The following is a 72,089-nucleotide window of genomic DNA, read 5'->3' as shown; positions in this document are numbered from 1 at the left end:
GCGTTCGCTAAGCGAAAACGGGGCGGCTAATGCGGCCGTTACCGAGGCTGTAGCCATTGCGTTGACGACTCGAACACACATAGGCGCGCATTGCGCATTGCGCGATGACGAACCGAACGGACAAGCTAGAGAAGGTGGTGGTGATGGCGTGAGAGCCACAACGCCGTAAACGTCACCGTCCCGTGCGTCGCGCAGTCGGCGGGGCCACGGCGTCGGTCTCACGCCAGGCGTGTGTGCTCATCGCGTACGAAGGCTATGCCACGGCGTGTATAGGGCAGTCTTCGTGCAGAACGCTTCATCCACGCCTCGTGGACTCCGAGGGAAGGGGCCCATTATTGTAGCAGGCAAAGAGACAAGCGTCTGAGGCTTGGTGACAGCCTCGGTCTCGGGCCACCCTTCTCGGCGCCCAGCCGGGGACGTCGGGGTGAGAGCTGAGAACGCTCGCCGCGATGATTGCGAGATAGAGGAGTAGCTCGGCGCCGTCCATCGAGGAAGCGCGGTTGGCCAACGTGGATCCAGACTTTTACAAGAGGCTCGTTCGTCTACTGCCCGCGATAAGCCTCGCGAGGTGCCTGTCTCGGCCTCCTCGCGCTTGTGCGAAGGAGAGGAGCGGAAGGGGGCAAGAAGGCGTAGCGATATTAATGGAGACAGAAGGGTTTACGGTGCCCAGCCGAAGTGTGCTCGCGACTGCGACGCGAAAAAAACAAAACAAAAACGGCCAACAGCTTACAGGGCCCAAAACTCGATTAGCGATATTGACGCCATCCACGCGCAGCGGAGGATCGCTTGAGAAGGTGGAGAGATTGGGCGATAGGATAGATCCGCTGTGCTGTCGATTAACGCGGGACCGCGAATGGGCGAGCACCGAGAGTCTCCCGAAATCTGTCCTCGACAAGATACCGCGGACGCGCTGACAAGGCCGCGAACGCGCAGCGAACCCGACCAGGAACACTGCAGAGCGAGGTGGTGACGCCGAGTTACGCAGGAAGAAAAGGGCAGCCACGCGTGTAAAGTTGAGAGGTGCAAGGCTTATGAAAGAAGAAGAGCGTATGAGCCAGCACGACGCATTCCTGTGCTCCTGCCCAGTCTTTCCAGGTGTTTATGTACGAGCTTTGCCATTATGCGGGAGAATGGCAGGGAAACTTGCGACCATTCTGCGGTCTATGCGGATAGGTAAAGGGACGGGACTCGTTCGTGCCTGCCACTACGGCAGAGGAATAAGGCCCGCAGTCCGTTTTGTGTCACTCAAAAATCTGATTTTTTTTCCTTGCATCTATTTCGTAATTTCAGCGAAATGGCACGACGGACCATTTTAGTGAAGAAACGCCGTGTTGGGAAGGCGGCGTTGTCGGCAGTGCACCTTTGGGTATTTATTCGACTCGTGTATTTTTCGGTTGGATTTGGATGTTCTGTAATGACTGGGAGAAAAAAGTGAGGGGGGCATACATCCCTGTCGCTTAGAGGACTTTGCTTCTCTCAATGATATCAGAGGTTGCGTACAGCGCCGGCTTCATTTCTTTTTCAGTAAAACGCGTGGTTCACAGCTACATATGCCAGAGTCACCATGATTTAAAAAGAACAGCTAAATGTGCTTAGCGCGTCACGAAGTTAGATTTAAGAAAGTGTTAAACGTTACCTTTCATCCATCGCAGAATTCCAGAAAAAGAAGGTTTCGCATTTGGGTTGGCAATGTTGGGCGCGAAACATGATTCTGACCTAGAAGCGGTCGTTCCTCCCTGCACTCTGTGCACGCATTAAATCAATTTATAATGCTTTCTTTTTTTTTTCCTTTTTCAATCAATTTATCGGTGGCGTTAGTCGGGTATATATACTTTCGCAGCAGTTTCTCGCGGTTTGCATCAAGATGATTACGGCTGAATCCACGTTACACGGCCAACAGTACACAAGCCAAATAAGAAATCTTATCTTTTGCTTTGAGGAGAGGGGGGTGGGGTTGAGCGGAAAAGGAAGAGAGACAGAAGGAATGTGGGAAACTCTCAGACGAGCGCTGACCTGCAACCACATTTTTGATTTAAAAAAAAAAAAAAAACATTTATATTTATAGTTAACCATCACCACACATTATGTGTGCTCCCGCGCACGCATAATCAAATTAAGAACTTGGAAAATTAAATCGGAGGGCAATGGCTACAAACCTTGACCTTTAGTTTTCTGGGGTTGTGCCCTGAGCACACATGTGACGGTTAGCTATAAATGTGTGTTTTTGTTTTCGTATATGTATATATATATATATATATATATATATATATTCAAACAGGGTGTCACACAACTTTCCCGATTATCTATTTTATTCCAACAGTTTCAGACGGTGGACCGTCCTTCTTCAAGGTAGAATTGAGTATGGAGAATAAGTCTGCACATTACGCCACTGTTAGGAGAGGGAGAAGGAATTCTCGCTCTCCGTCTTTGGAGAAGCAAACATTACTGAATAGATAGAAAGGGCGAAAAGCTCCAGTATATATATATATATATATACTGGAGCTATATATATATATATATATATATATATATATATATGTAGCTGTGAATCAGCACTGTGTTCCACCTGGGTTCCCCTGTTTCTTGTGTCCGTTGTACTTTAGCTGTTTGCCACCCAAAAATGAATGGCTACGAACCAGCCCAACTAGCCAGCTATATCTTCCCGGCTCCCCTCTCTCTTTTTGGGGGATGCGATATTAATGTAGCATAAAAATAATATTAAATCTGAATGTGCCGGGAACTAACTGCTGGCCATGAAGGAAAAATGTTTGCATCAGTTTTTCACCCCAATAAATGCAAGCTTAAAATCGAAGCGCCGCACTCGGGCGAGGAGAGCGGCGCAGATGCAAAATATTGTCGTGCCTATTCGACACCCCTGCAGTTTTCTTTGATGCACTCCAACCTGTTACCCTACTGTTATCTGTTGTTTCCTTCCTCGATGTTAATGCTAGCGGTGTTTCGTCTGAAATGGGCAAATGGACATTTACAAGGACGCTTGCGTTCCGAACACTTCTATGTACTGTCGAGAGTTACACTTGTTCTTTTTTTCAGACTTTTCTCTTTTACTGCCATTTGGCTGTTTTTGTATTTTTATCCGGCACACTGCTTTGCCATACCTCTGTGGTGGGCGATCGTGGCCTCAGAACGGTTGGTTTGGTTTGTGGGGTTTAACGTCCCAAAGCGACTCAGGCTATGAGAGACGCCGTAGTGGAGGACTCCGGAAATTTCGACCACCTGGGGTTCCTTAACGTGCACTGGCATCGCACAGCACACGGGCGCCTTTCTTTTCTCCTCCATCGAAGAGTGGCCGGGATTCGATCTCGCGTCACAGAATTTACTGATAGACCCCTCTAACCGCCGAACCACCGCGGCGGGGCGCCCTCAGCATGTAGCCAGTAATCTTAGGAAGATTACACATTATGCAGGACTGCCGACAAAATATAGCTAGACACGCGGCCGCCGACCAAATTGCGTGGTTGCTCCTTCTGGCGGCGCGCCGCTGATGTCGAGATATTTGGGCACGCATGTGGGTCCTTTGGAATATCTTTGCTTTTGAAGAATCCGTTTACGACAGTGCGGGCTTGGTGCAAGACATTTTTTTTCCCCCGAACCCGCTTCATGTAAGCTTTTGTTCTTGACTGTGCAAGTTGGAGTCCCTAATATGAAACGTCCTTGAAGCACACACCGCCAACTCACGGCGCTGCAAAACAGTGAGAGGCAAGGAATTGAGCTGCATAGAGACTATAGAAAAAGCCATTAGGACTTTTCGGAAGATGCGTGTACGATTTTGGCTCTGTTCATCCGATGGGGTCATCACTTTGCTTTCTGGTCCGCTATCTCAATTAAGGCGAGGTGGGAAAACGAAATAGCGGCGCTGAATTCAGTCCGTTTTTGCAAGCTTACGTGCGAAGATGTTCCGGGCATAGAACTACTTATTTGCACTGCAATTTCTTCCACCCACATCGTCTTCTGGCCTTGTGGGCTTGTTAGTGTGTGCATGCATTGGTTCTGCCTTATAGACACATGCAGACTTCTAATGTTCTGGCTTTAAAAAGTTCACTTAGCGTGCGTGTCGCAGCGATGACAACATTTATTTCAAAGAAAAATAAATATAAGTAATTCAGGCGACCCTTTACATGTCCGGGAGTCCATGGGTCTGAGTTTCCAGGAGAGTTCTGTCTACTAGCCGTGTTTGGCCAGTTGGCTTAGCAACGCTCAGAGCGGCCACCCACTGAGGGAGAGATTTGTTGGACATGGACGGCATTGCCACGGGCTGGCGGCCATTCTCCCAAATGGGAGGCCTTGGCCGCCCCACATGTGGATCAGAGATGTAGGGTCGATGTATGCTGTGGTAATAGTCAAGAAGGTAGAGCGATATGAAGCAGTTGTCTCCAAACCGCATGCACTTTATTTCGACTCTATAGCGAGCTAAAGTGGCTGGGTTTATAACTAGTGGTGAGGAAACCTCGCAGAGCCTGCCAGGTTTCTTGAGAGGGGTTGTGTGTCCGATCCATCGGGTTATTGGGCCTGTGAATGAACTCGCTAACAACTGGAGATCGAGGAATGCCCAGAAACCAGCGTCAGTATTATCTCCAGTGAAAGTCCCGATGTAAGTCCCAATAGAAACTATGAAAAGGGGGAAATCAGCTGGAGAGGATCAGATAACTACAGATTTACTGAAAGACGGGGGGGATATCGTGCTAGAAAAACTGGTCACCCGGTATACGCAGTGCCTGGTGTCATCGACGATACCGGAACCATGGAAGAATGCAAACATTATCCTCATTCACAAGAAAGGGGACTCTAAGGACCTTAAAAATTACAGACCAATCAGCTTACTGTCTATTACGTATAAGGTATTTACTAAGGTAATCGCTAATAGAGTCAGGACAACCTTAGACTGCAATCAAGCAAAGGATCAAGCAGGGTTTTGGAAAGGGTACTCTACTATCGATCATATCCATACCATCAATCAGGTGATAGAAAAATGCTCGGAATATAGCCAGCCCTTATACATAGCATTCATTGATTACGAAAAAGCATTTGACTCAGTTGAAACCTCGGCGGTGATGCAGGCATTACGAAATCAGGGGGTAGACGAGCCGTACGTGAAAGTGCTGGAAGATATATATAGTGGCTGCACAGCAACCATAGTTCTGCATAAAGAAAGTAACAAAATTCCCATAAAGAAAGGTGTTAGGCAAGGAGACACAATCTCCTCAGTACTATTAACAGCTTGTTTAGAGGAAGTATTCAGAGACTTGGAATGGGAGCAGTTAGGGATAAGGGTAGATGGAGAATACCTCAGTAATCTGCGATTTGCTGATGACATTGCCTTACTAAGCAACTCGGCGGATGAACTGCAAATAATGATCGACGACCTAGACAGGAAAAGTAGAAAGGTAGGCTTGAAAATCAATATGCAGAAGACTAAGGTAATGTTCAACAGCCTCGGGAAGGAACAGCAGTTTACATTAGGTAGCGAAATACTGGAAGTAGTAGGCGAATATGTCTACTTAGGACAGGTAGTAACCGCAGATCCGGACCACGAAAAGGAAATAACAAGAAGAATAAGATTTTGATGGAGCGCATTTGGCAAGCACTCGTAGATTATGACTAGCAGCTTACCGGTATCGCTCAAGAGGAAAGTATACAACAGTTGCATCTTGCCTGTACTCACCTATGGGGCTTAAACGTGGAGTCTAACCAAGAGAGTTCTACTTAAGTTGAGGACAACCCAGAGGGCTATGGAACGAAAAATGGTAGGGGTAACATTAAGAGATAGAAAGCGTGCAGAGCGGGTCAGAGAAATAACTCAAGTTACCGACATTCTAGTAGAAATTAAGAAGAAGAAATGGACATGGGCAGGACATGTAGTGCGAAGAGAGGATAACCGATGGTCGCTGAGGGTAACAAACTGGATTCCAAGGGAAGGAAAGCGTAGCAGGGGGCGGCAGAAAGTTAGGTGGGCGGATGAGATTAAGAAGTTCGCAGGGGTCAAGCGGATGCAGCTAGCACAGAACCGGGTTAAGTGGAGAAATATGGGAGAGGCCTTCGCCCTGCAGTGGGTATAATCAGGCTGATGATGATGATGAAGTCCCGATGCCACAAAGCGCCGTTGGGGTGATGATTCCTCGTTGATGCTGGTGGCAAGCAGCATGGGAGTCGGTGTAGATTTCCGTGATGTTTAAATGGTGGGTAGTGCATACGAGCGGCCAGGGCGATGGCCACGCCCCAACTTCTGCAAGATTGTGATTGTGGAGGGTTGCTGCGGCCCGTATACGGTACCACCTTGGTATGCAGCGGCTGTGGTATAATCGCCAGCTGGATATATTGGGGCTGCACACATGTATGCAAGATGTCGGTTCTGCTCCTACAGAATCGTATGCAGAAGACGCATGCTCCCGCCTCTGTAGAAGAAAGCTTATGCCCGCATCATAAAATGTCCTCCATCAAGGACGGGCTCAAAAACTTCATCATAAGATCAGTGTTGCGCTCCCGGTGGTCGTATGTTGGGATCATTCATGGCAAAATTACTTTTGAAAAGGAATTAAATTACATTACTAATTACTAATTACTTTGCTGAAAATCGCAGAAAAGTAATTAAATTGCATTACTCATTACTTCTCCTAAAAAGTAATGACATTAAATTACAATTGCTTCTACTCAGTAATTTAATTAATTTTAAATTACTTTCTAGTTTCCATTCATGCAAAAACTAAGTAAAGCTAGTAAACAAAACAACTTGTTCTCCAGACGCGAAGCACACATTATTTCGTCTTCCCGCCGAATTCCGTCCCAGAGAGCTATTCCTTCCCTGTTTTCTACAGCACTTGCCATTACAAAAACAAGACAACAGCAAAAAAATAAAAACAACAACAACAACAACAAAAGCACAAGCATGGTCGAACGATCGTGAAATGACCGGCACATCCAGCGTCTTGATGGCCCGGAGCTGTCTTCGTCATATGAAGGCACCAAAGAAGCTAGGTTATTTATTGCTTCCGCAGTCCCAAGAATCGACGTTGCCAACTTGTGCTCACTGCTCAGTAATTCTCAAGCCACGGTTGCTCACGCCATGGACCCTTCCTCCTATCTCCTCCAATCCCAATCCTCCTTCGCAACATGTTGACGAGTGTAACCAGGCACTACTGTGCCCTAGCCGGCGCAACAGGGAGTGCCACTGCGCCGCGCTCCCAACTAGTTTTCAACCAGCCTTCTTACGCCATCTCTCCCTTTGGCATTGCCTTGATACCTTGTATCCTGCTGCTTGGAGAATGGTTGTCATGGGATAGCCGCACTAAGTGATCCTGCTACACACGAGGTCTGAGACGCACTGTTCTGCTCAATTCTGTCTCCTTTTGCCGATCCGTTACGCTGGCTTCGGCTTACCGCACGTCGTTGCTGCTTTCGCGGCAGTATACTTTGTTGTCTATTGAAGGAGCAGTGGCGCACTTTAGTAAAAGTGATTGAGAAAAGAATTAATTACTTTTGCTGTGAAATTACTACCAAAAAGTAATTTATTACATTACTGAATTACCAAGCCAAAAAGTAATTCATTACATTACAATATACAAAAAGTAATTAAAATAGTAATATCATTACTCTTATTGAATTACAGTAATTTCATTACTGTAATCCAATTACTGCCATGTCTGGTCGGGATCTTGCACTATACGCCCTTCATTAATATAACGGATAGTGCCTATACTACCATTTCAAAAGTCAATTGAAGAAACAGGCTTCCTTCTTCAGAAGATAATATTGCTAAGGCATTTACATGTAATGTCGTCTATGGTAAAGAAATTATAATAAAAAGATTTCTTTCTCAATATGCAGCTTTTTAATAATTGTGCTCACTTTTTTTTTTCTACGTCACACAACGTGTCCGAATTTCCCGAGTCTGCTTTGCAAAATATGCAAGCATCGTGCGTTTCCTAAGGCGCGACACTTTTCCTTGTTTTTCTTTCAACACAGCAGGCTTTTTTTTTTTTTTTCTGATCCTCCCTTTTGAAGAAGAAAAAAAAATGAAGATGGGGATGTTCCGAAAATTCCACAGAATTCACACTCCTTGCTCCCTCTGTGAGTTGAATGGCAAAATAATAATAAATGCAAGCAATAGTCCATTAAGCTCTCTCGAGCTCTCTGTGAAATATCACGCGACCAAGTATATATGCGCGTCTCGACTCTCGACCGTCCATTCCACGGCATTTATTAACGCCCCAAAATTCGCCCTTCGAGAGGCTTATATCTACATTCCACCACTCTGTCGAGATCGATTCTTGCTGAACAGGAGGGCCAAGCCCCACGAAACGAGGCCTGAGCGACATCCTCCTAGACTCAGCGCTGTGAGAGGCTACCGTGAGGCTCAGATGACTGACGGAGTGTGCGATGAGTTTTTGCCTATTTGTAGAGCGGTCGCTATCCTTTTAAGTCTCCTTTTCACTTAATCGGCGCTAGGTTCTGGCTGTTCTCGTTTTTTTTTTCTTCCTTTAGGTTCACTTTTATTGGATGCTTTTGTGATATCACTAGAGAAATTAGTCCACCCTTTCATCCCCTACAAAATGCAAGAACCTCGGTTCATTCCGCGCAAAATGCTCGTACCGTGCCCCCCCCCCCCCCCCCCCCCCTCACCCCCTTTCACTTTGTCAAGGAGAAATATAAAGAATTTTCGAAATCGATATATTAAACCGACTGAAATAGATTGAAGAAACAAAGAACTAGGGTTTTCGTCTATCGAGTCATACTCACTTTGATCACATCCAAAGAGCCGCCGCGAGGGATTTTTATGACGACAAAAAAAGGGACAAAAAGGAAGAAAACGAGAACGGCGAACGAGTATTCGTGGCCGCGTTGAAAGAGAACAGAGTGATGATAAATGCTACTCCTTTGTCGTTTCGACGCGCGGTAGTCTATCAGGAGCGGGAGAAAATTAAGAAAAATGCAGCGTTGAACCAGCTAAGGAATCAGCGGAATGTCCAAATTTAGTGAATAAATAAAAAAAAAAAAACGAGCGATGAGAGCTTCCTAGACCTACTCCTTCCTCCGCTTCCCTGGCCCTCGCTTCTACTCTAGTTTTCCTTTTACCTTTTTTTTTTAAATTTTTGCTGAGTAATCGAGAGCACCATCAGCAGCCAAAAGATGGGGAGACCAACCGGCTTTCAGTGATCACCATCCATAAGCGAGAATGGCGCTCTCCCGTGTTCACTCTGGTGTTCCATTTGCGTATGTCGTCAGTTCTCATTTATTTCCGCCTTTAGTTTTGGTACTTGCTCTCAGCGTCGAGCGAGATTGAGAGGTTCTTCATTGTTCGCCCTCAGTTACGCACGCCTGGCTTGCTTCTATTAGTGCATAACGTCTCCGCGATCGTGGAATCTGCGCCGCCAGCATTTGCCCTTGCTCAGTGGGACCACCCTGCCAACATTTATGCTGCTTTCAGTGCTTTTTTTTCTTTGGCTCTTCGTATCCTTCATTTTTTTTTTTTTACATTTTTCCCCCACCTCATGAACTCCTCTCGCGTTCTGACGAGCGTGATAACCCCATCCCACAGTTCTTGTAGGCATGGCGCGCACCCTCGTGTTATCTAAAGCCCTCCTATCGATTTTCATCTTTCGGTTGGCGGGAAAAAAAGATGTCCCAAGAGCGGGTTTCACGGAGAAGCCGCTTTGGCTGCGGGAACACCTTGCTCCGAAAAGCGGCGGGCTGCGATCGGAGGCCTTTTGTTTTTATTTTTTAACAATTCTTTTATTTCTACCTCGAACACTGCGGGTGCGGTGGACTCTTACGTAACAACGGTGAGGACGGGGCCGAAAGAATAGGTAAACAACTGTGGACGGCGGAGGAAGCATACTGCAATGTAGCCAGAAGTGGCCATGTCTTTTTTTCCATTCACACTAAGCTGAGGGGGCATTTCTAGCCTAGAACAGGTACACACACACAAAAAAAGTAACGTTCTTCTAGCCTCTATTTTAAGGAAGCGTTTGGAGCAGAAAGCTACTTTTGTTCTTAAAAAAAAAAAAGAGCCCAGGAGGCATCAGATGGCCTACGAGGCCTGTTCCGTATACATTCTTAATCTGGTTTCACGTACGCGTTAAAAAAAGTTCCAGCTATAAGAGGAACTTCCACTCATATAAGTGGGAGTTCCACTTATAACTGCAATATTTTTGACACGTATATGGAACCAGACTAAGAATGTAGCGTTCATTTTGCTGCTCCACTTAAGCGAGCAATGCAGGCCGAAAAACGAAATACTAATTTTTTTTTTCACGCCCCAAAAGCTGTACACGAGTTAAGAGGCACGTCAGTAATATGCGTGACGTGCCTCAATCAATTAATGTAACGCCTATTACAAGGCAGGAAATGCAGATTTGCGAACGTGCGAAGGACGTGGACACAGCGTTCAATCACTACCGAGGAGTTGGCGATATTTATATGCCTCGTAACAAAGTGAAGCTGCATTACGGCTTAGCCATGTTGCAGCTAGAAATTAGAGCGTTCACCTGCTCATGAAACAGATCGTGGCCCAAGTGAGCAAGATGCTCTAGTCCCTCTTCCAATGACCCGTCGTATAAGTCGCTCCCCTGGCGGCGCAACCATTGAATGTATACTGCGTTTAGTGCAAAACGGATTGGAAAAATGCTTACTAACCTGACTGGCGACACCATTGTGGAGCGGGACTCCCGGCAGATGTGCTCATGGGACTCGGGAAACGACAAACAGTTTCGGCTGAGCCACTCGCGGTCTCTATTTGTCGCGTTTCAACTATACACGAACTCGACGGTTTCAACAGGACAGGTTCCTCGTTTGACGTGCAATCTTTTTCTTCGACTTATGAGAACAAGCTTTTACGCTGATATAACGGGGCTGGGCATTAACGGAGGATGACAACCTCGTCATGGTATTCCAGTAAAATAATGCTGAAGAGTTGATTTATAGCCACTCTAATCGCCATACCTATGATCACGCGACCCTATAGCGACTAATATTTTCCTGTACAGAGCGCTTTAAAAGAAGCTTGCTGTCCTCAATTTCAAGATTCGAACGTGGGCGACTAGGCCACATTTAGACATTTTTTTTTTTTGTACCGTACCACCACTGGAATACCGTCAATGCGACGTGCTCACTGTACCCGAGTGACTTCGGAAAGTTTCTCAACTTCGCTGAACATTCAAAACGTCCGTGTTTATTTTCTTTTTCTGTTTCTCGTGATGGACATGCGTTTCACCGAAGCACTTCTCGCACTCTCTTTCAGCACTTGTTACATTTACGCTCAGCCAAACCTCAGGCACATGCGCGTTGTCATCCCCGAGTACTTGCGAATGCGAGACCCATCAATGTGCACGCGAATTGTAAAGCTGATCGCTATGTCGCATCAACAAGCTCCCTTTCCTCAGATACAAGGCTGCCTGGTGTAGACAAATCGGACGCCGTTCTGGCGAGACGGCATGGTTCCATTTTGTTCACTTTTTTTTTTTGTCGCTGCTGTAGAGTCAATACCTCGTGGTTTGAGAGGCGTCCGTCATCTGTGAGAATAGCGATCATTCAAAACTTCAAATCATGTATGCAAATAATGAACGTTCCGTAGCCCTATTTATTTAAGTAACGAGAGCAGTTTTGTACCAAAAAGCGGTTCGCCTATTCGGCATGTCGTGGATGATATTCGCACGCTAAACTACAGCGTGTCACATATAAATTAGTCCTGACTAGTGGGAGTATTCGAGAGTGGTTAGATATTCACTCTGCGATCGAAATGTCATTGATAAACAGTTAGAGAGAAATAGTACGTTGTCTTTCCAATTTTTTGCTTTTATTGGTCTGCTCGCTCAGTATCTCACTTTCAGGAGCCATATTTCGTGGTCGTCGAGTGCAGCAAGGTCAATGGAAAAAAGAACATAAATCGTATTCTTTATTTTTACATTGTAAAAAAAAAAAGTGTATTGAAATTGCAGGTATTTTTGAAGAGTTCTGTCCCCGTACAGACCATATATCTATTATACACCATTGATTCACGAGAAAAAAAGACGTTAATTTTCTGTTTTCCAGTCGAAATCTCTGTTGGAACAGTTTCCTATCGCAGTGAGTCTTGATTGAACAGTATAGATGCATGGTAAACTGGAAGCGAAGTGATATGGAAACCAAGATGATGCTACCCGAAGAGCGGCTGTGTTAAAATATTGATACGAAAATAGAAAACTAGGGACGCCACGCTGAGGTCTGTTATTGACGATTGTGAGCATTGGGCCAAAAGAGAAGGCAGAATGGCTGTCCGCTACACTGGTATCTTTTCTGCATACTGTCGTTCCACTCGCCGTTAATGGTGGCTCGACAAGGGCTGTTCCAAGGCTGTTTTTATGGGGGCCATCGAGTAGTGCCAGCGCCGACAGATACGTATGGGTGCGATCAGGTTAGTAAGGTTTTTGCCTTAAAAATGCTGTCCATGGAGAGAAAGTGGAGCTTACGTAATTTTATTGCCTTTAGAGGCGGGCAAACATGCGAAATAACTTGTTTCTGTTAGCTGTAACAGGAAAAAAACTGTGAAATGACAGAAAAGTAAAAAAGAGAAAACGCAGCATAACCGATAATGTTTTTATTTTAATTTACAAAAACATTTCCGAATTCCAAACAGGAAAAAAAAAAAGAACTAAATTCACTGAAAGATTAGGAACAGGAAATATAGCATACAAAAACTCTCAGTATTTTTGCAATAAATGTTTTTTACAGTGAAATGCTTTGATCACAAATGCCGGATGCACGCTGGAGCACAACAAAAATAGTATTGTGCCTGAGCGCTTTAAAATTACCCTCCTCTTAGCGTAGCTCTCGACACCAATATGGTATTCTTGAAGTCCTCTCACATCGCGCTTTCAGCAGACATGGCAGTAATTGAACTCCAGTGATGAAACTATTGTAATTAATTACCTTTCCAGGTAATATGTAATTTATTGAAATAATTTTATGTTCTGGTAATTCAGTAATGTAATGAATTACATTCGGCAGTAATTTCGCAGCAAAAGTAATTAATTCCTTGCAAAATTACTTCTACTAAAGTGCACGACTGCTCTTTCAATAGACAACACTGTAGACTGCCGCGAAACCTGCGGAAAACCTGGGCCAGGGTACGAGGGGAAAAAGGAGACAAAAATGAGAACTCTGCGTCTGAGACCTTCCCTGTCCTGTGTCACTTCGAGCGACTATCCAAAAAGTAGGATGCAAGGCGCCAAGCGGCCGCCGAAGGGATAGATGGTGTAAGTTGGCCGTAGTTCAAAACTAGTTGGGAGCATGGCGCGGTGGCATTCCCTCTTGCGTCCGCTAGGCCACGGTGGTGCCTAGTTACACTCATCACGGGGAAAAAGAGGATGTGGGTGGGGAAAGCAGGCGGAAGGGTCCATGGCGTGAGCATTACTCAACGCAAGGTGCCGAGGTCTATTCTTGGGACCACAGAAGCAATAAATAACCTATCTTCATTGGGGCCTTCAAACGGCGGAGACAGCTCCGGTATGGTCCCTTTCCAAGCATCATAGCTTCGGGCCAGCAAGATGCTGGGTTCGTCGCTCATTTCAGGAACGTTGGACCATGCTTCTGCTTTTGTTGTTTTTTAACGTCTTATTTTTGCGATGGCATATCCTGTAGAAAAGAGGTTGGGAATAATTGTATTGGACAAAATTTGGCGGGAATACGATATAATATATACGTCGCATCTGGGGAGTAGCAATTGTTTTTTTTTATTATAGCTTTCTTTGTTTTTGCACGAATCAATTATTCCGCAGAAGTAATTGTAATGTAATATAATTACTCCGCAGAAATAATTGTAATGTAATATAATTAATTTTGGGGACAGGTATTAGTAATCTAATTTATTTCCTTTTCAAATTGCCATGCATGGCTTTGAGCTAAGGAAATTCTTGCGCAGCGCAAAGAGCTTCAAAACCGAAAACTTGGATGTTTCGCTGAAAAAATGAGGATGAAGAGGATAATTTCAAAACTTATGCTGTTCTTTTTATCATATAACATATTGTCATCTCTTGGTGACGATGCCAAATCCAGCAAACGAAGAGACTGACGTTAAACGGGATAAACTGTTTACTGGTCTGGCTTGCGCCAGCGAATGAATTAATTGCAATTCGGCGGCGGCTATAACAGGAAGTGGGCTCGTCGGTAGTCCAAGAACGGATTCCCTTTGAATTCGGCAATCCTCTATTTAAAGACATCGCAGGAACACCCAGATATGCCAGACCAGGATTACTGTAAAAGTCCGAATAATACTGAAGCAGCTTTGCTTGCCTGGTATCATTCCAAACTAATCTCGGAGCATCTCCCGCTACGAGGAAAGTGATGAAGGCGCGTTTCGCAATACAGAACATGAAGAAAGAGCTCCAGGTCGGTCCGTGTGCTACAATAACCGTGATAAGGCCGCATGCTGGCGGCTATTAATAACAACAAATAAAGATTCCAAAGGTTCGTGGCAATATTGCTTTTGCTCATTTTGTCTTTTCTAACTACGAAGAAATGTACCCAGAAGGTACTTCGCTTGTGCAGTATGAGACGTTTTTGTTAAGGCTTGGGGGGCTCTCATGATAAAACCAGTGAGGCATTGGTGCAGTGCAGTTCGCCGGCGAGCTATATTGTGCTCTGCGAATGCGCACTGAATCTAATCTAAGACGTGGTGGAGTTTGTTGTACCCTTATCCATATGCACAACTATTCTTGTATTTCGATCGTCCATGCTCAGAACGAAAGGTCGCGCGCAGGTAAACGCCTCATATGAACACTTGAGGCACGAATACACTCTGCCATCGTCACAGTGTGACGCCACGCAGCACGAGACGGGCGCCTATTAAGTACGCAAAACACAGCAGGAAAGAAGCGTACGGCCCCGAACAAGATAAGAACTTACGGCAAAGCCAGCAGGTCAAACCTCCGCAGGCGGAACTAATCCATCGCCGTAGCCTGACAAAGCCTGTGTTAGCAGCCAATTTCTCGCAGTGTGCGTCGCCGTCTTCAAATTCCATTCGTACGCGAATCAGTCCCAAAGCAAGACCAGGCATGCCAAAATTTCAAGCGTGGCCTCATCCGTTGGAGCAGCCGGGTGTTGCCCCGCAGGAGCGAACGAGTTTTCGGGCTGCTCTACGCTGTCGCTATGGAAGGCGCAGACATAGGCACAGAAACCAAAACCATGCCAGCTGCGCTCCCGGCATATAGATCCGGAGCCTTCTACCACTTAACACATCTCGGTGGAAAATGCCAATCAACTACTGATCATTGTACTAACCCGTTCAACTCAGCTCTACGAAAATTTTTTTTTTTTTTTCCAATTCTTGGTGAGCACTTCAAAAACCTTTTAAAACTTCGCGAAAGTTGCTAGACTGTGTCGCTCGATGAGAATCCATTATGCTGGCTAGAATAATTCGAATTAAATTGACAGAAATGGCTTAAGAGACACTATCCTTCTCTTTGGGTCATATACCCGTAGTGCGCTTCGTTACGTACGTTTGACTGGCGGGCTGCGGCTAAACAGACATCACCACAGATCCACAAAGAAGGGAGGAATTTTGGCACTTCACTACATTTCTATTCTGGGAAATGCTATACAATATGCGATAAGGAGGGCATTCAGATTATCCCGAGTTTCGGCTCATGTTCCGTCCTTCGCGCAGGCAGCGTCCTGCGGCGTCCGCGACCGGGCGGCCAGCGGTGGCGTGGTGCGGAGCGGCAGACCGGCCATGGCAGCGCTGGGGGCCGCTGACCGCCGCCTGTCGCTGGTGGCCGCCGAGCCCCTGATTCCGGGAGACTCGCTCGGACCCGTGCCGCCTCTGGGACTGGCCGGTGTGGACCCCCTCGCCGCGCTGGCCTGGCGCTGCCTTGACGAAGCGCCGGCCAACGGCGCGGTCAAGGTACGTGCCACGAATGCCCACGCCGTCGGCAGCGGAAGTTCCAGACAGCCGCTATGCTGGTTTTCAACGCTTTTTACTGCCTCGTAGAAGTTGCCACACACGTGTCACATCTGGACCTACATAGCTCTGGGAACAAGACGGTTGAGACAGTCTATACTTCGTTTTACTAGATTTTTGCAGCACTGCGAAATGCAGGAGAGGCGTGGCCCATTCAGGCTCACATGCTCTATAATGGGTAATCGGGCTCGCAACTGTCTCTCGCCCCCTGGGTACTGTACAGATAGCTATGCTCCTACTGTCGCCCAGCCAATATGGGAGGCGAGATGCGCGTTGAGGCACAATTGTCTATTGTAGAGCGCATGATGATTGGACCAGGCCGCTCCTGCCCTTTGAAGAGTTGCAAACATCTTGTAATTGCTGCCCGGAAATAAGAAAAGCCTATAATATTAGCTTACATTACTACTACTAGTACACTACTACTATATTACCACTATAATTCTGTTACAGTCTTAATTAGTAGCTCAGCTAAATGCTCACTGCAACCAATTTTGCGCGGGCGCTTCGCTGTCTGTATAAGCTCAGCAATCCATGTTATATGCTATAGATATTCATGTTCATCCTTGCTGAGCATTCAGTGAGCATTCCTTCAAGCATTTTCGCAAAAGGAAAAAAGTGCGTACGTGGGCAGAGAAGCCTATATCCCTGTACCATGTATGTCAGTGAAGCAATTAAACTCATCTTCAGAGTATACGGTCAGATCATTGATGCAATCCCGGCTGTTAGTTTTAATTGTGCGCTTTCATTCAACACACACAAATAAGTTAGAAGGGTCGCTTCTTGTCATAATGGACCGATGACAATGCTAGCGTCAGACAGCTTCTCTGAAAGAACCAACCTAGAGCATCTACCAGTCTAGCAACAGTTAAGCGTCGCTTGACTGCTGAAGTCAAGGACCCAGCTGCTTCGGCTGCTTTTCGATTTAGGCGGAAAGCAAGGCGCCTGTGTATTATGCAATGTCAGAACCCAAGGTGCTCGAAATTTGCTACAGTGTTCTCCATAAGCCATCAATCTGCCCACGGGTGCAAAATAGCAATTTTGACAGCGGCACGGCATTATAATCCGCAGTGCACTTTGAGAAAATCATGAAGAGCAAAAAAAGCACATGGAATACTGCCGTATACGCACACAACGGCGGCTGCGGTATTTGTAGTTGAGAGCTTACAAAGCCGATCCAAACGGAGTGTGCAGCGGGCACCGCCGCCTCAGCCGCCACGAAGCGAGAGTTTTTTCGGTGCATTTCGGTGGTGCCGCAGCACGCCCCTGGCGTGCGCCGGGAAAGTCGACGTCGAGTGTGCCAAGGCGGAGCGGCGCACTGATACGGCAGTGAGCTCACTGCCCCTTTCTAGAACACTAATAGAGAGATTTAGCATACCATGATCCGCCCCCTACCGCTCGTGGGCACAAGCTGATTGGTTCTGATGCGGCAGGTCTGTGTGCCAACATCCAGTATGTGGCACCATCTATCGGCATCAAAGTGATCTGGGCATGCACAGTAGAACGTGCGGTGGCGGATCACGGTAGCGGATCGCGGATCACGGTGGGCTAAATCTCCCTAATGATAGAGTGAGTGCGCATCGAGGGGGATGGGCCTGTCGGGCTGAAAACAGGCTGTCGGGCTCCTAGACGAACGTCGGGTAGGTTGGCTCGGCCTCCTTGCTGGTCGGGGACGGAACCGTGAGCTGTTCGTCCTCCTCTCTTGCATGCGCTTGGTTACCTTGCGCGACGCAAGGTGTAGTCCCCGCCGGGGTGGTGCAGTGGTAAGACGCCCGACCACTGTGCCGGAGTACCCGGGTTCGAACCCGACCTCGGCGGCTGCGTTTCGATGGAGGCGAAACGAAGAGGCGTCGTGTGGTGTGCGATGTCAGCGCACGTTAAAGATCCCCAGGTGGTCGTAATTACTCCGTAGCCCTCCACTACGGCTCCTCTTTCTATCTTTCCACTTTCACTCCCATCTTCCTCCCTTCCCTTACGGCGCGGTTGCGGTGTCCACAGAACACGAGTGAGACAGTTACCGCGCTTTTCCCTTCCTATAAATAAATCAAGGTGAAGCAGCGAACTCTGCCCGACTAAAGAGCCCGGCAGAAACGAGTCCATGTAAACCCGGACGGGTCGGTGTGACTCATCCCGACAACCGGCTCCCCCGTACTCTACCCGCTTTTGTTGGGCTCATGTATACAACGCTTATTATGTATCAGCTTTGGGTAATCTGGGCTATGTGGACAAGTGGCACCACCTGGAGCGGCAGCGGCATCCTTGCCGCTGCGGCGGCGCCCGCGCTAGAAACTCTCCCAGACTAATAATCTTCTGACTTCGCGATATAGTTATGGAAAGTAGTAAGTAAAAAAAAAAGACTTTTCGCAGTAGGTAGTGCTTCACTTGGTGATATTTTCAAGCGATATAAACAACAACACACGAGAACTTTCGAAACTCATCTGACAGTACTTAGCGCGCCTTTGGAGATCCTGTAGCCTTTGTGGACGGAATCGTGACGAACGATTAAGGTTGAAAATGTAGCCGTTAAAGGCACTCCTGCATGAAGAATATGTTCAGTCATTTCACTGCTTTGCATGCAGCAGTAGCAAATGTTATCTGTGCTGTCAAACGTTTGCCGGCAGCGTTTCGTTCTCAAGCACCCAGCCTTAGCTTCGAAAAGTAAATCGATGCCTTTGGAATTGTCAAAAAAAAAAATGTCCCTTTCGTCTCCTTCGTAGCGCTGTTAAATAATTATGAATCCTAATGATATTTCTGACCATTTAGGACATTTTTTTCTTTCTTCCGCGCCGTGCCCCACAGCGTGCTCTAACGCCAAACCATTGGGTTCTGCACTTCTCACAAGGGGCACCTCCTGGACGTGCATTTCTTTACGGAGCTCTCCTGGAGGCCTATGTATTCTCCATATTATATTTAGGCGAGGGTGCTCCTGCGTTGTCTAGGTGAGCTTAGTCCTGTATCGATAAGGTGGACTCTTAATGAAGCTTGCATATGACCTTATGCAAAAACTGGCGCCCCCTTACGCTGACCGCACGCGTTTCCGCCTCGGGGGATTCTCGATACCACAGCAGTACTCTGACAGAACAGGATAGCGATGCGCAAGTTGGAATTAGTCGTCGTCTAAGGTGCCCAAAAATTGCTGCGTGCCTTGATTTACACAAAAAGGAGCTATGGATAACCAGAGATACTGAGGGTGCCAGCTTCGCAGTTCTTTATTAGTGTGCAGTATTACTTGGGTCATGTGCGCCATGTATGGATTGTGTGAACAGAATGTGTCTGAAGTCTCTGTGTAGCTTATGTTGATACAATTTTACTAAGGGGTGAAGGGTGCTGCCATATTCATGAATTGGGCTGCTCTCGATGGTAGCACAAGTGCTTACGACTCCCCCCCCCCCCCGCTTTCTCCCTTAACAGCTCAGTCAGACCGGTTTCTCCAAGGGTCGTACAATGGTCTGTATGGTTGGTTAACTTATGTTGAGTATAATTGCCCTTTACTAATTTTAAGTCTGAATTAACTGCTGTTACTTAGTTAATTGGGAATAAGTTGAACTTAATGTTGCATCAATGAGTCATATATCGTTGGACAGCTTATATCGAGCACAACTGCTGTGAACTAATTGTATATCTCAATTAATTACCGTTAATTTGTTAACTATAAATAAATTGAATGTTACGCTAAACATTGTAAATATCGCTGGATAGTTTATATCGAGTACGGCTGCACTACCCTAATTACAGTTCTCAGTCAATAACTGTTAATTAGCTAAATGGAATTAACAATATTGTGAATAACTTTGGGCTATGACATGGGGTTATATATCGTTGAAAATGTCTCCACGAACATAATCCAAAATAGAATGCCAAACCACGCAAACATCATTTCAAGCTTATCAAGCCGCGCGTTAACTGAGCTAACGTTTACCCACCTCGGTAAAAAAAAAAAAAAGAAAAGACAAACTTGCAACGGAAGCGAAACAGTAGAACTTGATGATACTCATTAGCAGCAAGTAAGAAGACTTAAGTGTCCCGGCATATTTTTCTCGCTGGGATCACGAAATGTGGTCAGCGGGAAGCCGGCATCAGATGTTGATTTCTTCTCGAGAGGTAATAAATTAATCGCAGAAGTTAGATAATAGGAAAAGGCTCAAAACTAAGCTTTTTGCTTATCTTGTAATTCGCCAAGAAGCACTCCATGGTCTTCTAGCAGATGCTGCGCAGTGCGTCAGTCAGTTAGTAGCATGCGGGACTATAGTTTTGCACCTGGCGCTTCGGCTTCACGTTTCCGTTTTTTATCCTTAATGATGAGTTTGGTATTATACAAATCTTATTCATTTCCTCTTTTGCGAAGTGTCACAGGCGAACGTATCCGGAGCAGACCTTCAGTTAGCCAGCCGTACGCTGTATAGGCCGCGTAAATCTGTCATTCACTGCTCGTTTTCGGCTGTTCGGTCTTCGCGTATTTTACGAAGATCGGATCTTCCAAGCAGAATTATCCAAGTGATGGTGGGCACCAGTAGTGCTGCATCGGCAGTCATGGTTAATTCGTCACTCTGCCGATCACCTTCTATCGTGGCACTGAAAGTATCGCCTTTTTTTTTTTTTAGGGCTGTGAAGCGCACAGTAGTAGAGTGCTACAGATTAATTTTGAGCCCATAGGGATTTTTAACCTGCACCGAAATCTGAACACACGACTGTTTTAGTTTTTCACTTCCATAAGAAAAACGGCCGCTTCGGCTATGAACGAGCCTGCATTCTTTGGCTCAGCAGTACGAGGTCTTTGTTCAGCCTTAAACACCCTAGCAATCAGCATGTTTCAACAAGGTGTACTCGTAATCGAGTGTCTGACCCTTATATGGCGTCAGCGCAATGCGGGCCAAAGCTTGCCGTACCCTGAATGATATGATCCTCAATGCAAAAAGAAAAACGAACAGAGGCTGATTGAAGAAAAGTGTTAATCTTAGATTACAGAACGACAAGATATTCTTGCCCGAGGGTACTTTGTCTTTAACGTACGACCACGGCCGGTCTCGAGGGAGAGAGCGCTTATCTTCTCTTACGGCCTCTTCAATGAGGTCTGTTTCCACTGCCCGCCGCGCCTCGGTGGGGTCGCCACCGCCCTACTGCTTCTCCTCCGCTACAGCCGTTCACGCGCAAGGGAAACGCGCGCTCGCTTTTAGTTTCGCCCGCGTCAGTTGCAACCGTCAGGTCCTGACATTTCGCCTCTTATGGTTTATACAAAGTCCGTCATCAACATCGAACATTATCGTGTACGAGGAATAAAATACAGTCAACAATCCGCTCACGCGCGCGCTCCTTGGTCAGTACGGCCGTGCACGGTCGAATGAAGCTTCGGGTACACTTCAACTTTTTTTACCCCTAAGTTTTGTACAAAAATAAGTTTACCAGGCTATGCAATCTGCCTTTGAATGTTTTAAGCAGATGTAGCGCGACCTGATGTGACTGCATGGTGAACTGTTGGGTGGAGATTCTGTCAACCGCTACCGTTTTCGTTTAGATCAGAAGAGGCACCGGCAAAAATTCATGATGCGTCTCAGATTGAGAGTAAAGAACAAAAATTTGCTCATATAGTAAAAATTTCACTTGTCTAGTGGAGTGGGCTGTTCTAGCTTCGTTCCAAACATAGCAGTCGGTTAAAAGACCGAAGATGTATGTTTAGTCTCGCGACTAATTTTAATCAAGGAAATGGGCATAAACAGTTAAGCAGAATTGAAAAGAGCGGCAAACAAACAAAAACATTGTCCTTCAAAGTTACACATTGCACTACATATTCATCAATTCATCAAAATGCGACCTGCGTCTAGAAAATTCAGTCTCAAAATCTTCCTACACGGCTTGTGCACATAAGGAGTTGGTCTCTCGGTCTTCTCTGCCACTTTCCTGGTATAATTAATTGAGAAGGAGAATTCTGAGAAATTTTTCAAATATCAAGCAAGCGGACCTAATAACATTGCTGTTGTCAATTCCTTTCGGGCAACTCAGTGCTGAATTCTCAAATTCTGACTGAATCAGGATCTTAAGTACTTCGAGAACATTTGTGTGTAGTAGGTGCACGGCAGCTTGTCCAACAGGGCAACAAGCTCTGGTTTCGGATAATGCAGACCCCTAGAATATTGTCCTCGTAGAAGAGTGTACTAATATAGGGCTGCTTCTTTCGCTAGTTTCAAGAAGAATAACGCAAGCGTCACACTCGAAATTGATTGACTAAACGATATATCCAGCGACGTAAGGTAAACCGGAATATGTGACAGTGGGAAATGGGATGGTAGGAAATGCCATCACTTCCTTCAGTGCCTTGATTTCGCTCTCAGATGAAACGTTCGTCTTGACAATGTAGTCATGTGCCGCTAGCTGTGCGGCCCTCACATCTAGCATATGTTGTTCCCTTCCGCACATTAACCTTACTTTCCGAAGAGAGCCTCAATGGGTCGCTATATAAGGCTTGAAATGAGTCTTCAGTGAGAGTGTCCTTCTTTAACGCTTTAGAAGTTTCTTGCGCACTTTCGATATAGCAGGTGAACTCATTTGTGACTGCATCGAGTATCACATTCATCATTTATTGGCCTCTTTTTACCACTTCGATCATAAGTGGTGTCATGAATATCAAACCATTTTTTGTTTTCATAATAAGCATAATATCATGTAAAAATTTCATTAAAACAATGTTTATTTGCAAAATTAAAATAATGTTTATAATACCACACATTGCCTAATATATGAATTGTAACAACATTTAAAACTCAACCCTACAACACTTTGACTGTTATACTAATACTTTATATCATGCAAGCATTTTGCAATTTACATTACATTTTTATGAAATTATTTTCATCTTCGGTGCTACATGAATGGTTTCGCATCTAGCGCTGAAAGACGGTTTTGCTGTTGCAGACGAGTTGCTATCATGTTAGCCTTGAAGAAGCTTCGATGTGATCACTGCTCATTCAGTTTTCTTTTTGTTCCTATTGTTGTACAGGCTTGGGGAAAATTCGGATTAAAATGGACAAAAGTAGCTATCATGCCGCAATGTATGCCATGTTTGTCGAACGTTTGCTGAACGACATTGTTTTTTATATCCGTTCACGTGTGGTACGCTGACGACATGCCGCTGCAGCATCTACATTCTGTGCTCTTTAATTTCGGTGCTGCACTCACCACGAAACTCGCGAGCAACAGCGCGAAGCCAGGCAAAAGCTCCCGCCGCCGCTGAAGCAGACGCAGAGCGAACAGTGAGCAGGCCGCGCCCCTTGCGGTGGCGGAGAGCGTAACTCAAGGAGAAAAGTTCCCATTGTTCCCGCGGCGATTGAGAAGGCCGTAAGAAAGAGTGCGCGCTCTCTCCCTCGAACCGGCCGTGGTACGACAATAGAGAGGTTTAGCTTACCATGATCCGCGATCCGCTACTGGGATCCGCCACCGCGCGTTTTACTGCGCATGCCCAGATCTCTTGACGCCGATAGATGGCGCCACATACTGGATGTCGGCACAAAGACCTGCCGCGTCGGGACCAATCAGATTGACCGCCCCGCCCACACGCGGTAGAGAACCACGGTGGCGGATCGCGGATAACGGTAAGCTAAATCTCTCTAATGTTGTTAATAGAGAGTTTTAGCTTACCGTGATCAGCCACCGCGCGTTCCACTGCGCATGCCCAGACTCCCCTTGACGCCGATAGATGGCGCCACATACTGAATTTCGGCACATAGACCTGCCGCGTCGGGACCAATCAGCTTGTGCGCCCCGCCCCGCCCACGAGCGGTGTAGGGTCACGGTGGCGGATCGCGGATCACGGTAAGCTAAATCTCTCTATTAGTTCGCTGCCGCGGTGCTTCTGCAATCGTGTTTTTGATGGTACCTAAATTAGAAAGATCGCCAAACCGAGAAAGCCGCTCATACGCTCTGCAGCAGGCAATCCCGTGACCGCAATTACCAACGTGCTACCGCTTGCTTGCTTCGGGTTTTCTGCAGTAGATGGCAGCACTTTTGCATAAAGTCTATCGCTGTGTTAGCTTTACTAGGTACGTTGACCTTGAGTAGCAGCATCCTTTAAAGAAGTTCGTCGTCCACACAGGGTCATAGGATGAGCAAACCTGTACAGATAAGTTTAGATTGACCTTTGCACGGATGCAACAGCGCTCTCATACGGAAACGCAGACTGATAAGCTGATCGCAGAGTGGGAAGCGGATGCCGGCATAATGAATATCGAGGAAAATCAAAATGCAACCTTTTAGTGCATGTTGCGTTTTCGAAGATCCACAGCGTTGAGATGAAACGCCCTAAAAAGGGCGTCTGCAATTCTTTCTAAAACAAGAAAACCTTAAAATAGTGCCTCTTTCGCCTTAAACCTTAAAAACCATGCCTCTTTCAGACGAGTTACTTCGTCTCGATGGCTCGCAGCGGATCAACTTTCTTCACGCTTTTAGGATAAACGCCTCGCTGTCCTCCCCTCGCAATTTTTCTCTTTTCGAAGCCGCCTTTTCAAGCTCCCGCACTAAGCACCCATCGCGCCATTACGCGAGCCGGGCAGAAAGAGGGCGTTTAAGCGAAAAGAGGGAGATGAAAAGAAGCGAAAGAGGGTGCACTGAGCGCACAGGGCCCGCCCAAGCGCTCGCATCTCAACGTCGTCTCGAGCTGCTCGCACGCAGAAACTAGGAAAACAAACCTCGACTCTGCAGAGTAAAGCTATGCGGCTCCGGTGGTTCCGAGGCTAATTAAGCGACGAGCTGTTTAGCGACATATGTAAACAAACAAGGCCCTCTGTCACGGCGAGGGTAATTAAGAGGCTTTTTACCCCGCTGTCGCCACAGCTCTTGTTTTTCTTTCGCCCTTTTCTTTCTTCTCGTCGTCCATTTCTCCGCCGATTCTTCATTGTTTCGCCTGCCGCTTAGTGGCGCGAAAAGTGTCGATTTCAGCCCATCTAGGCTATCGCCCTTCCCCCTTCGCCATTTCGGTACTAAGGCCCTTGGCGTTTCCTCTTTCAGTGGCTCTTTATCTGCCTATCAGTCTTCGTCCTGCTCGGTCACCTATACGTGTTCAAAGATGGTGCTATCTTTATTTTTCCTCGGCATGGAAGGAACGGAAGATGGCTTGCGGATACTCCGAGCACTTTTCCGCCCACTGAAAACAAGACCATACGGGCATACTGTACACAGCGTCTCCGGCAAGCGCCTGCTTAGCTCGCAGAAAAGATAGTTGGGATCGATCCGAGCATTTTCTCTCTGCTCCCTCGCGCCACTGTTTCCCGCTGTACTCGCGGTTTACTGCTAGCAATTATTGATGGCGGCTCGATAATGAAGAGGCTCGCAAGAGGCTATCGGTCATGCAGTGCCGGTCTCAGCACGCCGTGCCCAGGCGCTTCGGCATGCGCTGATGATGAGCGGCTACGCTGAGTTTTTTGTTCAGTGCACTGATCTCGCAACGTCTTTGCGCCCACGGTTCTGCTTCGTTGTTCGAGTACCAACAAAGGAAAGCGGTGCTTTTGTGATGCGTGCTTGTGACCTTTCCAAGAAAAGTTGACGACTGTGCTGAATAGAGAACCGCAGCAAGTACGTACCAAGGACACGTGGTTGGTTGCGCTCCATATGGCTCGTTTTGTGGCACATCATTTTTACGTGTGAGGAAACTGGGGTATATTGTAAGACACTGTTATGAACATAGTGGGAATGGTATAAGCTTGCGATACGAACAAAATCTTCCTTTAAAGATTTTCCTGAGCTTGCTCCGAGTAGTTAACCAATATGCACGTGTTTCGCCCTATTTCCGAGGAAATTCTATAGCGTTTCAAGAAAACGTTTTAAACGCATTAATTTGAACGGTCTAATCTCCCGATGCGTACCAAAATTTTCTTTTTAAACTTTGCCTTGCGCTCGCACAGAGAAATTAATATAAGACTGGCATAGAAAAAACAGTGGGGTTAATTTGCCACTATAGATAGCAACAAAATAGAGGCGCTGCGAGACATCATCTGCGGATACTTTTATTGGTGAAAAAAAAACCAAAAAAGCTATGTTAATAAATGCCGTCTCGTCGAAAACGTGCACTCGTTCTGAATTTCTGAGTATGCCGCCGATGAGACATTTTACAGACACGATTGTATATGGAAAACTGCAGGCTGGCCGCGGCGTAAGGGCCGTTTTATAAAAGTTGTAGAACATGACCTAAAATGACTGTCGCCATTTTCAGTGAGCGCTGCTTTCTCTTGTGTCGCATACATGTGGGATTCGGGTGGAGCGAGACGCAGGATTGGTTAACGTAGAGCAACCTGCATTACCATCTGAATACACTGCACGCGTTTGCCGCTCCACCCGGACGCGAACCCACGGCTAACCTTCTCCGGCTGCACCGATGTCCGGCGATCTCTGCAGTCGCAGTCCGACAGATATCGCAGGGACAAGAGGCAGGAATCGGGGTATCTGAAACATCCATAAAGTGATCACTAGGTGACGTCACCCATTACGAATGAGCGTGATCGAGCTTGGTGGTTGGCCCAATAATAACACTAGCTAATGAAAATGCGTCAGGAGTAATAATGGAATTCACTTGAGTCGGTTTCATAGCTGTCGGGAAGCCGTTCTCAAGAGAAGTTTATTTAAGGTTGGGCGTGGGAGGTCGTACAGTCATGAAACAAGGAGGAAAGTGTGGCTGTTCTCAATCCATTCTTTACCATTTTTGTTTTCTTGTGCTGGAGAACCTAAGTTAACCTTGGAAATCATGGCTCTCCTCTGGCAGTTTCGGATACCAAGGCGTTGCGTTATTGCGGACTATTCCATGCACCGGTCGTTTTAAGCACACAAAACTTTGGACTTTGGTCGGCAAGAACTTTGGTGCAGTACTTTGGTCGGCAAGAATCAGGAACCGTTTATATTGTCACGCGCCTTCGCAGAACATCGACTGAAGGAGAAAATCAACGGTCGGACAGGTCGGTAGACAAAAAAAAAAACAGAAAACAGCAAGGGTTAGAAGGTCGTTTGTAGTCGCGGTCCTGCTTCGATCGATTCCTCTGCAAGCCCCCTGTGCGTACTGAGCACGTAATATTATGCTTTATAGGTCAATGTATATATGCTTTCCTTGCCTGTTGTCCCCAGCCATGCGCTTCTCCATATTTTTCATTCCCTCCTCTCTTTCTCTTAATCCGTTTCCAGAGAGCGCCTCCTGCCATATCTTCAGAGGGCACTGCAATAAATCAGCGCTCATCTTTGATTATCTAGCTGTCAATGGACGGGCCGGCTATCTTGTTTCATGCATCTATACGCGTGAGCCTGTACCACCGTTCAATAGTTTGCTGGTTGTGGGCTCTCGAAAAAAAATTTGCTGTAGTCTAGTATCGCGACCTAGTCGCATCCTATTGTCACCAATGAGCAGGTCATGGGCGTCCTTTTATACCTTGACACATTTCAGACGGCAATTTAATTGACTCCGCTGAAATATTTTTTCCTTTCATATTAGCGTCCCGTAAACTTTTGGTCGAAACAGTGCATGCGTGTAACAAACAGCTTTTGCCAAAGTACTTCGTTATCTTCGCATCAAGGCAACTGTGGGTCTCTGTTCTGGGGTGCTTCAAACACTCTGGGCAGCGGGAAAGAAGACTTTATTGTTACCTCCTCAGCTATATAGCTCACAAACCATTTGGGAGAAGACAGAGGAGCAGTGCATTGCTAGAGTACTGCAGCACCGGACACTGTGCATAAACCCAACTTCTTTGCCCTAGAGCCGCTCTTGTGAATGACTGGAGGTCGTTATGCTAGTCTCTGCTTTCCAACATGCATTGCCAATTGCTGTGATGATCATTTCCTCACTTGCTGTGGCGCTCATTCTGAGCATTCCTGAGGGGAGGCCATATTCTCTTGGGTGCAGGCTGTGTCCGCGTGGCGCCATGACTGCCCGGAGCAGCAGCCGGGGGACGCTGGTGCGGACGAGGAGCAGTCTCACCGCCAGCAGGAGGATGAGGAAGAGCGGCTGCGCTGGCTTTCGCAGCTGCCGGCGGCACGGCACCCCCAGGAGCAGAACTTGGAGGTGACGCTGGCCTCGCAGCAGCTCCAGCTGCGCGTCTGCCGGCCCGTGCAAAGGGGCGAGGCCTTGCTTGCCTGGTTCTCCCGCGAGCTGGCCGACCTGCTCAGGCTGCCCGCGGCGCCGCCGCCACGCAACAGCGGCAACGCGCACGGTGCGTCTCGAAACCCAGCTGCGTGCACGCGTGCCTTTTAGTGCAGCAGCGGACCCCCCCCCCCCCCCCCTCCATATCCAAGGAACCAGTTTAGTTCCGGCACTGCAGAGCTTCATCATCATCATCATCATCAGCCTCACTATACCCACTGCAGGGCGAAGGCCCCTCCCATATTTCTCCACTTAACCCGGTTCTGTGCTAGCTGCATCCACTTGACCCCTGCGAACTTCTTAACCTCATCCGCCCACCTAACTTTCTGCCGCCCCCTGCTACGCTTTCCTTCTCTTGGAATGCAGAGCTTACTGAAGAACAATTGTACTTCAGGTTAACACGTTTAAAAATGGAGTTATCTCTACATCCGTTCTCCCGGGTAGTGCATACAAGGCTACGCAGGGAAGAGGATATGTGATATTATGGTGATGATGAATTTTAAAACGCGATGACATCTTTAGTCAAGGGGCGCCAATGCAGGGGTCATTTTCGTCTCTACAGATTGTGGACAGAGACTAGAGCACTGCACGGGCCTGGATTTGAGGCTCGCAGCCTCAAGCCCGAGCCCAGGCCGCAAAGTTCAGATGAGGGCCCGGGCCTGCCCCCCGCTCGTGCGTAAAAATTCCAGTTCTTGCAGGTAAATTACTCACTGTGAACAACTGAAAACAAAACAAACAAAAAAAAACTAAAGAAAGAAACTCAGTCTGCGTTGACCCTTGAACAAATTTTGTTAACACGAAAGAAACCATAATGTGGCGCGTTCGTCCAGCCAGATATTTGAACAATGACCTCGTAGATACACTGAGATAACTTAGAACTACGAAGTTCCAAGAGCCACATGAAAAGGGTTGCATACATGCGTAATATATTACTTTTTTTTTCTTAAGGTTTTTGATCAGTTATATTGCATGGCCGAGATGTCTAGATATTAATTCAAGCACCCTCGCAGCCATTGGAATTACTTTTTTTTTCAATGAACATAAACTGGTCGCTGTTCAAGAGGCAAAAAGCAAAGGGCCTCGAGTATTTCGTAGCGTGTGTGAAGACCTATTAGTGCCTCAGACCAGTGCGTTCTTTCTCAATGCATTTTTAATAGCTTCCAAATGTGTTACGGGAAAAGGAAAAATCCACATGGAAATGAGACCGACGGCCTTTTATTCCAACTGAATAACAAAAGATAATATTCTATCCACGTGATGAGTTACAGTGCAAATATATATGTAACGTGAGCCGTGCTTTAAAAGCAGGGAGGGTTAGCAGGCAGTATTGTACCTGTCCCTGCATTAGTAAAAAATGGCGCGTGTGTGAGATACGGCAATACAAATCCACATTAGCTCTGACTCAGTGTGTTCACAAGCTCCAGTTAAGCAAAGGGGGAGGCTTGCAACGTTAGGGAGGCGATAAAAGATTGCTTGAATCACTAACTGCTTCGGAACGCTATAATTAAGCGCATATGCGCATACCTATTCCAAATCTGTTGACAGGTAACAATGCCGACATCCTTTATCCAGTGTTTGACGGTGTGTTAATATCTCAAGACTGCTCTAAGCCAAAAACAAATGTAAGTTAAAGATTTTGTACACAAGCCTACGGCCACCGAAGCCGTGTTGGGACAATTTCATAGGTAATCAAATAAATTTAAATGACGTTTAAAAACTTAGAAGCATTTGGATGATGATGACACAAAACAAAAGAAGTAAAAGTATGCCTGAAACGCTTCATATTTTGTGTAGACAGGACTAGAGTAACACCACACATACGCTACATATTCTAATAGAAAACGAGAAGGTTGTCACTAGTTTCACGCTTCAAACATGGCGAAAGATTAAATAAGAGAGGGCGAGAGGGTTGTAAGTTAGCGCCCGTCCTGTGTGTCTCGCTGTGTCCTTGTCTTTTTAGCGCTATGCACCAATCGAACCATCACCAACTCGCCCACGCTTCCACTCTTGCAGAGGGCACTCCCATAGACCCCAGCGACTCAATCGACTGTAGCGCACCCAGCGGTGGGTGAGAACAACCGGTGCACAACGGATACTTCCGGTTCCAGTCTCACTGGCGCGAATTTTAAATTGCTTATGCGCCGTCCAGTGGATTTTAGCGCACCCAAGCAATTGGCCCACACTTCTTGGTTCTGTTTCACTGGCGCAAATTTCGAATTGCTCTCGCGTTACCTATGTTTGTCTGTGGCCTGAGGTGGATAGAATGTCTCATTTAATTCCTTCTGTGAATTTCGTCGTCCCAAAATTATTTTGAATGTAAGATGTACAGAAACGTGTACTTATGCAGGCGTGGATTCATAAATCAACAAATGTTCTTTCTGTATGGTGCGATTGTCTAATGTTTGGAGCAAGTAGTCATTCAGCATGCAATATTTATTAAAGAGACGGAGTGTCAAGGAACCTTTTTATTTCAGGGCAAGGTGAAAAATGAGCACAACACCTGGGCACAAATCAAGACCAACGTGGCGGAGAAAGACTCGATAGAAAGGCAGCTGTGTTCCTTAACATAATCAAATCTGAGTAGATATAGTAACAAAGAGAACACAATTAAAAAAAAAGTAAACACATCGCTAGTTCTTGTAGCAAAAAAATTAAGACAAGATAGACATGCTCAATGCATGCGTAATGCTTTGCAGCTGAGCTGGTACAGAGATTGAAAAATAAATGCTGCTCCAATGTCGGCAGCCCGTTTCCTTGTTTTATGCACCACTTTGTCAAAAGTTGAGTATTGTGTGACAAGTCAATCATCTTCAGCAGTCCATATATCATGAAGAGAAAGGAACATAGTGCTCACTGTCCTGCTGTCCCATGGTATGCGGGAGAAACTAGTTCCTGGCTTCTTGTGCATTTTGTCGTTGTTCTGGCACCATGACACAGAGCAGTAGCTGCCGTAGGAAGGGCCGCCGGACGGCATAGCAGAATGGTCTGAAAAATGTCAATACACGCACATGTTATTTTCAATTACCAAACCATATTCACAAGTTATAACAGTATTAAAAACTTTTTTGAACACAGTAGAAAAGTGCTCCGCCATACACAAACGCTGGCATGACACACGTAATAGAATTTGACGCTAAATAGGAGTTGACGACCGGCGCAGATAAAGTATACCCGAAATATGCCAATATGAGCCCTTTCGGGATTTGAAATACGTGTCAATTCAGCGCCTGCGCAAAAGAATCTGCCCGCAATTGTCAGAGTAACAAACAGGCTCGGGGTTTCATGATTGCACACGGCTTTGCCCTTAAGCTGCACCACGAAATAAGTGCGTTCTAGCCCCTAATCCCATCCCCTTACTTTTGTAATTGAACCTGCATGGGCGCCGCGCTTTAAATGCCGTACTGCACCTTATGAAAACAACCCACTGCGATGAAAAACACAACACTAGCCTCTGCTGTCTATGTCGGGGTTTTCAGGCAGAAAAACAGGCCCCACCTGTTGCCCAGCAAGCGAAAAGTTGTTTGGTGCCCCATAGGAATACCGAGGTGACAGAGCCGACGACTTCCGTCTTGTATATTTATTCAATAAATTACATTTTTACACGTATGTTAAATAGTGTCCTTGAAGCATAAGGTAATTATGCAACAACAAAAAAGTTATACGCTTGAATTTAAAAACATTTTTTTCCCCCGTTTGTGCTCTCCGTAATTGGGTGAGAATACTAGACACCTGCGTAGTTGTGACGTACTTCCTGAGGCTAGTTGCAGCCGAGTGTCCTCTCTTTATATCTTTTTTTTTTCCCTGTGCACAATCAACGTTCCTGAATTACTAAGCAGGGGAAGCAGAAATTTCTTTCGGTCCTAGCGTTCGTGGCTGGAACGCACATATATTTTCGTGCAAAATGCGAGAGTCAAGGAAACCGGCTGTGCTGACTTTTGCACCGCTGCAGCAAATCTGCAGTGTTTTCACAGGAATCCGGCCGTGGTGCAAATATCTTTTTTTAATTCGGTAAGAGCTTCTTCTGGCTCAGTAGCATAGCGCCAGTTTCGGAATTTGTCAGAAAGCCTGCCGCGTTTGATTAGATTTGAACTGGAAGTTCAACGGCACTTTTCTCCTCCTCAAAGAAAGATGAACGCAGCCGAGGCAACGCTTTATAAGCTGTGTTTTAAGTTAAAAATAAACCAACAAAACCTTGTCTACCAGCGGGGAGTGGAACCTCTATCCTTTGGATCCCCAGCCCACCGCTGTACCATGCGCCATGCCCCGGATCGTGAAACGCTCTTCGTAATTCCCCTTGTCTACAGTGAGAATGATAGCGGGATACCGCGAGTGACTGATACGGCGCCTTTCCTTTCCTATAGACGAATTACAGAACGCCGGTGAAATGCTGGTTGTGTTCGACAAGGGGCGCGCGATCTACCTTCACGACAGGTAGTGACGTCACAAGGCGATTCATGCATATACGAAGCTGACCCCACCGGGCGTTCGATTCAGGCGTTCGTGCGGCATTTCATTTGCCGCTTCCTCGAACGCCGCGCCACACAGCAAACATAAGCAGATCCGGATGCCTAGGAGGAGTTAGTACAGGAGGCATCAGCGGTGTTTGAAACCGATTACAGGATAGAAAAGGCGCAGTATCTGTCACAATTCTCCGCGGACACATGTACCACGCCGTAAAGGGAAGGAGGGAGGTGGGAGTGAAAGAGGAGAGAGAGATAGAGGTGCCGTAGTAGAGGGCTACGATCCACCGCGCTATAATGGCTTTCGCCTCATCGCACTTTAGTGATCCAAAGTGCCCTCTACAATTTTTGCTGGGCTGCCTGTGAAAATATATGCAAGGAGTTTTTTATTATTATTATTTCCATGAAGTGCTAGACTACCAGCAGCAAAGTTACTACGTTTTTGCCTCTAGTTTGTAGCTGGCCTCCTTGAACGGTTCCAGAAACTCGTACCATTTTCAGCACTGCATTGCTAACCTCCTCAAGCAGTCGGTTACCTCTCTAGTTCAAAATATTTTCAATGGCGTACTGCTGCGCCGAAATTGACTTTATCGTCACAACCTTCGTGTTCTATCTGGTGTTTTGCGCTTGCATACTCCGTGGGGGAAGCTCACACAAGTCAGGAAGCTGTCGAGCAAGAAAGCGACATCAAATGTTATCCAGGACATCGTATTTATTTACAGGCACAATGATTCAAGCTCACGTAGGCCTACAGCGTATTGATGGCATCCCTTTTTTGATTCCCAATCTGTTTCATTCCTTGCGGCGAAATCGCTAGTGAATAGCGCTAGGCTCTTAAATTCCCACTAGCTGAGGAAATGAGCCCTTGCAATAGAGAAGGAGAGCTCTTTCAAATCATCACTCCCCTTATCGACGGTCGCAGTGCAAGAACCTTCTTTTATTGGTGAATGAATATCAGGGGTTATTGCCTCTCGAACTGCGACAGTTGATTGAGAAACTTCTTGTGGCCCGGACGCGGGAGCACGTTCTTGGCGGGCACTATGGCTTTATTGCAAGCATGTGACTACTGTAACACTTCAAGTGTACTTTACATCATACAATGATAAATCAATACCCGAACAATGTCCTCTGTTCAGGTCCCAGTCCGACCATGGCCCGGGCCCGGAAGTTCAAGCGTGGACCCGGCCCACACTCGCTGAAGCTTATTTTCCGGCCCGGGCTTTCAGGCCGGCTCTAGCCCATGCAAAGCTTTAAAGAGACACATTTTCCAAGCAAATACCCTTCCCCCGCCTCCTCCTCCCCCAAAGAAACCGAGTGGGAGGAAATGTTATACTTGTTGAGAAACAGGCGGGTACCTGATGATATTGAAAACCCGCATGCAGGCCGGATTCTAAGCCACTAGACCACCGCCGAGGTCCATCTCTGCTACACAGGTGGACTCGAATGAGTGGGAAGATTGTGGACTTCTATGTCAGCTACCGTTAAGATTCGCGTCTCTCGCGGCTCCTGATCGGTTACGCTGTTTCAGAGACTTGACACGTGATTATTTACTATTCTTAACACTTTTGCCTCTTTCGGAGCAAGGATATTTTATACGGGACGGACACCCGAGTCGCCCTATATAGCTGCAACTTCTTTAACGATTGAAGAAGCAACGTTTTGTGGGCACTGTTTCCATCGGGTAATTTCAGGAGGGCAGCCTGCTCTAAACGAGACACGGCGACATCTCCTCCAAGTTCGTCATGAGGGTTTTCGGCGCCCGGTCACGGCATATCGACGACGTTAGGGCTTATAAAGTTGATGCAACAAAATTTATTGCAGTGTAAACCTTACCAGTGGCTCAAGCCAGCACAATAACCGAGACATTATTCCAAGCGTGGCCGCAAAATTTTGATCCTTATTATGTTCGTCGGCAGACCCAGGGACCTGATTTGTTAGAGAAATATAAATTGCCCAGGCTTTCTCTCTCAGCGCAAGCAGCCGTTAATTACAGCCGCTGTGGCTCGAGGTTCAACATGAACGATTAGAGCGGACTAAGACACAAAATTGTTTCAAGACCTAAAGGACGGTGTTTTTGTCGTCATATGGCATGCATACAGTTTGGTTGTATGCCTTACGGAATCAAAGAAGGTGCGCACGGCAAGCGCATAGCATCTGCGCACACTGTACGTGAACGGTTGTTGCGCGCACGCAGGAGGTGCTGTCGGAGAGAAGCCGTACCGGTGTCCACTGTGCAGCGACGCTTTCGCCAACCCTTACCCTGTGGTGTCGCACCTCATGTACCGCTGTCCGGCGAGGCACCACGCTGCATCGGCCGAGGCACAGCTTCAAGCGCCGCCGCCCACGGTGCCGCGGCGGGCGAACGACGCCACGCCGGAGCCCGCGGCCGCCGTGGACGCCAAGCCGAGGGCGCTGGCCGCTCTTCCGACCACCAGGAAGGTCAAGGGCTTCGATATCGCCTCGCTTACCGACTGCTGTGGGGGCACGGAAAACAAGCATCAGCCGGCCAACGCCAGAGATGTCAAGGTGGCGCTGGACAGGTACTCATCAGCTCTTCCAAAAACGTTGATTTCCCTGTGCGGGCTACCGCTGTCGACTGCGTATGTCGAGCGCATTCCCAAACTGTAAAATGTAGAGGGCACCATAGTCCCGACTCATCCGACGGCGTTTTAAACGGCGACTTGGCTACTAAAGCACCTTGTAATCCAATCAAAGGGGTAAGGCATTCTTGTGGGTAATCGTAAATTATTCGCTCGGCGTTAAAACTAGCAGAAGACGAGAGAAAAAAAAAATTCATGGACTTAAGCAGCGTTTTATGATTAAAAGCAAATCACAATTAATGCCCAGTTACATGCGCGGTGTAAAACGCAAAGAAAGAAGAGAGAAGTAATAGGCTTGCGGGTTTCCGAATGGTGTCACAGATGTTCAAAAGCAGGGAACTAGCTGTTTGAAACACATGGACAGGCCTCTGAGGCGCTTTTTAATTGTAAGGGAGCTGTGGGATATTATGACATACTGTTAAGCACACGTTAATGAGAACGGTTGAAGCTTCTGGCTCGTGGCACAATTTTGCTGTTAAAATTTTTGCTGCGCTCGCAGTGAGTAGTTAAAACTAACACTTGGCACTAATGAGCTGTGTTTTTTTATATAATTCTGAGGAACTGTGGAACATTTCAAGGTACTTTTCATGAACACATTTATAGAAATTGTCTACTCTACTTATGCGTGCCACATTTTTGCTTCGAAAGTTTGACCTGCACTCACAAAGAGTAAATAAGACGGCCAATGAAAACCGATTGATCGCGTTCTTCTTTAAATGAATAGCAAATACTGAAAGCCTGCCGATTGGTAATTTCGGGTATATTTATCGTTATTATGATATTGAAAAATATGTTCAAAAAATTCCTTTAAGAAACCCTTTCTCAGAAGTTGACCAATATTTCTGGGTATAAGAATAGAGACTGTTCGAAAATACTAATTGCGTTTATACCCGTTACCTCGCATATTTTTCGCTGGGTGGCATTAATTATCTTCTCCACTGCACTGTTGCCAGTTCAGAAAAACGCTAACGCTCATGGGCTTCATGACTCTAGCACCCTGGCTTCGTCTTTTCGCACACTTAGTAACATCTGCTCCATGAATACAATTTTAAAATATCTATACTGTTGCCACTGTGCATGTTTTGTGTTTTAGGAGCATTAAACAGTGCTTATGAAATTAGGAAAATTGAAGGGAGGCTAACATTCGATTGTAAAGTGTCATTTGGGCCGTACTTTTTACGCACCGTGAAGGGCGTGGCTGCGGCGACTAAGCTACTCCCGAGAAAGTTGCAAACTTCCTCGGGTAAGGGACATACAATTGCTTCTTCTTCGCTTTTTTTTCTGTAAAAGTCAGGTTTCGCATATTTATTGATAGACCATTCGCGCCAGTTTCTTAGCATCATCACCATCGCGGAATGTCATAAGGAGAACTCACCGACAAAAGGGATGAAACAACGCTACAAACGGGACAGAAGATTTCTGGTGTCTAAGCCGACTAAAGTTGCTGAGGCCTCGTGGCTCCGAAGCCTGCAATAGCTCAGAGAAAGCTAGGTTATCCTTTTGAGCGTGACATTTACCAATAATTACAATCAGATAGAGAAGCTAGTAACATTGTGTTCACATGTAAAAAGTCTCTGACGCCATCCGACGTCTGAAGCTGCAGCATTAGCTAATTGTGTCCCAAGTAATCCTTCCCTAGAAAAATGGGTGCTCACTTTTCTAACTCACCGTTATTAGTATGTATGCCCTAAGTTGGCTTTATCCTGTCCAGTTAGCGTTTCATCCGGCTTTCCACTAAGCTCCGTCTAGGTCCACGTTTTCTGTGTGAATGCTAAAATGTGCAATTGTATGAATGTTTATTACATGTTATAATTTTTCCTTACGCCCAGTGCATCTTTAATCGCATTACTGACACTTTCTAGTATTAACGCTTTCCACTTTCTTGTAGATGGTGCAAGGATTGCAAAATTAATCTAAGCTCTTTAAAACTGATTCATCATATGTTTGGACACTTATCTTGCGCCCTTCGTACGTACTGATTTCACGGTCTGAATTTACGAAGAGTATCATGATATAAATATATCCACTCTCACTTTTCTTAAACGTCCTTGCTGAAACACTGAAAAAGGATATGTAACAAAGGTTTTAAATCTCTCAGATGCCTGCATCGCGCATTACGTATAGCCCAAAAAGAAAACGAACTGTTAAGGTAAGAAATGTTTGTGTGCTCCATTGTTTATCTCTTGAAAAGTCTTTCTCTTGGAAAGTAACAATCAGCTCGCAAGTAATCAGTGCACTTAATCTTTCACAAATATGACCGAAATTCCCCCCTTTCTCTCCACTGTACAGCTATAGATGTCTAACGCCGTCACCTTCCTGTGGCATAGAATGTCTGAAATTACTGCACCCGCTGGCTCATTATGCATGTCAATAAATATTTACTAGAACGTCAACAAACCTGCCTTCGCTAGTGGTTCCTAGCCTTATAGCCACTACAATACCCTTTTCCTTTGACTATTGAGCTATGCAATTTAATTCCTGGAGACCCGTTTGTTACCGATGCATAGTTTGGTAATATTTTATTTTCCGTGCTCCCAATGTGCTCGAGATTCCCAGCGTTCTCTTTTCTATGGCCCGATGACGATGGTGTCGTATACGTAAATAAATAAATAAATAAATAAATAAATAAATAAATGAATAAATATTCCACAGCAGTTCGTTTTCATCACTTTTGCGTTTAAACATAGCGCTCTTGCGCTTCGCAGAGCGCTTTTTGCAAAAGGTGTTATAAATTTGCACTGATATCAAATTAGAAGTGCTACTCGAGTGTAAAGCCATCGCTGGTGCAGATCTCTTCACACTGTTCGAGGAAGAAAAGAAATACTCGCTTTTGTCTAGTCAAGCAGCTTTTATTTACCCCTTAGCACAAGATTGCTTGCCTCAATCTAAGCATCGCTGCATTGCTCATAGTCCGCTACCTCTCTAACAGGATGGCGCGGGGTGAGGCCGCAACGGCCTCTCCAACAGCGCATTCGCCGGCGGCGCCGTCCGAATACGCTGCTGCGGCCTGCGTTCCCGACGACCTGTCCTTCAAGCGGCCTTCTAAGAAGCGCGCCAGGGCGGAAGACGACGCTGCCGCCACAGCACCGCCTTCGAGCGCCTTCAAGAAAGTCGACAAAACTGACAGGCAAGTGACTGCCGAAGATGACAGTTGGATTTGCTTTTCCTGTTACGCCAAATAACACCAACACACAAATATTCTTCTAAGGAATTAGCATTTTTAATGCCTGTTCCTTGTGACTGTACTAATGACCATGATGTCAAAAGGAATCTTGTATTTTATTGAGTGGCATTCGGCCTTCAAAACGGCATATGCGTAAAAAGTATCCCTAAGTACGCAACTTTAAAACTAAGCAATATCGTGTGAACCGGTGTTTCTCTTGACACGCGCACAGGTCTCCTCCCGGGCTCTCCCCGGTGGCCGGCGGCTTCCCGTTCGCCTTTCCATACGGCCTGCCACCGTCTAGTCCTCTGTGCGCACAGTTTCCGCTCCTGCCCGTCTTCGGGCCCCTCCTGGACCCAAAGGTTGAAGACGACGCCGTTTTCGACAAGAGCAGTTCGGCCGCCAGCAACAACTCCGCAGCCGCCGCTGCTGCCGCCGCCGCCGCTGCAGCTGCGGCACGGCGATTCCTCCCGGCTGCCGCTGCGGCAGCCGCGGCGGCCGCTGCGGCACAGTACCCAGCTGCTGCTGTGCTACCGTACCTTCCACCGTCACTGGCGGCACTCTCTCTACCGTCTCAAAACTGGTGCGCCAAATGCCAGACAAGCTTCCGCATGACCAGTGACCTGGTGTATCACATGCGGTCGCACCACAAGCGGGAGCCCGACCCAGCCAAGAAACGGCGGGAGGACAAGTTACGTTGCCACATTTGCCACGAGAGTTTTCGCGAGCGGCATCACCTCACCCGGCATATGACGTCGCACCAGTGACCTGGCGGCGGCTATTGCCCCTGTGAGTGGGCGAACAGTTGTCATTTTGACGCGTTTCGGGGCCACTGCGGTGCCGGAGTGCGTCTTTGACGGTATCTGCGAGAGAGGAACATTCGGCGTCGTGCGCGAGACAGATTTTTGTTGACGTTGAAAGCGCGCTGGCCTGAGTTGTCATCTAGAAGCCGGCGTTCTGAACCCACAAGCAGCCCTTCGCCACTTGCTGCAGCGCGCTCTCAGCGGCGTTTATGGGTGGTGATGGACAGCGTGAATCCGCGAAGCCTGAGTGATTGCGCGGCGCAGGAAGCCGCGGTCGCCGGAGCTGCCTTTTTAGCGCCACGGCGTGCGTTGGAAATCAGCGGAACGTCTGTGGGGTACCTTGCCAGCGGCCAGCCACGTTTGCGGTGGCTTGTTCCTATTAGTCTTTGTGGTGTTGCTCCTGGTGACTGTCCTCGCGCTGGCATTAATTAACTCCACGATCTGATATCTCCGGGGCATTCTCAAGCGGATGGCAGACTTCCTACGTGGCCAGTGGTAACATCTAGTCATCTTTTCGTTGTCTCGTGTGTTTTCCGTGCTACAAAAATATCTTGGGCTGTGCTGTTCTGCTGCTGACATTGAGACTGGATGGAAAAAGCCAGTGACCTTGCTTTTACTGCAAAAATTAGGCTGTTGTGCAGGGGGCCCGCCAGTACTCAAGAGTACCGCTGGAGCCTTCTTTTGTGGACCTGCTGAGTTGGTATTGTGTAGTATCTCTCAGCGTTGTTGGGAAGGAATACTGTTTTTCTTTGTGGAATTTGTTTTGGTTTGTAATTTTAGTGGTCATACACTCGTTTGTTTTCCTTTTTGCTTCAGATGATACGTGGTGCGTACATCTGCGATCAGCGGGACGATTTGCATCATTCGCATGCAGAGCTCTGGTGAAATGTTTTTAGGAGTTAATTTTTTTTGTTACCGCACTAGATGGTGTCGGGTTGTGTTATGAAAACTACGTCGAGCCATGACGTGAAAGACTTTGCCTCCATTCGGCTTCCAGTCCATTGTTTTAGCAAGAAACGGGGTAGATGTAAGCGCACTTGAACATACGATCAAAAGGTCTTTAGAGCTGCTGTGGGAACGTTGTCAGCTTTCCTTTTCGTTGCAAATTCGCTATCATATCGGCGCATAGGATGTTGTTTCTTAGCTAACGTACCCAAAATACCAAAGTAACGTCGGGCTTTGAACAAATTGTTTGCTATCAATGAAGGGCTGTCGCATTTCTTTCCTTTTTGAGAAAACAATGAGACTGCGGTGATATATAACACATGCGCCAAATAAAACATTGGGCATAACGGCGAGCAACTGCTGCATTACAAAAGCTAAAAAATGGTGGCGGATTAAGATTAAACAAACCAATAAAACAAAACGACTAAAACCAAAATATTATCTGCTTCTTCATCAGCATTTTTTTACCTCATTCCACGCAATGCATTACTTTACAGCGGATGAGTATTTGACTTCTATCACTGCTAGGGCGTTAGTGTAATTTAGTGACTCCTTTGACGGCGTTAGTCAACCTTTATCGCTTGAACTTCAGTAAGCACGCTGAGGCTGGGGTTATGCATCTTTGCTAAGCAGATGACTGGCGTACTGTCGTCCTGTGCAGGCAGGTATTCAGTAATAAGAAGAAAACTGCCCATTCCGCAGTACAAAATTACGCATTTTTCACAATATAGCATGCGATTTTGCCTCCTGGAAGCTGATCTTCTGGCAGTGCAATGTTTGCAAGGATACTTTGAGAGATAGCGACAGTCATAAACGGCATTCATTGGGACGGCGACACTTTTTTAAAGCGCTTTCTATGAGATAGCGGGAAAGTGCTTAATTGCATGCCCACAATCGTGAAAATTCTATGTGGTTGTACTTGCACCTTCCTATTCAATGCTTTCTGTCGCCAATTTTTGTGCAATCCCTCCTCTTTCTAGAGACGTGCTTTGCTTCCTGCGCAATATGTACCCGTTGATGAAGGCGGGTCGGCCTATTTATTTATTTATTTTTATTTATTAGGCCCCTTATTTATATTTATGTATTTACTTCTGTGCCTACATTACCAGCTCTTAGTTTTTCGCTCGTGAAAAGAGCCTTTGAACGGTATTCTGTGGCCAGTATTGTGATAAAATGTACAATGGTTTTGCTGCGAACTTCTTTTTTTTTTTTAATCGCCTGTCTTTAGCAGATAGAGGATCTGGGCAGGTTGCCATGTCCAACTTTTCGGACTGCTGGCGAACATACCCATTAAAGCTGCTCTTAAATGAGGAGGACAAAAGTTAGATTTGATTGTTGCTGACGTCTGCGCAACTAAGAAACCAATGTTTCCTTATGCTGTGCGGATGTTCCTTCCCGGATTAATGCGGAGTCAACTAAAAGCTGATACGTTTACTAAGTGGGCTCCTTGCATTGTGACCCTAGCAAAACTATAGTTTAATTGTATCGGAAGCTTAGAATGGCAGGCATTTATAAGGCAAAAGAGAATTCCGCAACTACGCTTTTGTGCAACCAGCCTGTATGTGAACTGTGACCAGGCAGTCTAAAATACTTATGAAGTGCGAGGTTCAGTGGATTCTCGTTCGTACAGAGACATTTTTGAACTTTCATTTTAACATGGGTTCAAAGTCTACTCGACCTAAACAAGCATCTTTGACAAGTTTGGTCATGGACTCGGTGATCGTGGCCCAACGGATGTGGTAATCGTACAATGTTCGGGGAGATTTTCCACAGCTTTGTATGATCACCGCAACTGTAAGGCAGCGCACGGGCTGCGTAAAGCGCAGATATCCTTTTTTTTTTTCGCACTTCAGCGCAGTCTGTCTGTTTTCCAGCACGCCACTTAGTAAGCTCGCCTCCACATAATGGAACCCATTCGACATAGCGGTTTTGAAATCGCACATCAGAAATGAAAATGTGCAGGCCTCGCATTCAAGAAAAAAGAATGATTAATAATAGGACCGGAAGTGAAATTGTTTTTATCCTTGTTTTGCAAGAAAAATTGGCAGGCTGAAGATACACCTCATTCCATACCAACCATTATTAAGCGCGTGCAGTGCAGCTACGAGCTACTATTGCGGGCGGTAAAGAAATTAAGTGGGCGAGAGGTTAACATGGCTTTCACTCGCGTTTGGTACCCAGTGACAAGGGAGTGTGTAACCAGCAGGGCAGTTCAGCGCGAGCAGAAGCCTACCGATAGATCCGGTGGTGACGATTTTATGTTTATTGTGCGTTGGCGGCAACTCGTGAAAACAGCTTGTTTCCCCCAAAAATTCATTTTTAAATGATATATGGCACTGCGTAATGTCCCTCAATTAGCTGGTGCCTATGGTTGTTTATTTTTTTCCTTCTTCTTTAAGGTTCATCTCGAAACTTTAGTGCCAGGTTTGTAAACTTCAAATCACCACTCATCTATGTATGCCAGCTCAGTAATGATTCGTGTTGAACTGAGGAGACATTACCAGCAACGCGGTGTTCTCAGATGCGTACACCATCCTCTTCTGATGCTCCAGACCAACATGATGGCCAGCTGCAGAAGTATTACTCTGCCGAGGACCGTCTGAGAGCTACTAGAGGTGAAAAAACACGTTGTGCAGAGAGAACCTAGCGGGTCCAGTGCCAAACCAAAAATCGTGCAAGTGTTTCGGAGAGCGTTGCAATATTCTACACATCACAGCATAAACACATATACATACAGTATATATATATATATAGATATTGTGTTTCAACGTGCCCCGTGCACAAATTCCGTGTCAAGAGAGAGAGAGGAGACGGCGCGACTTGTGTACGACGACAGCGTATGTCATGGTTTTGAAGGAATAAATATCTCTGTTGTTGGAATACAAGGCCAGAGTCTACTGCGAGTTCTTTTCCCGTTGTAATCGCCGCGTAAACAGTGCTGGGTGTGTTGTGTTGTTGGGTTGTGCAGCGCTGCACAATGCAATGCAGCGCTGGGTGTGAGCCCATTCTCTGAAACGTTCAACACAAGCGGACCAGACCTCACGGACACTGCAGACTGTGCCTGAGTGTTCGCACTGAGGTACAATGTAAGTTTTTCCTCGCCTGATAGCTTTGTGTTGTCCCGCTGCTGTGACAGTGATGAACGAGCCTCGTTGAAAACACGCACACCTGTGTTAGCTTGATCTGGGGTTGCCTAATCTTTGGACACAACCGTTATTCTTTCACTGAGATCCATGGTTGCCATGCGCGTTGAAAAGTTAATGAGAATTGTCAAAGGGTGGAAATTTGGGCGAGTTGGTAGGGATCCATTACGTTTCAGTTGCACACGACGAATCACACAGAAATGCACAGTGAAGGACGAAGCGCTCGTTACAAGCTAATAAAGTTAGCCTTTTAGAAGTTAACCAACCTATAATTATAAAGAAATCAGCGGGAGATAGAAATTCCCTTGATGTGCATTTACAAGCACTCCTACGTTGATTCCGATATCATCGCAATGTAAAGGTATATATAGGTGTTCGAAACTGGATATAAAAAAAAATTATTTTTAAATGGTATGAGCTATAGATGAAATAACTTTACGCCCATGTAATGGGGCAATACAGACATAAAGGAAGATGACAATAGTTGTGGAGCCCGCGCCGCGGCAAGATCCTGAATTGCGCGCCACTTCCACCCTCATCGCCATTCGTTGTCCACGGCTATGATAATGAGGATGGTGTCCGCGGCCTGGGTGGGGGTTGGGTTGAGGTAATGGGGGGGGGGGGGGGGCAGATTGAGTTGACTCGCTAAGGTGGAATATAACGTGGTGCATTACCAGCGCTTAAAGCCTGGCTCCATCGGAGGGTTATCTCTAGTGGTTCGAGCAAAGGAGGAAAGGGAAATAAAGAGGCAAAGAGAAAGCGGCTGGTGGCCTACTTCGCACACCGTTTTTAAGGGGAGAAATCGTTTTTCTCCTCGAGTTTTATAAAATATGTTAATGTATTTTAAACTTACTGAGGAAATGCCGAAACAACAGAGAAGGAATTAATTTTCTGACAACCTCTGACAGAAACAAAAGACAACCTGCTTTGTATTCATACAGTCCTTATACAATATTCGAGCGCGAAGGGGTTTCAGACCCCTCTTAAATGCTGGCAGGGAGACCCCCCTGAATTTAAGTCCAGATCATTACAATGCGCGCATAAGTTATGGTACAGTGCCGGGTGTAGTTTGTAACAGCAAGCTCAAATGGGTACACGCATTAGTTTGTCGCTGCCGTTTCTGCCGTGGTGGATGCCTTTGCCCGCCAGGAAAAGCAGGAGACCTGTGTACGTTCCTCCGATGACAGACTGCAGTCTTCTACGGCTCCTGGTCCTCGGGAGGCGCTTGCACAAGGGACAGCGCGTGCATGCTAGTTCCAAAGAAGGCACTCATAGCAAGCGGTCCATACAAACTGCGTTTCTACTTGTTCGCATTAGTTGCTTTTGAAGAGGTGTCCGCCGCTCAAGCAGGCTTAATTATTAGCGTTAGCAGTGCCATCTTTTCCGTCCTGCCATATACGAAGGGTGTACAAAAAGTATCGCCTTGGATGACATGGTGGCATAGGACCTGAGGATTTTTACCCCGTAGACGAGACCCGTTAAATACCTTCGACATGCTGCTTGTGAGTCTGTAAATGACGTATGTGCAGTTAAAGTAAGGATGGACGGAACTGATCACCATGCTATGGCTCCTTCCGTTGCTTCCAAGGTGGCGGTAGTTGTGTGTATGCGGTCGCGACCAAATCTAGCAGTTGGTCTATTGATTATGCTGATGGTTTTGCGTCCGGGATAGTGAGGTGCGTCAGTGTAGTAAAATTGCTGTAATTTGCAGTAGATGTTACTAAGTGCCTTAGCTCGTGCTTTCCTTGGTTTTGTGTGGTGGATAAAGTGCGTACTTTGCGAAGTGGAATAAGTGCGATTTGTAGTGGTCCTCGATGATTCTTGAGAGTGCTGTCAGGGCGTTGTGGTAGCCTATGGGTAAGGGATATCCGAGGCATTACAGCAAGTAACGTTCGGCGGCGCTAGAAACGCGCTCGAATTGGTTTGCAAGTTAGGCTTGTTTTGATTTTGTTTGGTGTTTAACGCCCCAAGGCCCCTAAGGCTATGAGAGACGCCGAAGTGGAGTGCTCCGGAAATTTAAACCACCTGGGGTTCTTTAACTTACAGTGACATCGCACTGCACACGAGCGCCTCTTCGTTTCGCCTCCATTGAAATGTAGCCGCCAAAGCCGGGACTCGATCTCGCATCCTTGGGGCCCAGTAGTCGAGCGCACTAGCCACTGCACCACCCCGGCGGAGTGGTATGAAAGTATATGGCGGGGAGCTTGTCGGTGGATGTGGATATTGAACTGAATACCTGTTAGAGGCTTCGATAATCAAGTATGGCCAACCTGGTATAGCTTTCTAGGTTTTAGGGTTTGATATCGACAGATGAGCGGCTGAACCGGAACGATGGTGTCAGCCTCCTCGAGTACTTGGTGGTTATTGGACACCCTTGTAATCACCCGAAGAATCTGTTCTACGCCCTGTTTGAGAAGGTTCAAGGTACGTGTAGCTCGGCCATCTTGCGTATGAAGGCCAAGAATACTTAAGCTGGGCGTCATTAGAATGAGATCTATTACTATCCAAGGTTAGTTGAAGAGGGCTTCTTCGAAAAGAGTGGCCTCTTCTTTTGCGGAACAATAAAAGGTGCTCTGACACCTCCTCGAGTACTTGTTGGTTATTGGACACCCTTGTAATCACCCGAAGAATCTGTTCTACGCCCTGCCACATCAGACTTTGACGGCGCTATGGAAAATGCCATACAAACTGCAATCGATCGATATTGTTAATGATTATGCACGATTGCAGTTTGTATGGCATTTTCCAAAGCGCCGTGAAAGTCTGATGTGGCTTACGTCTTCTTCGCACAGAGCATGCCTGACCCATAGATTGCTTTGATCCTGGCGGAGTTTCCGCGTGCCATGGCTGAATCGAGTTGGCGGGAGGACGGATCCTTGTGGCGTCCCTAGTTTCGGCCTGTTAATTGTTTACACGCCGATTCCACTCCCTACTGTATGGTCTTGGGGGAAGGCTCGAATACAGTTGTAGGTGCCCGCTCCACAATGTATGATGGCCAGGTTCGTAAGAGGCCGTAGCTGATCCTATAGAGGCACCCTAGAAATCATGTATCATGATAGCTCGAGAGCTGTACGAGGCATTTGTCCAAGGACCTCTTCCTTAATTTGTGATAGGGAATTTCGCACAGAGAGGCGTGAGTTGTGAGCGGGAAGACAAGCTCTGCATGGGGGAAGGCCCCTGCGTTTTAGGGCCCCTTTGTTTTTGGGTGATTTAGTATGACGTGTTCGAACAGTTTGTACAAAAATGAAGTAAGCGAAATCAGGCGTGGGTTGTCAAGGTTGAGTGGTTTTTCTCGTTTCGGGTTGTAGATGATTTCTGTGTGCTTCAACTCAGCGGTCATGCTACCACTCGAACAATTCTGGCTGGAGTGGTCAATGAGGGCTTGAAAGGAGGCTACCCTTCGATGCCCGGTCATTCGCGGTGGCGTGGATGTTAAATATTGATACCTACAAGTACGGGTTGTGAGCGCCTCTTCGCGAGGAGCTCCAAAAGCTAGGTTTTCGCTGCGATGAAGCGCATTTTGCAAATGAGGCTCAGCCATCGCAAGACTCCCGCTTCATGCGCTGCGCTTGGTTCTGCGTGGCAATCCGCACTAGCGATTCTTGTGATACGATGGACGCGCTTCATGGCGATCGAATACCTCATTCATTCATTCATTCATTCATTCATTCATTCATTCATTCATTCATTCATTCATTCATTCATTCATTCATTCATTCATTCATTCATTCATTGCGGCGATGAGAAGCTGTGAGGAAAGGAAATGTGAATGACGAGAAGCTGCTGTTTCCCCTGAGAATTCGCTCCGATTGTTTTTGCTTTATGTGACTGAATTATTTATGGAAGACGCATAGCTTTGCCAGGAAACCTTTCCAACATAGGCATTGATGTACCGTGCTTGGGCCGTTGATTCACCTGCGTAGGGTAGCCATAAAAAACTTCCCAGCCTAAATTTTGTTTTCTTTCACTGTTTGTCTCCATGACTGTGGAATACAGAGGCGTGTAGCAGTAATAATGCAGGCCGTAATTATTTCGTTTAGTTCGTCGACACGGATATCATACGTATAAAATTAACCGAGACTGACTATTTCTAAATAAATGGGGCCAGCCTGCTCGGTGAAGCTGTAATGGCACGGTTTTGTTGGGACGAGTTTAGGTGAAGATGATGAGCTCATTATTACAGATAAGGGATCGCTTTCACGGGGTTATCGATGACACCTAATTTAAAACCGATAAGAATAGAGGGAAACTAAACTATAAATCTGAATTGCTCATTTTCCCTGGGCTCGAACAACAGTAGGTAGGCTTACCAGTGTTCAGTAAACAAATAATATTTACGATCATTATCAGCCGGACTATACGCACTGCAGGGCGTAGGCTTATTACTCCAATTAATCCGGTCCTGTGCTAGCGGCATCTACTTGACCCCTGCTAACTTCTTAACCTCATACGCCACCTATCTTTATGCCGCCCCCTTCTACGCTTTCCTTCATTCGAATTCAATGTGTTACCCTTCGCGACCATCGGTTATCATGTCTTCGCAATACATGCCATGCCCATGCCTATTACATCTTCTTGATTTCCACTAAGATGACAATAACTCGAGTTATTTCCCCGACCTACTCTGGTCGCTTCCTATATTTTAAAGGGACCATAAAAATATATTTATGAAAACTAGAAAACACGCACAGGCAATAGGTATCCCATCATTCTTCACCGCAAGGAAAACATTTTTAGCTACCTTTATTAGCATTGAAGATATGGGCAATCAAACATGATGCTCATCCTCCCCCCCTTCAACTCAGCCCACGCCAGCGCGCAAGAAAAAAAAAGAAGTAAACAATTCGCGACTGCGCCCCATCACGCCCCGAACTGCCCGAGTAACTTGGGAGCGTCCAATGAGCGGGCGCACCTAGCAAACCCATGTGACGTCGCAAGGGAGGTTTTCGTGCAGTGCGCGCGGAGATGTGCCGCCCCAGTCAGTGGTGAGTAGTTTGTCGGGAGCATTTTTGAAGAATTATTTGTAAATTACACGCTCCACGCAGAGCTTGCAAGTTTGACTCGAATACTCATAAGGACCTCCTCTAGGGAGTTATTGTTTTAGAATATTACCGAAAGTAGCATTTCAGAGGCCGCTTAACGTTACAATTAACATTTTTCGTTCCATATCTCTCTGTCTTTTCTTGAACTTAAGTAGAACCCATTTCATCAGCCGATATAATATTGCTTAGTAGAAAATTGTCAATAACTTCACCTCTATTGCCAGTTTTTTTTTTCACATCCGAGTGGACATTAAAATATCCAACTACTAAGGACTGCTTTGATAGCTGGTTTAAAAAGTTCTTCTAAACCATGGATGGTTACTATGAGGTGTGGCTCTAGATATGCACAGCATACTGTAAATGTTATGATGTAAATATGGTGGCTGTTACAGCTTCTAATTTAGTTTTAAGTTTGTGTCCATCAGTTGCCACTCTACTTTGTCTATGATGGTAGCACTACCTTAGAGCCTGGTTGCCTGCTTTCGGTCGCGGCAGAAGACTATTTTGTTACCATATTGCCGTGCCTGGAACCCACTTTCTTTTCCTGAAAACACAACGCAGCAGGTGAGTAGATAGTTAGTACATCCATTATATGACCTAAGTTATTTAAGTTTCGACGACACTTCCATCGTATTATGCATGTCATCTTTTGCTATGTGTGTAGTATCACGTAGAACAATCTTTTCAAGATATTTATCTCACGCTGTTCGGAGTTTGCAAAGTCGCTGAACCTGCTACTGCGTAAAATCTTGAAGTAGGTTTAGGGCAAGGAAAACGTTGACACAGTTGTTGCCTTAGCACGCGTGATAGCGATTTTAGTTTGCGCTTCCTTGACCTGAAAAAGAAGTTTGTTTGCAGACAGATGCTAGAGACTCCGTCATTGCAACCGTTTAGCTGCAGGAACATGAGGGAAAGCTGCTCCCTGTCACGTTCGCAATACGCGCGGGCACGTCGGCAAAAACGGCAAAGGGGAGAAAACTTTTATTGAACGACGGCCGTTATTGCTTCCTGGTAGGGACCCCAGCGGTCCAGAAGCCCTCTAGCCTCCGGCTCTCACTTGGCCCAGTTGATCCGCTTCAGCTGTTCGGTTGGATTGGCGGCTGGAAGACCATAGAAAGCCGGATGAGTAAAAGAAGAGAGATCGATGAGGTGATGGGCCTGCATATTGACAGCGAGGTTGAATAAGCTGAAGAAATCAGTGCCGAGAACAACTTGTGAGACATCAGCGATGACGAAAATCCAGCGGAACGCCCGGCGCAATCCGAGGTTAAGTGTAAGGGACTGTTGGCCGCACGTGCGGATGGGGAAGTTGTTAATCGCTTGGAGCGGGGAGGTCGATTCGTTGCGGCGGCCATCTGCCAAGCTGCTTGTATATTACACTGACCTGTCCTCCCGGATAAACGAGGAAGCTAGCGCCAGTGATCTTGTACGAAACATACAATAGGCGGCATGTCCGTCCGCCAGTACCGCTTGCCGTCGTCAGTAGCTGGTCGCGACTAGGAGCACGGGTGGGTGCACTTGTGGGCAGAGCTGCCGAAAATAGGGTAGTACCAGCACACAGCTGAGGAGGAGGAGTCTTGCTGCGCTTCGGATAGTCGGAGTTCCGGTGAGGGCAACAGTGCATGGGAGTTACGGCGGAACTGGAACTTCGGTCGATAGCGGCGTGGCAGGAGCGCGAGGTCATCAAGCCACCTGGCTAAAGCATCCAATCGCTCTTCTATGCTCACAAGCTGTGAGGCTGTGGTAGTAGTGGAAGGCATAGCGGTCACGGCGCTGGCGCTGGCGTACCTTGAGTAATCTGCAACACGGCTTACGAGTTCGGCGAGCTTGTCCAGAGTAACATCACCCACAGCCGCGAGGACGAGGACCATATTCTAGGGAAAGTCGCTGGAGAAACAACTCACGTAGTAAAGTGTCTGGCCCCGAGGGTGAGTCTCCAAGCAGCTGTCGCATGCGACAGAGGAGCTGCGAAGTACAGCTATCACCGAGTTCGGCAGTGGTGAGGAGCTGCTGGAGTCGGCTGCGCTCGACGCTGATTTGTGGTCAAGGAGACCCGCCTTCAACACGTAAAAAGGTCGAGCCGTGTCCGGCGATGCGACAATGTCCGCTAATTCCTCGGCGACGTCAGGAGGCAGGGAGGACGCAATATAGAGGAACTTGGTCTCCTGGCTGGTTATGCGCCGCAAGTGGAAATGCGCCTCAACCTGAAGGAGCTAGGCAAGAGGGCTGTTGGGCCAAAATGGTGGCAGGTTGACTGGTTGGAACGCAGCCAACGAAGCGCCGTTATGCCGAGCGTCCTGGGGCGAGTCGCCGGCTGTAGGAGGGGTGGAAGAGCCAGCGGAATCCATGTAGGAGGGTGGGGTGTCGTGGTCGATGCCAGGTCACCAAATATGTCGGAGCTAAGACGGGAAATAGCCAGCTTCTACAGCGTTCGGGTTCGAACTGTTGTTTTATTGCGCCGCTCGCGCTGAGGCGCCTAGTGCCAACCTCTTCTTTGTCCAGCGCCGTGCCGTAGCTTGCAATAAGAGCGCGGCGCGAGGGCCGCTACAAGGTCATTGCGGGCAGTTTCGAGCAGGCCCGCCCGCATGTAGTAGTGTATATACGTTTTAAGATGACGGGACCAGCGTTAAAAGACAGGAACACAAGGAGAATAAGTACACATGACAGTATTGGACATACATTGAAGTCTGACATCCGAAAGAACGAACAGAATGTTACTGAGGAAGAAATAGTTACCCTTGTTTATTTTCGCTGTTGTGCCATGACAAGTATTTCATTATAGGATGTATGTGAGGTGAGATGCATTCGGTTTGCAACTGCATATGATTTTGTTAGGCAGCGCTGAAGAGAGAAAAGAGGGAAATGGGAGGAAGAAGAAGAGGCTCACATCTGTTGGTTACCACAAAGGCTAAGGTGAAGAAGCGCTCTGTAAATTACCCTTAACAGTGTGGTGGAGGTGCAGGGAGAGCTACGTCAGCAAACTTGGAAATGAAGCGCTGAAAGTAAGAGCAAAGCCCCAAGAAGCTCCTGAGTTCTTTCACGGACTTCCGCTCTTTGACGCAGTTGACAGCTGAAATCTTTCGTGGGTCGTGCCTAACACCGTCTTTGTCAACCAGATTCCCAGGCACAACGATCTGATGTTAACCGAAGCGGCACCTCTTAGAGTTCAGCAAGAGACCGGCTTTTTCCATGAAGTTAAGGACAACAGCTAATCGGCTGTTATGCTCGGCGAATGTCCTCCCGAAAATCACTATTGCATCTAGGTAACGTGTAAATTTCTTAAAAGGTAGCCGGAGCCTTACATAGCCCGTAAGGCACCACATTAAATTAATATAACTCATCTGCAGTCACTAACGCAGGCTTATCTTTGTCTTTCAGACGCATCGGGATCTGCCAGTATCCGGACCGTAAATCAACAGAGGAAAAGTAGGAAGCTGAATGGAGGCAGTCAATGGCATCATCAACGAGCGGGAGCCGGCAAACATCCTTCTTTGTGACAGTGCTGAGGCGGCGATAATCGGCACAAAATCACCATGTGCCATCTTTATTTTTCACAAGAATCACAGGTGCTTCAGATATCAGATAGCAGATACCGGGGCTGGCAAATATCCTTTCCTTTCTTGTGTATATAAATAAAATAACCACCACCACCACCCCGGGCTAGATGATTAGTGAATAATTCTCCGTGCATCATATCACGGATCTGTTCGTCGATTATCTTGCGTTCTGAAGGTGAGATACGGTATGGCGTATCTCTAATCTGGTGTGCAGATTCAGTGTCGATCATATGATGGGTGCGGGAAAGTGGAATCGGTTGTCGCTGATCTCGAGCGAAGTCGAACACGTCCACACGTTTCATAAAAACTTCCATCAATATCCGGCGCTCGTTGGTGGGTAGCGATTCGCTTATCATGGACTGGAACTGGAATCAGTAAGATCAGGCTGTCCAGTTGAATGAGCAACGCCGTCACTGAACGTGGCTATGTGCATAGAAAGGCATTCTTCTAAGTCGGCGAGTTTCAAGTCACACGGCAATAGGGCAGGTTTGTTGGAATGGTTGACAGTCCAAACCGTGGCACGGCCTCCGTTCACTCGAAGAACGCTGCGGGGCACCAACAGATTCTTTTTCGCGCGGACAAGAGAAGCAGGTTCCACCAGAGTGTCGAAGGCATTGGAAACCGCTCCGGAGGACAGAACTGGGACGAAGATGGTGGACGTCGTCAGAACGACGGTATCTTCCAAGACAGAAAATTCTTGGGGAGTCGGCGGCGATCTTCTGTGAGGGCCAATCGAAGGCTAGGGCCTATTGATATCCCGCCACTGTTAAAGTCGAGAGATGCGCCACACTTTAGTAAAAAGTCAACACCTAGAGTAATGCGATGTGTAGAGCGAGGAAGGACAGTAAATTCAGTTCTAAACATGTGGCCAGCAGTAGCTACAGTTACATAACAAATACCAAGTGTAATCAACTATTCTCTCTCTACACCATTAAATAGGACAGTTTTGTCTCAACCAAGCATAACTTTACGGCCGAGGCGACTCTTAAAATCTAAGCTCATCACGGAAACTGTAGCACCCTTATCCGCTAAGACCATAACACAAACACCGTCCACTAACAATTCCAGGCGGTTCTTTGGCATGACGACAGGTAGAGAAATTGCAGCATTGATGACCTGGCGACCGCATCTCCATTGGCAGCACACGGTAGTTTCCCGGTGGCGGTGAGAGGCGGCGGGGAGGGAGAGTGCTAACGTCAGGAGCGGCGAGCAGGGGGAGTCAGGCTGCGGTCAGAAGCTGAAGAGTAATTTCGTGATGGTGCGTAGCGGTAGCAGCCCGAAGAGGGTGGAAAGGTCGGGTCACGGACTTCTTTACTCAACATATATCGGCGGTTTGACCATTGGCGCTGGTAGCTTGGAACCTGGTTCCATCGGCGGCAGAACCTGGACACGTGGCCGAGCATACCACAGTGATAACATACTGGTGGTTCGCGAGCACGGTACAAATAATAATCCTCAGAAGCAGGATCGAAGCGATCAGCAATGTCCAGCCGCATGGTTTGCGATGGTTTGCTCTACAGGAAAAATCACTCGACTGGTGGTGCAAGCTTTCTCCTCGTCGTTCCGGCTAGCCTATACTCCTCTATTCTATACGCAATGTACGATGACGTTACAGCTGGACACTTGGGGTTTACCAGGACCATTACCCACATTAAGGAACTTTTTTACGGGCCAAATATGCGTCGAATGACTCGGCGCTACGTGGCCTCCTGTGTGCAGTGTCAGCGATTCAAGCTTCCCACGACTTCTCCGCCGGGCCGCTTACATCCGGTGACACCACCGACCACACCACATGAGCAAGTGAGTATTGACCTCATTGCAGCTTCTACAATTTGTACTTGTCGATTGCGTCACTCTACATCGTACCACCCCCAGACAAATGGCCTCGTTGAACGTACAAACCGGACACTGACGAACATGCTTGCGATGTGTGTCGACTCTTAGCATAAGATATGATGTGATTCCCTTTATTGCATATGTCTATGAAACATGAAACATCTGTTTCATGTCTATGAAACATGAAACCTCGAAGCATGAAACATCTATTTATAGTCCATTTTTCCTTCTCTATTCTCGTCCGCCTCGACGTTCTCTCGACGCCATTTTGCTGTTCTCTCTCGACACCGAGCCTTCAGCTTCAAGCACCTTCTGCCGCGCTGAAGAGGCTCGGCGACTAGCTAGATTACGCACTGTGGCCTCACAAAACAGCTCTAATCAGTACTACGATTGTCGGCATCAGAATGTATGCTACCTTCCTGACGACTTAGTATGGCTCTGGACACCTCTCCGCAAGCGTGGTTTGCCCCAGAAGCTGTTTTCGCACTACACAGTCCAATTTATTGTACTCCCACCCATCAATGACTTGAATTACGTGGTGTCTCGCCAATGTTCCCAAGGTCGCCCCTCTCGGAAAACACAAGTTGTCCATGTCGCAAGAACGAAGCGCTGCCACTCTCGGGTCTCTGACTGACAGCCCAGAGGGCTTCGTTTGTGAAGGGGAAAATGTTAGGCAGCGCTGAAGAGAGAAATGAGGAAGTGTGAGGAAGAAGAAGAGGCTCACCATCTGTTGGTTAACGCACCAGGCTAAGGTGAAGAAGCGCTCTGTAAATAAACCTTGGCAATATATATCCGGCTTGGCAGAGGCTTTATCCAGATCACGCTTTCCCTGGCGTCTAGGGAGTGGTGGGGTGACGGGTAGCGGCTCTGGAGCTACGTGGTGACGGAGACGTAGCTTTGCAGAAGTTCATACACCATCGCTCGTCGGAGAATGTCGTCGGTAGCCGGAGGCAGACTTCCCGGACGTGGGCATGACTGTGTTCCTTACTGGGGAAAAACCGCGTGTCTTGGCCCCACGTGATGGCTATATATAGGAGTTCCGGAGTGGACGCGGTGGCGAGTGCCTGCATTCGGAATCGAGCCTAGGAACAAAATGTCTGTATGCCGTTTGAGAGTACGTGCGCAAGCTCGTGAAGGCGTTGTCGGGGTGGCGGAAACATGTTGAGCTGCCGGAGCTAGGGAAGCGCATTCAGCTTCTCTGGAGCCCATTTTGCAATAATGGCTGCCGCCATGACGTGGGTTAGGTCTCCTGTGGCCACCACTGTGGTAATGGTGCCGTCATGAGTGCCGCGTATAGGATGTTTTGTATATTTTAGTATCTGCGCGTGGGGTGTTCAGAGCGGGTGCGTCGGCGTCCTTCGTGAACATTCGAGCAGCGGCTGAAGGCAGCGGTCCAGGTTGGTACGGCGTGGATGGCCACGTCCAGGGTCTCTTCTGGCACGCGGTACAAGAGCCTCATGCGGGCGTCACCCATACGTGGTAGGGCGCAGGCGTTTGTGTTGTCTGACCTATTTATTCCCTGCGCCATGCATGTACAACTAGCTGGAGGAGTTTGTGCAGCGCTTTATTGACGTGATGTAGGTCATTCGGCGCAAAATTTCACGAGAAATTCTGAGAAAGGCCAGAATCTATTTTGATATGCTCGTGCCGCATTGGCTGGTGGCTTGAGTGTACGTAGGATATACGTAAGATATGTTCGCGGTGCTCGGACGCCTTGTGGACGTCCAGCCAGAGTATATGGCCCACGTGTTATACCGTGCGTTTTAGCGGGTGGAGGGCCATCTTCTTTAACGCGAGGAAAATGTATTGTGGGGAGGGAAATGGTCGGAAGCCGAATTACGTGGCGGCGAGAACCTTGCGGAGTCGAGATGTGTTTCAAAGGGTAGAGGATTGCGTTCTGAAGCATTTTACCGCGCATCCCACGAGCTATATATGGCGTTGAAGCGCGAGGGTCCTGCCCGGTTTGTGAAATAATTTTCGCTGTTTTTGCAGGTCTCAGTGAGCTTTCCCGGTGTTCGACGTCAGCTCTTCTATTAACCGTCCTGGTTACGCAGACCTGTATGCCATTTGGCCAGCGCCAGATCCGGCATGATGTCGGCGTTGAGCAGTGAGTGTGAGACAAAGTGGCAGAAGGAGCGTATAATTACTCAGTGACTGAAATCAATGTCTGGTCATTATGTTTGATTTGTCAAAGTATTTTCTAACAAAAGTATTCTTACATACTTACCTTCATTGATATGCCAAAAACCTAGCCTTCCTGTAATAATGTGAATTTTGTCTTTGATATTGTATGTGCAGTATTTACCAAACTACAGCAGTATGAATGCAGGATGTCTAGGGCCTAGTCAGGTTATCACGTGGGTTTAGCCCTCTTCACTTAGATAACTGTATTTGTCTAAATTTCAATAAAATCGGCTCAAACTCAACTATGAGGTAACTGTAGATTACGGGAAGGCACTGGTAAGCAAATATTTCTGGAAATGACCTAGCCACATAAAACCATACATTTAAAAATTGTCCTGCGCTCAAATCTAGTAAAGATTGTCTATAATATAAATGGAATGCAGTTACGACAGTAAACTAAATAGAAAGCTTCAAATGTTTCAACGCTGCTATGCAAATATATTTACTTTTATAAAGAAATCTTACGAGAAGAAAAAAAAAACTGCGTTCATTACAACTTTCCTTAGAAACATCGCGCTTAACCAGAATTTCTCTGTACAAGGCACTGCAACGTATTCGTGGTTCTTGAAAACCTGGATTGGCTCATGCATATCAGGGGATCTATGATGTTTCATGGAGCAGAGTGGATCCCTCCCTTAATGACCAGTATGCATGAAAAGCGTCCCACAATCATAAAAGAAATTACGGGGGCTATGGCTGATTTGAGCGTACAGTTCGAGATAAACAGAGGGAACTAAAGCTGGATTTCAATGATAGTACTGGAATTTAAATGAAATTTATGAGACCTTCGATGGGTTTCAGCCGGGAAAGGTTTGAATAGTTTAGAACTGTAATTACATATCTTAGAAAATTGCTTTTTGATGTGAGAGCGAGAAACCACGCTGTAGGAGGCAAAAAAAGAGAAAATAGCCGTCTCACTATTCAGATAAACAATCATGAAGTCCCTGAACGGCAACAAAACAGCATATGAAGGAGGCAATGGGCATAATGTAAATATTTTAAATTTCTAATGTTGACTTTTTGGGCTCGACAAAATCTTTGCTTTATGGCTATTGTCATTACTTTAAAGTTGGTGGAACATTCCGGTAGTTTTGATTGCTTTCGCGCTATTTTACGCATCGCAGAAAATCACTGGTCGCCATCGTCGAAAAAGAGCGGAAATTCTGCTTGGTCGTCAAAGTCACGACGCCATAAACACATAACCTCACGCGGGGAATTTGAAACACCCCATGACGCTCACGTTAAAGGAGATGTCACGCGTGGATTGGAAAATATTAAAAATGGCACTCAATGCGAATCGGAGATAGCCGCATGTCTCAAATCAATTCATCGATTAAAGCGAATGATGATGCTTGAAGAATATTTTCAGGTTTTAGGCAGGATTCGAAAACATGGCTAGGGTTCCAAGCCAGACCGTCACCCCCGAGAATCTAACAAGGCCGGTGTATGACCTCCTCTCCCAGCAGCAGACGTCACGACCACGGGTAAGCAATACAGGGTCAGCAAATTAATCTACACGCACGGGCATCGGTAAAGTGGCGAGGGTACACCACGTGACTAGACTCAGGTCCGCGTTCACAGCTTCGTTTGCTGGCACTTTATCGCTCATCCGCAGTCGTGACGTAAGCTGCTGGGGTGCGCTGGCCTTGAGTGGTATCTTAGTAGTTTATGCTAAATAGTGCATACCTACTTAGAAAAGTTTAAGTGCCCATCTAGCCTATGTGTATTTTGTTGCGAGCTACAAAAGCTGGTCCGAGGTTTTCCTTATGTCTTTCTGTCTCTGTATCCTGTAATGGTCACGAAAACGCTGAGGCCCTATGAACTGGGAAGGAGGACGGTTAACACAAGAGGTGGAAAGCATTGCTTTTGTCATTTCATAAAGTTAAAAGATTCAAACCTTTTCGCATGCACACGAAACTTTTGTCTTTCATCAGCACAGAAATCTTGAAAACCTAGACTTGGTACTGACTGCATGTGGTTATAGTTCAAAGCACACAGGGAGACCGAACTCATACGTGAAATTTTTTAGTTTTATTCTAGAATATGGCATGCAGTCAAAGACTGCAGTCCCTTCGCATGAATGTCTGACACTTGTATGTCACTTGTATTGTTCACAGCGTTTTTCAGTATGTGCTTTTAGACGTGGGATGCTTTTTGTGGTGCCTGGAGAACAGCTCAATACGACCGTTCTTGCTATTACTGTTCATTTAATAATCGGCTTCACATAGGAAGTAACTATACTTTGTACCCGCCCCGTGGCTACATGGAACCGATTGCGATCCCGAATTCGACAAATCATGCGTGTTGCAGCCACATCCCGCTCCTATCTTCTCCCCATAACAACATACGTTTTTCTGAATGCCTGGAAGTTTTGTTTTAGCTGCGACATTCGATCCATGCAGCGCGCACGTATCGGCGTGCCGACGTTGCCGGACCAAGGAACAAAATGTCAGTGGTAAGGAAGTGTCACTCTCGGAACAAAATGTCAAATCCCAAGTTGTAGACTAAGGAGCTTTAGATTATGTGGACCCAACTGGCTAAAGGGTAGGGTAATACCGGGGACAAAATATGCATACGCGCGGTATGCTGCGATTAAGGATTGAGGGGTGCGGTAATTACTCTGAGCACGCGCAGTCGCACCCCCGTATTACCCTATACCGCAACCGATATGGTCCCCTTATTCTAAAGCTCCCTACTGTCTCTAGAGAAAGTTAGCTGCAGTGCATTCTTTTTGTTTTTGTTATGTTTTAAGTGCAAAAAAAAAAGCAGTTTTACGTAAATTAACGCAAGCAATAACTTGGTAGAACCATTTTAGTCAGCTGTTCTTCAAAAAAGACCCATAGATTTTGAACTCATACTTTCTTGCTCACGTCAAATATTTAAGAATAGAACCCTAACCGAACAATATAACTCATTATTCTGGAAAACAAAAAGAAATCCCGACAGGTTTGACAACGCGACTGTCAACAGCTCCTAGTTAGTCTCCTTGAAGTGAAAACTCTTCTTTTTAAACCTTGTTTGCATTTACAGGTGTATTCGGTATGTGATTGATGCAGACCTCATGCCGCCCTACTGTCAAATATGTAGAGCGGCCGTTTGTATGTTTTGAATAAGGGCTACTGTCGAGTCAGAACCACTGCCACTCAGCGCGACGAACACAGCGGAAGAACGCGCGACACTCTGGACGTCAACGTCTTCGGAGGAGCCATTAAGTTATGCTCGGGTCGACCGACTGTCTCAGCGACGAGTGGATACGCCTTGTGTTATTATATGCACCTCTGTTGCATTGGTTTCCTGCTGTTCCTATGTATCTCTAGTGGTCGCTGTTTCATTTGCAGCTTTCTTGGTTATTTATTTTTTCAGAGAATTTGTTCTGTACCCTCAATCGCACAGCTGCACGAATATATCTACGGATCGGACCAATTATGTCCCTTCTCTGTACCGTTCATTTCGAAGACGATCTAACCTGAGCACACTGCTACCATCTGCGCACCCGACGGTTGCCCAGTGCGCGGTGTATCGAGCGAAAGATGCATCTCACTTCATGCAATACTTCTACCTAGCTGCTAGAGCCCATCAGGTGTAGCAAGTAAAGAAAAAATACGAATGATTTAGCTTGGTTAGGCCAAGTGTGAACTATATATAGGTTTTCTGGAGCGTCAGATTCATTCGAGGCTCGGTTCAGGTCCAGTAGGACCAAAGATCGGTGAAATCGCTAAGTGTGGGGCTCATTGGTAGTGCACTGAGCTTTTAGAATCGTTTAACGTCCCTTAAAAAGGCCAATGCGATAGCGGTGCGTTGCTTACCCACTGCGCTTACGGATAGAAGATGATGAAGACGGCGACGTGCAATGCACAACACGATGTTCCGTTATGTTGATAGTGTATTGGTGTAATGCACTAGCCAGAGAAGCTGATCTGCTCGCGCCGCATCATGAACAGGACCTAGTCAATAAAGTGCTTTATTTTACTTTGTTTCGGCTTCCACTAGTACCTGCCTTGCGCCAGATTTCAGAGGCCAAGAGCTGGACAAACATCGACGAAATTACCGAATTCGAGTTCAAACTGTCTGCCAATTGCCACCTACCACCTCCCACCCGGAAGGGCCAGTGAAACTGAAATCGGCGAATGCGGGCTTTTAGCGCCTAAGCACTAAAAGTACCGGACATTTTCTCCGCTCGCAGAATGAAGACTCCACGTTTAAATCGCACATTGACAACGTCGCTACTGTCTCGACGGATATAACCTCTTCAAAGCTGAGCAAAAGTGCCTTGCGTTGTCTTAAGCACGAATGATATTTTTTTTCTCGTCTTAGCGTTACTTTGAATTCGGGGGAACATTTGTCTTCCTCAGAATGCATCCGTGCACTGTTATTCAATCGCTCTTTGTGCTTTCAAAGAATAGCGATTCCAACTTATCCACCTCCAGGCAATTAAAGATGTGCATGACAGAATGCGCATTAGCACAGAAACTATGCATTCGGTGACAATGCATAACGTTTATTTTCTCCTGAACTGCTGCTGATGCCAAGGTCTATTGCGAGAACCAAGAGGACGATGAACCTCCTATGGAGGTTCGAGGTCGTTCCAAACTATAGGCTTGAGCCGCGAAAGGAGCAACGGTGTTTACGCAGCTTCTGCTAAGCACGCACCCCAAAAGAAAGCCTAACTCTAACCTGGGGGAAGCTTTTACACTATTTTTCCTGTGTGTATGCCCGCCTTTGAGTTACGAACAAATCAGCTCCCGCAGCCGATACAGGCGCCCTAACCACTGGGACGCGTTTAGTTTCAGAAACACCGAACAGTCGTCAACGTATTAAAAACATTTTACAACACTCTTATCTAAACACAAAGCAATCCCCTTTTCACACTGTGCTAAAAATATATCGCACAGAAGTGGAGCTAAACAAGATACAATACAAATTCTTTCTTCTGGATAAAACATTAATTTCTGAACCGCACGACTGTTGCGATCAGATAAAAGACACGTATATAAAAAAAGCTGCTAATCGACAATCCGCAAGTGTTCTGAAAATGTAATGCAACTCCATTTTGTATGAAGTCGCGGACTGCATCAATTAGTTCTGTATGGGGAATGCTACAAAAAAAAAAATATTCAACGTCATAGAGAAAGCGAAGTTCACACATGATGTCTCATGCTGATATTTTAAGAATACAACTACTTCCCTCGCATTACTGACCCTAAAGGCATCCATTCCAGTAGCTTCAATTGTTTTTACAAGAACCTTGAAAAAGCTCCTTGCCAGGAACTCTGCTCCGATACTATGGCTCGAAAGAATAACCCTTGCTTATGGGTTTTCATGGAAAAGAAGATTCTTAGGCTTTTTTTTTTTTTTTTTTTTCATCAGCATTCTCCCCTAGTTTTTCAGCGCCATCACGTTTAGTTTCTCACATAGTGCCAGGCCTTCCTCCTTTACTGACGTGATCTTTTTGAACGGATCAAAATTCTTACGAATAGCTTCTTTCGTTTTATTCTGGTACATATCGTTCGGTAAGACTACTAAGCCCCTTTCTTTACTGCGCCTTGTTTGCGCCTGCGTGTTACTTACGTCCAGTCTTTTTCGCAGTTTTACTCGTTCATTTAGTATGAACCAACTAGCATTTCAGAGTGTATTTCTTTATCAGTCGTTAGCAAAGCAAGTTAATTCCCCTTTAGATAATCGGTTGTACTTCGAAGCAAACGTTCAGAACCATTTGCAGTCCTCATTCTGCTCATTAAACAATCCATACCCTCAGAAATACATTGTTTCTCATTAGGCATAACATTATCTGCAATTTTCCTAACCATGGAAACTAGACTTACAGGCTTTTCCTTTGGCTCCACACAGAACTTTAGTCCAGAGCGCGACACCTGTTCAACACCTTTTGGTAACTTTTTCTTTGCTAGTAGTGTGACATTCTTGTTCTGCTCCCCCCCATCAACCCCTCTGTTTCTTTTCCTCTAGGTGAGTAGGGTTGGGAGGCACTATTTCCCTGCCTCCAGAAACAATGTTCGCAGCAGCGTTCCATCATTGTACTGGCAGTTCGTTCTTGTGATGCGTAAACACGTAGACACACTTGATGGAATCGAATCTTCCTCCAAAGTTTTGTCCGAAGCATATGGTGATTTTTCTTGCATGGGCTACCGAAGGCTGGCAGGGATTCACTCATGAGCTTCCGACAAATTTCTTTATCCAGTTTTTAGAATTGTCCCTCTGCATTACGGAAGAGCGCACATGCTGCGCCTATAAGCCGCGTTCTAAAAAAAAATACAGGTTTAAACTATGCTTTGGCACGTTCGAAGTTGGTGAAGCGTGACACAGTGATGAACGGGCTACGCGCGGCATTACGAAAGTCGTGCCCGCATAACATGGAAGCCAGTCTTCTAGAGCAAGCTAACCGTTTGGCCAAGGCGGACTACCCCCATGAAAATCGGTGACTGCAGTGATCGAAGTAACGATAATAGAGCTTAATCTCGCCCTTGGTGATGCCAAAGCGAAGACATCTACAGAAAGGCAGAAGCGGCGGGTTGCAATCCCTTATATCCACCGTCTTTCCCACCGTCTCAAAAAGGTGGCACCGAAGTGTGGTCGGGGGTACAGTTCACGAATCCTGATGCGCAGTCATGAAAACACTGAGACACGGCTGCGGTGGCGTAGTGGTTTATAGCAAAGGGCAAAAAACTCACTCTGCTTTCACTTGAGTTGCCATGACGCTGATTTAGGCAAAGCACTTATGGCTGCCAAAGCATCTGGAGCGAATAGAAATTTTGTTCAGATATCGCTGTATCAAGCTGTCAGTGCGTCGAAGTTTAGTCTTGATCAGCTTCCATCTAAGAGAGCTACGAGAGCTCTACTTTCTCTCCCCAATTCTTAGAAATCTGGTTCTGCGGGAGCATAGCGAGGACTATGCGAATTTTCTTCGTAAAATATATTTTCTGAAAACTGCGAGAACAACAAACCGTACTTTAAAGATGTGGGTAATTGAGGAGATACACAGCGTATGGATTAGCCTCTTTCGCCGGCCCCGATACATTGCCGCGTACCTTCTCAGGTACTCGACGCTCTATGCCCTGCCTAGGCGATATGAGTGGAACAGATCTGACAGCAGCGGTAACCGAGTGAAAGACAATTCGATACCTGATAATGTTTTAGAAATGACCTCCGACCCTGAGGGTACGCCAATAGGCGCTAAATGAAGGCAGCATCGGCAAGCTAGACAAGCGCCAAACGAAAGACACTTGGCGGCCTTGTAGAGCGGATAAAAAAAATCGCATTGTGCAATCAACACAAAGTTCGCCAAAAGTTCATTTCAAGTGTCATTCTTTCCTCCTTTTTTCTCGCGCTCAGAAGCGAGGATGAAATATCATTCGACTCCGCATAGGCTGTCGTACTAGGCGTGCTGTTTCAAACCCATTATCAAGAGATTTTAGGGCTCGCGCGCTTTCCCGCGCTAATAAAAGAAAGCGGGAGAACGATTAATCTTGTACCGCGCTTCCTCACATTTTTCCCCTTAATCTCTCCCGAACAGAATAGATTAGCTGTTCGCCAGAAATGTTAGATTGCTGCCAGCCGCGTCGGGAGGAGAAGGAGCCAGCCGATGCTCTCCGCCGGCGGACGGTTGGGCGAGTGCGACTTTCCAGCGAATACCGCGACAATCCCCCGGAGATTTCTATGGAAACACAACGTATGAATGGGGCGTGCCGGCGGATATAATAGATATTCTTCTCCACTCTTTCACGTTCAGCTTTTTTTTTGCGATAGAAATGAAAGTGTAGTTAGTTTTACGTCGCGCCGTCTGTAAAGATGGGCAAACGAAGATTGTAAAAAGAAAAGGGAAGGAACCTCGAAGCGCGGAATTGAGGAATGAACAGAAGAGGATGCAGCGCTTTATCTTGGAAATACGTCTCGCTCGTAGAGTTGCGCGTGCTATACGCGAGAAGGGGGGGGGGGGGGGGGGGGGGCAGCCTTCGCGAGTGTGCGCACCATTTTATCAGCCCGGACGGGAATCGATTATCAAGAGCGGCACGCGCGCGCTCTCGCTGAGAAGACGGATTTCAATGCTGCGGGCGCCGCTGTTTCCCGCTGTCTCTTCTTTTTTTTTTCCTATCTCTGCATGTGTGCTGTGCCCGTACACATATAAATCACCCTCGTTCGCAGGGTGCACTCACTCGATTCCTTCGCTTCTGCATTGCGCAGGACGCCTCGTGTTTCTCGCTTTCCGCGGGGCCGTCTCTGCCCTTGCAGATCCCTTGGGTCAGTGGATTGGCCGAAGTGATTTTTACGTGACCAGGCACACACGTTTGTTCGACGAGTAGCTAGCTGCTCCTCAGACATGAAGGCTTACCTCGGTTTTTCTGGGCTACTAACTACGCTTTGGTCGTAACGGGGAGGTCATTCAATTGATCAATAAGTCAGCGGGTCTGACGAACGTCATCTCACCGGTCGGCTGTCACACCCAAAGAAGGACCCATTGATATCCTGTCCTATGCCCGATCAAAATGCCTAATCCTTCAAGCATCCGAATCTCATCTGCCTTCCTTGGCTTCTGCCATCCTGTGTCTGTATGTATACGTTTGTCTTCGCTTAGAACCACCTAATTCCATTGAATGACCATAGGGTATCATTCCTCCACATTACACGCCATACTTAAGCTCATTTCACTTCCATGGTTTCACTTTGGAGAATGTAAACAAACGTCTGTCTCCCTGTCTGTAGGCATTGCTCATATCCCTTTCATTTACGCAGCTCGCTGCGTTGCCTTTAAGTTGCGTTTTTTTCAGTCCTCTTGTCGACCACCAAATATCCGCCCTATGGTGCGTACTGTGAAGATAAAGAGAGTGTATATTTTTTCCTGAGGAATACTGTGATGCTGCCACTCATAATTAACCGGGTAATATATATCCTCCAGTCGTATTATTATTCTTTTTTTATACTACTTAATTTCTTCCCTTTCCAAGTATGCATATGCGCTAAATGCTCAGCTTATTAGATGTATTTTCTCGCAGTCTTGAGGTCTTCCGTGCATGTATCCTCCCCAGAGTTCTGGACATTTTCTGCGCATCATTTATAACCTTACCATTCTGATTTGAAAATTTAGGTCCTACAATAATTTGATGCTATTTTGCCACCTTGACTGAAACACTTAATTCCTTGTTGAATTTCTTCAACTTCGCGGGCGGCGCACTCTTGTTGCTATGCAGAAACTATAGGTGCTTTTCCGGCTCTTCATTTGTGCCGCCATTACGCAATAGCTGCTGACCATCGGACTGAAACGAGGGTTTCATCGCAATCGGCACAGTCTATAATATATCAAGATTGAGCCATATGCATGCATGCACAAACCACGCGAAGGCGACGCCTTCTTGGGTTTGCGACGCCAACGCGCGAAATGCTTCGCCCGTGTCTTTTTCCCCGTCGCTCGCTCGGCTCGGTTATGCAGCCAGGAAATATTTTCGTCGTTTCCCAGAAGTTCCCCCCCCCCCCCCCCCCCCCCCCGCGATTAGCCAATCAGACTTTCGCTAGCCTTTTCCAGATTTCCACAGGTCTTCCTCCGAGTTAATTCTGTCTTCACATCAGCAAGTGTCTTGGTCATCGCCGCTGCATGCTGTATGTCTGGCACAGGGATTTCGTATTGGATTTCATGTAGTCTCAAAATTTCAATAAAGAGAGCAGCCGGCTTGTCGGTAGCTTAGGGCTCACAATAACTGGAGCGCGCTACGAGCGGGCGCACTCCAGGGGAAGATGACTGTCGAGCCATATGTGTCGAGCCGCACCTACGGCCCTACGGGTGCTCTAACCCCTTCGCTCAAGTTACGACATCACTTGTCGCGCATATTCTCGCTTGCATAGTTTGCTCACTTACAACCAAAGGATGCGAACATTTTACGGTTGTGATTACTTAGCCAGGTTACGCCTGAAACGAATTGTTGCCCGCCTCTCTCGTGATTCCATAATATGACCAAGATGTTATACGAGGGCAATCGGATGACCAAGCACTATGTGAACATGCGAAACCTGTTAACACCCGAAATCTCCAGCGCTATTGACCACGTTCTTAGATGAGCTGTTCAGAAATCCCGATTGAGAAAATTTGAGGGCGACAGTTGAGGAACAATATCCCAGAAATCTGTTATTCATTGACGGCATTGCACTGCTTTCATTGACGTTTTACCCAAAGCGTGGCTTTGTGACAGATCATGCCCCTCGCAATTGGTAGGTGTTTCAGTTCAGTCGCGAGAGCCATCTGGCACTCATAGACTTTCTGCTGGGTAAATCACTGATCTCGGCCTGGTGCTCGGCTCTACTCGGGTGAAACGCTTGGAAGGGTCTATTGGATTCCCTAGCTACGCCATCAATAAAAAAAAAAAGAAGCCACAGTGGTTCTAGTGTGCAAGGCAGATTTCGAGTTTTAGCGTCAACTACTCAGACACTTCGCCCCACATCGCAGGGAATTACACAACCTATAAGCGTTGTCTCCTGGTGGTTGATGCAGACAGATAAACCTCCACAGACTACATCTCTCACATCCAAGGTCGTGCACAATCACCTTCCTCTACAGTGCCAGGTCTGGCCCATTCCCTCGCATATTGTTTGAAAATGGAGCAAAACAAAAAAAGGGGGATCGACAGACGCAAAACACGTCTTTTGAACGTTGGAGCGCTGCTGACTAGCTCTATCCTAAGACCAAATGTCCTTTGTCCAACAGGTCCGCAGGGCGACTTGAGCCTGTCCAGCTGTGGAATAAGGACCACGCCTATGAGCTCAAGCAACTCTTCTACTCCTCGGTATCTAGAGGAGACATTTTCTGTCCAAAGAATGCAGTTGCGAAGCATGATGAATGATAACAAGACAGAGGAATCAGAATGTTGGGCCTAAACATTAACATGCATGAAAATAAGTAATGTTGAACAGTTTCGGAAGGAAACAGCAGTTCATGTCGAGTAGCCAGACGCTGGAAGTGGTAGGGAATACTCTACTATAGGGTAGGCGTTCACAAACATTGTCCTACAACAGACCAGCTAGAATGCACAAAATTAGTCCGGATACTTTCTTACCTGAATGCAAATTTTGCGGCCAGAAAGCATACCTTTACCATATGGTATGGGGTTGCCAAGACAACCAAGCCACACCTCGCAAAGAAAACCCAACGTGGGTGGGTTGGGACATGGCCCTGTCTCGTGGCACAAATGACCTTTCTGGAGAAAGCTCGGGCAGCGGCATCAGCCATCGGAGTTCCCGACGGAAGACCCGACCAACCCCACCCTTAACCCATAACTCCTATAACTCAAATAAATATTTTATACTACTACTACTACTTCTGCTACTACTACTACTACTACTACTACTTCTACTACTACTACTACTGCTGCTACTACTACTACTTACCACTGCTGCTACTACTACTACTTACCACTGCTGCTACTACTACTACTTACTACTACTACTACTACTACAACTACCACTATCACTACTACTACTACGACTACTACTACTACTATTACTACAACTACTATCACTGCCACTACCACTTCTACTACTACTGCTACTACTACTACAGATCTGGACGATGAGTGAAATAAATTAGACAAGAATGAGCCATTTACAAGCACTTTCGGACCATGAAAGGCAGTTTATCAGCACTTCTCAAGGCAAGAGTATATAAATTAGCTGTATCTTACCGGTACTCACCAAATGAGCAGAAATAGGAAGTCTGACGGAAATGGTTGAAGTTAAGACAACGGAGCCGCGAGCTACACAAAGGAAAATGATATCTGCAATGCTAACAGAAGACTGGAGAGCACAGTGATTGGAAACAAACACGAATAGATGACATCTAATTAAAAAATAAGGAGAAGAAATCAGAATGGGAATGGCATGTATTATGAAGGGGGGATATACAATCGGCATTCCTTATGTGTTATGGTCTAGATTCTAAGGAAAATTCGATCAAGGGATGGCAGAAAGTAAGGTGGTCAATGCAGTTAGCAAGTTTGCGATTATTAGGTGGCTTAAGCTGGTACAAGACCGGATTGAATGGAGGGATATCGGATATGGCAGATTTCACAAGAGATTTTGCCTCGTATAAATGGGCGCCGATGATAAAAGAGTATAAAAGAGCAAGATAGTATCGTTGAAAATTGCAACATTTTATCACCAAAAGCTGCAGCAGTTTTTCGGGAAACTTCTCAAGAGTAACTTTCATGCAAAGGGCTGAAGTAAAAATACACTGGAGAGTAGAGATAGTTCGAAAATGGAGGCTTGTGTCAGGTGTGGGTAAACCTTGTGACCTCTGAAGCGACTGATATACCCTGATAGCCTTATCTCGCGTCCTTCATGTTTGTTTTCTTTTTTTCCCGCTCCTGTGCTCACGAACAAGCGCTTTATTAGAACGAAAAAAGCTGCCTGGATTTTGTGCTCAAATATTCAGGAAAGTGTACTGATTCAACAGACAAGGCGAAAGATAAATTGCTTTTGATCAAAGAAAGAAGGTGAAAAAGTTGACGTTTTCTCTGTTAATACACCCTATTTTTTTCCACTTGCAGAAAAAACAGTTCCTGATTCCCGCTAGAGAAATCAATGGTTACTATCCCCTATACAATGAGAACATCAACCTGTGTACTTTGAGCGAAGAAATCATGGGTCCAAAAAGCAAAAGTAAGAGAGGCGACAGCCCTCGGTAGTGCGGCGTGTGGCATACATTTTGTGAGCCTTCTGTGGACCTTCTTTCATTTGTACATGCCATGATCTTCTTCTTTCATTTGTACATACCATCATCCTCGTCCCGCGGCGCCGGCTCCGGCGCGTGCCTGGGTTCGTGATCGGATTAAAACGCTAGACAAGGCTTCGCTGTCCTTGCCGTCACTACCTCGCCGTCTCGACCTAGCCTTCTTCCACAAGTGGTGGAGGTGAGACTTGATCCCCTTGCTGTTTTGTGCCCTGTCTCTCGCTGGAGCTACGTTCCGGTCGCTGTTTACCGCCTGCCACCATCGTTATGTCAACCGAGAGCACCCACGAATCGGCAGGACCGTCTACCTCGGCTGCACCACCCCCTCCGACTGTGCCCACACGATAACGCGACCCGCCGCTGTTCGCTGGTCGTCGCGATGAAGACGTCGATGACTGGCTGGACACCTTTGAACGCTGCAGTAACTACAACCGGTGGGACGATGCTCTAAAATTTCTGAATGTTTCTTTCTACCTCATTGAGGTCGCCAGAACCTGGTTTATTAACCGCGAACCCCACACCACTAACTGGACCACATTCAAGCAGCAGTTCCGCCAATATTTCGCGGACCCAGCAGTTCGGACTGAGGTCGCGAAGAACAAGCTCACCTCTCGCCTCCAAGGTCCCGATGAGTCGCACGCGTCTTACATAGAGGCCATATATACTTGCACTTTGCCGGCGTGTTAGTCCCACCATGCCGGAAAATGAACGCGTACGCCACATCTTGAAAGGAATGAATTCTGTGGCTTATAATACCCTGATTGCCCAGAATCCTTTTACTGTTGACGCCATTATTGCGACCTGCCAACGCATCGACCAGCTGCAGTCCTCCCGATTGCAGCCCGGCATTGCTACTGGCCCGACCTCTGCTGACCTGGATCTACGGGCACTGATTCGAGCCATCATCCGGGAGGAGCTCCAAGCCCTCAAGCCTGTCTGTCGACACGGGTGCGATCATTCTTCCGTACCTTCTAATGATGCCGGTCTCCGCAACATCATTAAAGATGAGCTGGCAACAATCCCGCGACCTATGGCGTCCGACCCTCCTGCACCCCGCCCAGCATCGACTTACGCGCACGTCGCAGCATTGCCCCCTCCTTTTGTTCCGCCGCCCCAACTGGCATCGCCCTACAACCACATCAATGCCGTGACGACGGCTCAGCCTACGCCACCCTATTACGCACCTTGGCGCCCCTCTCGCCCAGTGTGCTACTACTGTGGAATCCGAGGACATATATCCCGCTTCTGTCGTAGACGCATTCAGAACGAGCGGTGTGGTTATGACGCCTTCGAAAGTGACGTACCCTCATATTATCAGCGACGACCTATTCCCAGCCCACCTGGCCGATCCTCTCCACCGCCGGTGTCCTCGTCTGAACCAAGTGGTGCCCATGTATCCCGACGCCGGTCCCTTTCCCCATACCGCCGCTCTGTTTCTCCACTTCGACCAGCAACAACAGTTCCTGTCCGTCATTCGGAAAACTAAGCGATGCAGTTTCCGGAGGTGAAACTTCACTCTGCAAACTTAACAAAAGTCCTCCTCATCACCCGTGCAATATGATTTCCGTTTTAGCTGAAGGATTACCGGTCGAAGCTTTGATTGACACAGGGGCTGCAATTTCTGTTATTCGCGCTGATTTGTGCCACCGTTTGCGGAAAGTAACGACACCATATGATGGACCTGAACTTCGTGGAGCAAATGACGTCCCTCTACATCCTTCAGCAAAGTGTACAGTTCGAAATGTTATAGACGGCGTGCCACCATGGGCAGTTTGCTGTGCTTTCACCGTGTGCGCATCAGATGATTTTTGGATGGGATTTTTTGTCAACCGCTTCGGCGTTAATTTCTTGTGGCGACCGTGTTATCCATATGACAGACAGCGATTTTTCATCTGTAGTTTCTTAACGACATCATCCCCTCGTTGCCGCCGCTGATACTGTTCTGCCTCCTCAGTGCGAAAAACTGCTTACCGTTGTTTCTGACCACATCACTGACGGGGACGTACTCATCGCACCATCTTATCGTCATCTTGCACGCGGTATCGGCTTCCCGTCTAGTCTTGTGAGGTTCTGCAATGGCTCAGCGACAGTAGCGGCCACTAACACTTCACGTGAATCCCTCGTGCTCCCAAAACGAACTTCTCTCCCCTGCATGGTGGATGTTCAACCTTTGTCCTTGATGGTGCTCACCGCCCCTCTGCCTCAGCACCGTGTTTCGCCAGACGTCTCTCTTTCTGTTCTCACAAAGACTATTAATCCTAACCTCACGCCGAACCAACGCCAAGAACTGCTGACATTGCTTCGACAACACCAAGCCATTTTTGATGCCACTTCCCCACCACTGGGACGGACTAGTGTTGCGCACCATCGCATCATTACTGAAAGTAACTCAATCGTTCGCCGACGGCCTTATCGGGTTTCCCTCTCTGAACGAAAAGTAATTGAAGAAAATGTAAATGACATGCTCCATCGCAATATTATTCGTCCCTCGACAAGCCCATGGTCCTCCCCAATAGTGTTAGTTAAAAAAAAAGGACGGCTCGGTACGCTTTTGTGTTGATTACCGCGCACTCAACAAAATTACCCGCAAAGGTGTATACCCATTGCCAAGAATTGATGACGCCCTTGACTCTCTCCAAGGCGCCGAATATTTCTCGACTTTGGACCTCCGCTTAGGTTATTGGCAAATACCTATGTACGAGGACGATAAAGAAAAAACCGCTTTCGCAACTCCCGATGGCCTTTACGAATTTAATGTTATGCCTTTCGGACTTTGTAACGCACTAGCGACATTTGAAAGGATGATCGATACTGTGCTTCGTGGCCTAAAATGGAGAACCTGTTTATGTTACTTGGATGACATTGTCATCTTTTCGTCAACTTTTAACGACCATCTCACGCGCCTGAATGAGGTCCTCACGTGTCTCGCTTCAGCGGGCCTTCAGCTCAACACCAAGAAGTGCCACTTTGCACAGAAGCAAATTAAAATATTGGGATATCTAGTCAGCCATGACGGCATTCGTCCAGACCCTGAAAAAATCATCGCGGTCTTGAAATTTGCTCGTCCACAACGGACTACAGAATTGCGCAGTTTTCTCGGCTTGGCGTCTTATTTCCAGCGTTTTATAAAGCATTTTGCAAGTATTGCTGCCCCACTTCATCAACTACTTAAAGCACGCAGCCCTTTCGTGTGGACTGAACAGTGCGAAGCTGCTTTTAATAACCTGAAGCACGCCCTCACATCAGACCCTGTTCTTGGCCACTTCAGTGACAGCGCTCCAACCATCCTGCACACTGATGCCAGTGGTCTTGGTCTTGGCGTTGTACTTCTGCAGCGCGATGCAACTTCGCGTGAGAAAGTGATTGCCTTCGCCAGTCGGACTGTGTCTCCAGCTGAGAAAAACTACACCATTACCGAGCAGGAGTGCCTTGCCGTCGTCTGGGCTGTCCAAAAGTTTCACCCTTACCTGTATGGTAGGCACTTCACAGTTGTGACCGATCACCATGCTCTTTGCTGGTTGTCTTCGCCCAAAAATTTACAGGCCGACTTGGCCGTTGGATTCTACGCCTGCAAGAATACAATTTC

General features: G+C 46.9%; 1 protein-coding gene and 1 pseudogene across 1 annotated transcript; one reads left to right on the top strand and one right to left on the bottom strand.

The window, feature by feature from the left end:
• The first annotated feature begins 14,358 nt into the window (after window positions 1–14,358).
• LOC146183052 (uncharacterized) lies at window positions 14,359–39,226 on the top strand. The gene is made up of 6 exons (XM_084608318.1): window positions 14,359–14,376; window positions 15,653–15,889; window positions 27,810–28,116; window positions 34,704–35,046; window positions 38,036–38,233; window positions 38,502–39,226. Exons 1-6 carry the CDS (start codon window positions 14,359–14,361, stop codon window positions 39,034–39,036), a joined length of 1,638 nt encoding a protein of 545 aa, XP_084464444.1. The 3' UTR covers window positions 39,037–39,226.
• A 10,029-nt stretch (window positions 39,227–49,255) lies between these two features.
• LOC146183051 (uncharacterized) lies at window positions 49,256–50,155 on the bottom strand (annotated as a pseudogene).
• Between the last annotated feature and the right edge of the window lie 21,934 nt (window positions 50,156–72,089).

The sequence above is a fragment of the Amblyomma maculatum genome, chromosome 7 (genome assembly GCF_055883805.1).
Source record: "Amblyomma maculatum isolate TAMU_Amacu chromosome 7, ASM5588380v1, whole genome shotgun sequence".
Lineage (NCBI taxonomy): Eukaryota > Metazoa > Arthropoda > Arachnida > Ixodida > Ixodidae > Amblyomma > Amblyomma maculatum.
The sequence above is the reverse complement of the archived record's forward strand: the minus strand, read 5'-3'. Positions and strand labels throughout refer to the sequence as shown.

Excerpts from the sequence above, each read along its gene's own strand:
- LOC146183052 (XM_084608318.1), top strand. Across the intron at positions 15,890-27,809 it reads CGGCCAACGGCGCGGTCAAG|GCTGTGTCCGCGTGGCGCCA; the intron begins GTACGTGCCACG and ends TCTTGGGTGCAG. Across the intron at positions 38,234-38,501 it reads AAAGTCGACAAAACTGACAG|GTCTCCTCCCGGGCTCTCCC; the intron begins GCAAGTGACTGC and ends ACACGCGCACAG.